This window comes from Arachis ipaensis, chromosome B9 (genome assembly GCF_059453495.1).
Source record: "Arachis ipaensis isolate K30076 ecotype BB chromosome B9, ASM5945349v1, whole genome shotgun sequence".
Taxonomy (NCBI): domain Eukaryota; kingdom Viridiplantae; phylum Streptophyta; class Magnoliopsida; order Fabales; family Fabaceae; genus Arachis; species Arachis ipaensis.
Window position 1 is genome coordinate 132,576,095 of NC_142444.1, and position 72,089 is coordinate 132,648,183.

The 72,089-nt window shown below is 36.4% G+C and overlaps 3 protein-coding genes across 6 annotated transcripts; 2 read left to right on the plus strand and 1 right to left on the minus strand.

Annotated features, from left to right (window-relative positions):
• Positions 1-11,929: 11,929 nt before the first annotated feature.
• On the plus strand, positions 11,930-14,806 carry LOC107619391 (protein PIN-LIKES 3-like). Its single transcript, XM_016321674.3, has 10 exons — positions 11,930-12,075; positions 12,358-12,437; positions 12,539-12,663; positions 12,832-12,953; positions 13,062-13,250; positions 13,518-13,610; positions 13,822-13,922; positions 14,024-14,076; positions 14,157-14,342; positions 14,559-14,806. Exons 1-10 carry the CDS (start codon positions 11,941-11,943, stop codon positions 14,681-14,683), a joined length of 1,209 nt encoding a protein of 402 aa, XP_016177160.1. The 5' UTR covers positions 11,930-11,940; the 3' UTR covers positions 14,684-14,806.
• A 29-nt stretch (positions 14,807-14,835) lies between these two features.
• On the minus strand, positions 14,836-19,153 carry LOC107615903 (protein unc-13 homolog). Its single transcript, XM_016317920.3, has 5 exons — positions 18,449-19,153; positions 17,171-18,052; positions 16,618-17,073; positions 16,334-16,520; positions 14,836-16,187 (listed from the first exon to the last, which is right to left on the minus strand). Exons 1-5 carry the CDS (start codon positions 19,049-19,051, stop codon positions 15,208-15,210), a joined length of 3,108 nt encoding a protein of 1,035 aa, XP_016173406.2. The 5' UTR covers positions 19,052-19,153; the 3' UTR covers positions 14,836-15,207.
• Positions 19,154-47,681: 28,528 nt separating this feature from the next.
• On the plus strand, positions 47,682-52,019 carry LOC107618660 (quillaic acid 3-O-glycosyltransferase CSL1). 4 transcript variants are annotated; one of them, XM_088499515.1, is made up of 9 exons: positions 47,682-48,400; positions 48,486-48,684; positions 49,059-49,166; positions 49,434-49,571; positions 49,707-49,919; positions 49,998-50,097; positions 50,172-50,344; positions 50,423-50,770; positions 51,328-52,019. In XM_088499515.1, exons 1-9 carry the CDS (start codon positions 47,982-47,984, stop codon positions 51,868-51,870), a joined length of 2,241 nt encoding a protein of 746 aa, XP_088355641.1. In that variant the 5' UTR covers positions 47,682-47,981; the 3' UTR covers positions 51,871-52,019. The 4 variants fall into 4 exon arrangements, with proteins under 4 accessions (XP_088355641.1, XP_088355642.1, XP_088355639.1 ...); XM_088499516.1 differs by having other exon boundaries at positions 49,449-49,571; XM_088499513.1 differs by having other exon boundaries at positions 47,837-48,400; positions 48,465-48,684.
• The last annotated feature ends 20,070 nt before the right edge of the window (positions 52,020-72,089 follow it).

The window sequence follows — 72,089 nt, forward strand, 5'->3', positions numbered from 1 at the left end:
AACAGCGGTTGGGCGCGGTGGCTGGACCTGAGCTGTCACGGATCTGTTCTCAGTGACCAGTCATAGCATCAACGGCAGCAGAACTCCAATGGTGGCAGGAACTACCCTCCTCCTCCTTACCCGCTCCGGTCTCCCTCTCTCCGGCGGCGGTGAGGCCCCAACAATGCCGGCGCGGCTCATTCACTCCTCCCTGTCGCGTTCATCTCTTCTCCCTTAACTCAGCTCGCGAACAGAGTAGATCCATGGTGTGATGATGGCACGGCGACGCGGCAACGTGAGCTTGCAGCCGCAGCGCCCAAGTGCGACGGCGACGGCGCAAGACAGCGCCCTCTCCTCCTCTTCTCTCGCGCCAGCTTCGATGGATCAACAGTGGCGGAGGTGGCGCGAGTTCTCCCTCTTCTCCATGGCATAGTGGCGGTGGCGACGTGGCGGCATGAAGGTGGTGGCTTCAGGCCGGCAGAAGCGCGCGATGGAGGTGGCAACAAAGGCCCCCCTCCCCTCCTTCTCCTCCGATCTCCTTTACTCCCCCTTAGATCTCTCTTTCTTTCTTTGTTTTCTGTTTCTTTGTTCATGGAGGAAGGGGAAACCGTGGGTGAAAGGGGAGACAAGGCATGGTTTCGGCTGCTGGGATAAAGGCTTTAGGGTTTCATTATTTTGAAAGTTATGGTTAGGGGCAAATTGGTAATTTTAAATGAAATTGGGGATAATGTAGTAATTGAAACTCAAATTAAATCCAACACTATTTGTATATAGAAAAATACTATTTGCTCATCAATTTTACAAATTATTTTCCGTAAAATGCCCAAATCAAAATAATTAGAGATAATATAATTAAACTCTTTATTTTTCAAAGTAGCAGTATTAATATTTAAAATATTAATTATTTAATCCAAATCACAATAAAATCCTTATTATTTCACAACTACCGACTTTATAATTCAAATATGAAAAATAATCCAATAATTATAAAATTGGATAATAATCATAACTTATCTCAAATTCAATAAATCAAAACTTGCCTTAATTATATTTAATAAAATAATTTTTAAAATTAAGGCAATAAATAACTATATGATTTGAGACTTGATCATAATAAGACTTTTCAAAAATTCTGGGTCTTACAAAAGGAGTTTTGAGTTATCATTTAGTAATTTTGGTGTATTTTGAATTTAATTTCGGTGCATTCTGGATTTAATTTCGGCGGATTATGGTCTGAACTTGTTTTGAACCGAGTTTGTTTGTGTGTCATCATCATTAAAGAATTTTAGTTACATTCTGGATTTGAACTGGTATACATATAAGAAGAAGATGACGATGATGATAATAACGATAACGATGATGATAATAATTATGATAGAGGAGGAGGAGAAAAAGGAAAGAAAAAATCAAAGAAATTCAAATGAGAAGAGGAGGAGGAGGAGGAGGAGGTGGTGGCAGCGGTGGTGGTGATAATAACAATAATGAAAAAGAAAGATGAGAAAAAAATAGGAGGAGAAGAAGAAAAAGCAGCAACATCAAAGGTGGAAAGAAAGAAGCTTTCAAAAAGCAGTTATATGACAAAGGATTCACAGTCCTATAACGTTTGGACTATTAAATGGTCCTAATAACAAAGCATGTTTTTAAAATTTTTTAATAACTACTAAATAGTCCTAATTTATTTTTAATTACAAATTAATTCTTTATATATTATTTAATTATAAAATATCCTCTCTATTTTATAAATTATTATTTTATTATTCATCTATCATGTTATTAACAATTAGAAACAAAAACAACAATGAAATAAATCTTCCATTAATCATGACCTCCATAAATATTTTGGGAATGTGAATCAATGAGTTTTTTATCCCTTAATCCGTTACATCCATAAAAGCTAGGAAAATTGTGTTTGTCGGTAATTCAATTGATTGGAAGTACAACACAATCGATTGAATTTCGCATGATAATATGAGTTTTTTTAAAAAAATTCAATCGATTGGATTGAAAGTGTAACACAATCGATTGCATTTTGCACGACAATATGAGTTTTCTCAAAATTCAATCAATTGAAAGGGTTACACAATTGATTGAATTGCGCTATAAAATATGAGTTTTTTCTTATTCAATCTATTGGTAGTGTAACACAATCGATTGAATTTCGCACGACAATATGAATTTTTTCAAAATTCAATCAATTAGAAGTCACAATAAAAAAGAGTGATGGTTGTTCTGATGAGATTGTTAATGAAAAAATACGAAGATTTCTCTCACCATAACTAATAGCATAAAAAAATATAGGAATTAAACATGAAGAGTATAAAAATTAATAGCATAAAAAAAGATAGGAATTAAACATGAAGAATATAAAAACAAACTCTATTGATGTTGTATATTATGAATGGGACTAAGAGAGGCTCTAAGAATTTTGATCATATACCCAAAAAAAACTTCCAATTAATTGAATTAAAAAAAAATTCATATTGTCATGCGAAATTCAATCGATTGTGTTGTACTTCTAATCTATTGAATTACTAACAAACACGATTTTTTTTATCTTTTACGGATGTAACGGATCAAAGGATAAAAGAACTCATTGATTCGTATTGCCAAAAGATTTATGGAGATCACGATTAATGGAAGAACTATTTCGTTGTTATTTTTGTTTCTAATTATTAATGAATATGATAGATGAATAATAAAATAATAATTTATGAAATAGATAGTAGATTTTATAATTAAATAATATATAAAAAATTAATTTATAATTAAAATTAAATAAAAATGATTTAGTAATTATAAAATATTAAAAAAATATGTTTATTATTTGAATCATTTAATAGTTCTGTGAGATTATTGAATTTTTTTTTTTGCCTAATTATATATAATAACGTATTTAGTCAAAAAAAAATTAGAGGTTGTAGTACATGGATATCAATTAAGTTATATTAATTTGATTAGATTTTGTTGAATAATTAACTTAGTTGTAGAAGATTATTAGTAAAATATTTAGTTAATTATCAAAAAGAGAGTCAAGAAGAAGAGTAGTAGATACGTAGATATGTCTACAAAATATAAAAGAGTAGTGGATATTAATCATTATATCATAATAAGTAATAACTATCAATATGCTTTGTACCCTTTCGAAATTTAATAAGTTAATTTGATTTTTGTAAATATTAAAAACTATTATCTTGACTAAATATAAAATTTTGTCACTTGTCACATAACACATACTGTTAATTAAGAATTCACATTAACATACTGTTTAGGCTTTCATTTTCTAAGAAAATAAAATAAAAAAGGAAAAAGGTCTCCTCATAATGCCCAACTATTTTGATATTAAATTTATGAATAAAAATTAAAAATGTCCTTTGATACCTTGATTAGCTAACGATTATAGCTTTTAATGAATATTAATATTTTTGGTACAACACAAATTTTCCAAAACTAATATGATGTTACGCTTGTTGATAGATATTTTAAGATACATATGAGATACATATGATATCAAAACTCTTTTAAAAATTAAATAGATATTATCAACTCAAATTTATCAATATTCAAATGTCATATGCTCTCAGTTACCAGTGGTAGTGATCAAATTTTAAACAAAGAAAATAAAAATAGTAAGTTCTAGTGCATGTAATGCAACTCTATTTATTAGTGGGGCTCTTCCAAATTCTATATTTTTTTTTTATAAACAACGGACCAAAAACCTCAAAAACACCACGTAAAAATTATTCTAGAGAAAGAAACGTTTATGGCATCAGAAAGAAAATAAGACGAAATATAGAAAAGCAAATTATAAAAGAAATGATAACTAAATTTCAGAGAGTGTCCATTAGATGTTAAATGATGAGTATATCAATTTGCTTCTCGAAATTCATGGCGAAGTTTTCAATTTGAAAACTTGCTGAATTTGTCTTTAATAGCCACGATGAGCGTGCGAGTTCCATGGAGATCAATAGTATCATTCAAACACAACGAAACTGCAACTCTTGAATCAACCTCAATAGCGAAATTAGCAATGCCCAAATGAATAGCTAATTCCGTATCAAGAAATATGTTCCACAATTCAGCCACAGTAACAGTACAAACACCTAGATTGACGCTAAAACAAGCTAAGAATTGTCCTTCATGATCTCGCAAAATGCCACCACACGCAGCCTTTCCCTCCTTTGACATTTGTATTTAGTTTAATGAGGGGGGGTTGGGGGAGACCAATAAATCTGCTTTTTCATAAAAGAACCAACATTTCTCCTTATTCTGATAAACTCAAATTGGACAGCAGCATAATCTCGAACTAGCCGAAGAGCAACCAAATAGACAGCACCCTCTGGCATAGTTCGATCCTCTTCAAAGATATACTTATTCCGATAAAACCAAAGAGTATTCATGATACAAGAGAAAAGTAGGGGCCAAGAAATACCTTGGTAGGTGGATTGGGATGACAGGTTCTCCAAAAGCCAAACTTGAAGAGGTTTGTTGAAGAAATTATCAAGACCCAATGAATTGTCTATGCTCTTCCACGTCGTATACGCAATTCTACAATCACAGAGGACATAGAGCACAGATTCAGGAAAGTTTTCACAGATTCTGCAAATATCATCTTGAGCCATCCCCCTTCTAAATCGCATGGCATTAGTGAGTAAGGCATCATTTGCAACCAACCAACAGAAAGCTCGGATTCTTTAGGGGGGCATTAAACTTCCAAACCTTCAAAAACAGACTAGCAGCCAAGTCCTCAGGGGTTTCCAGATAAATGGAGTAGGCCGACTTAATGGAAAAAGAGCCATTTACTGAGTGCAACCAAGCCACTTGGTCATCCCCAAAGCTTGCTTCAGGAGGTTTTGTTGCATCAAAAATGGAAGCCCAGTAACTCCAAAATACGATTAAGATCCCAATTTGAGCCCGAAACATAGTCAAAAACCCTATCTTTCAGCCTATCCTCTACTATACCATTCTGAACAAAATCAGCAAGCCGATACACTGCAGGCAGCCAGTGGTCAACCCAGAATCGAGTTGTATTACCAGCACCTAATTTCCAAATAAGGTTCCCTTCAAACCGCTTCCAAACTTGACAGATTCCCTTCCACACGTTAGAACATGATTGAGGTTTGGTTATTTTTGGAACAAGAGTATCACCACCACTATATTTATTCCTCAAAACCCTTACCCACAAGGTCTCCCTGTCATGAATTAACCTCCGTGCTAGTTTCATCATATTTGCATTAATATCTATTTATTTTTATTATATAAAAATTAATGTTTAAATTTTTTTATATCGTGTTTAAATTATATTTTTCCTTCTAATGATGTTATATCAGCAATTTTATTTTTTTAGTAAAATTTAAAAATTAACCAATTCTTTTTTAATAAAAAATTCTTATCTATTATTATTATTCAATTAAAACACAAAGTACTAATTAAATATAATAATATACATTAAAAGTATCATAATACTAATAATTATAAAATTTTCAGTTACAAATATTAAAAATTCTACAACTTATACATGTTAATACTCTTACTACTACATTATTTGGTCTACTTATGCATGCTACATAAGACTCTACTACTCTTTATTTCTTAATCTCATACCAATTAGTAAAAACTCCTTCAAATAAGATTAAATTTATCACATTTTCTTCTTAAATACATTCAAATATATTTTTTTATTAACAATGGGACTTAAAGCTCAAAGAAGACGAAGAGAGATGCAAAAATGTAAATTAAAGAACACATGACAGCCAAAAGGTAAACTATGACTATAATTAGTTATTCCATCTGTACAAGAGTTTGCTTCTCGGAACTGATGTTGTATTCTCTAGTTGATTATTCTGCTGCACCTCTCTCTAATTACCAAAATAAGGGGCTCGAGAAGAATGCAAATGAATATCATCATGAAGAACAAGCCTTACTACAGCAACTGAGTCCACCTCCACAACCACATGATTATACTCCAGATTTATAATAGGGTCCACACCCATTAAAATTTCCTAGAACTTTGTCGAAGTAACCGAGATAAAAGCTAAGTTTGCACTAAAATCAGCTAGAAACCTTCCATCCATATCTCTAATAATTCCGCCGCAAGCTACTTTTCTATTATATAGAATCGAACCGTCTGTGTTTAGCTTAGCAAAAGGAGGTTCTTGGGGGTGCTATTTAATCCGCCTCTACATGTTTAGCCTGAGCATGCTGAAAGTCCTTTGCTAGATACACAGCAAGGGGAGCAACCTTATCCTCCTCAGTGATATCATCAACATCAAAAACAAATTTATTTCGTCGACACCATAAGTGTGAGAATAAAGAAAGGATAAGAGTAATTTTAAGAAGTAAAATAAATGAGTTTTAATAGGAGAAAACTCAAAATATTTAGTAAGGAGTTTTTTGTCGGAGAATTTTATTCTTATTCTTTATGAAATCTTCGATAAGTGGATTCTTGATTCAGGAGCATCTCACCATATGTGCCCAAATAGGAAGTGGTTTACTACCTATCAAAGCATAAATGGTAGCACAGTTTTAATGGGCAATGATCATGCTTGTAAAACTGTGGGGTTGGATACTATAAGAATCAAGATGCACGATGGAATAGTAAGAACCTTAACGGATGTGAGACATATTTTAGACTTGCGAAAAAATCTTATCTCCATAGGTTTGTTAGAGAAAAATGGTTGTAAAATAGTTGCGAAAAATGGGGTACTAAAGGTTGTTCGTGGTTCTTTGGTAGTGATGAAGGGAGTTCGACACGGTAATCTTTATTCTCTTTTTGGGGACAACAGTCACAGGTGAATTAGCAGTTGAAATCGGTGGAAGTAGAGATCAAACAAATTGCACAATAATATGGCACATGCGGCTTGGACATATGTTAGAGAAAGGTCTATCATTACTTTTTGGACAAGGTTTGCTGAAGAATATGAAGAAACCACAAATGGAATTTTGTGAGCATTGCGTGTATGGAAAGGCAAACAGGGTGAAGTTTTCTACAAGCAAGCACAAAAGCAGAGAATTGTTAGACTACGTGCATATTGATGTTTGGGGTCCATCTAAAGTTACTTCCAAGGGTGGTTCTAGGTATTTTGCTACTTTTGTTAATGATTATTCCAGGTATGTTTGGGTTTACTTCCTCAAGCATAAGAATGAGGTATTCGACACTTTTAAGCGATCGAGAGAAATGGTTGAAAACCGAACAGGTAGGAAGTTGAAAACTCTACGAGTAGATAATGTCACAGAGTACACGGATGGGGCTTTCAAGGAGTTCTGTGTTCGAGAAGGCATTGTGAGACACTGGACAGTTAGAGAAACACCACAACAGAATGGAGTCGATGAACGACTGAATCATACGCTACTTGAGAAGGCACGGTGTATGTGCTCTAATTCTGGGTTAGGCAGAGAGTGGTGGGCGGAGTCGGTTGCTACAGCTTGCTACATAGTGAATCGATCCCCACATTCTTCTCTAGATGGAGACATACCTTATAAGGTGTGGTTAGGAGAACATGTAGATTACGAGAAACTCAGACTTATCATGTCAAAGATAATAAGCTTGATGATAGAGCTAAAAAAGCAATCTGTTTGGGGGCATCCAAGAGGGGTTCAAGGGTATCATCTTTGGAGCGTAAATGATTCTAAGTTTGTAATTAGCAGGGATGTTACCTTTGATGAATGACCTATGATAGTTTTGTCTAAAGATACGATGCCAGATGATGGTGATGTTGGAAAAACTTTAAATACTCAAGTGGTAGAGATAGAGTCTAAATACCAAAAATAGATTCTAATAATGTTCAAGTGGAGCATCCTAATGCTACTCGAGATAATGCAGAGGATGAACTTGATCATGAGAAGATTCAACGAGAAAATGCACATGCATTACAACAGCAGCAATAGGATTCTTTGGCATCCACTAGGCCAAAGAGGAATTATAAATTCGTTCAAAAGTTCAGGTCAGACAAGCCTCTGAGACATTATGGGCATGTAAACTTGGTAGATTATGCACTCTCGGTGGAGGATGATGAGTCGGTCACCTTCAAACTTGCTATCAAAGACAAAGATAGAGAAAGTTGGTTGGTTGCCATGGAAGAAGAGATGCAATCTCTCCATAAGAACAAGACATGGGAGGTGGTCCCGTTACCTGTGGGAAAGATTACAATTGGTTGTAAATGGGTGAATAAAAAAAAAAGAAGATCCTACTAAGTCATATGGTACAAGATTCAAAGCTAGATTAGTAGCAAAGGGATTTGCACAAAAAGAAGGTGTTGATTACAACGAGATATTTTCTCCTGTGGTGAAGCACACTTCCATAAGGGTGCTTTTGAGTCTTGTTTCTCAGGGTGATCTTGAGTTGGAACAGTTAGATGTAAAGACAATTTTCTTGCATGGTGACTTAGAGGAAGACATTTACATGTATCAACCTGAGGTTTTCAAGGTTGAGGGTAAAGAAAATCAGGTATGTCGCTTAAAGAAATTGCTATATGGATTGAAACAATCTCCTCGACAGTGGTTTAAGTGATTTGACTCATTTATGTTAAAACAAAGTTTTTCCAGAAGTAATTATGATTGTTGTGTATACATTCATAAGCTTTCTGGAAGTGATTATATCTATCTTCTATTGTATGTGGATGACATGCTTATTGCTTCTAAGAGCAAGGTGGAGATAGATAGGTTAAAGGTTCAACTTGGTAAAGAATTTGAAACAAAAGATTTGGGTGTTACACGAAAAATATTAGGCATGGGAATTAAAAGAGAAAGATCAAGCCGAAAATTTTTCTTGAGCCAGAGAGGGTACATTGAGCGCGTTATTGAAATGTTCGAAATGAAAAATGCTAAGCTAGTAGTAGCACCGTTGGTTCCACATTTCAAGCTCTCTGGTAAACAATCTCCCATAACAGCAGAAGATAAGACTTACATGAAAAATGTACCTTATGCTAGTGTAGTTGGTAACCTAATGTATGCTATGGTGTGTACATGCCCAGATATTTCACAGGCAGTCAGTATTGTTAGCAGGTTCATGGAAAATCCGGGTAAGGCACACTGGGAAGTAGTCAAGTGGATATTAAAGTACTTGAAGGGTACCATTGACATAGGTTTATGCTTTAGTGAAAAATCATGTCAAATCAACGGCTTTGTTGATTCTGATTATGCTGGTGATCTAGAGAGAAGACGTTCTACGACCAGTTATGTATATAAAATACAAGGTGCTCCAGTTAGTTGGCGATCGATGTTACAAGCTACAGTGGCACTATCTACTACAGAGACTAAGTACATGGCAGTAGCAGAAGGGGTAAAAGAAGCATTGTGGCTAAGGGGTCTTCTAGATGATTTGGGATTTCAGCAAGATTGTGTGAATCTGAGTTGTGATAGTCAAAGTGCAATTTATTTGGCTAAAAATCAGGTTCATCATGCTCGTACCAAGCATATTGATGTAAGATATCACTTCGTGCGTGATGTTATAGAGAAAGGCAACATTTCTCTTGTAAAAGTACACACAGATGAAAATTCTGCAGACATGCTGACTAAAGTAGTGTCAGAAAGCAAGTTCCAGCACTGTTTGGAATTGCTCAATGTTATTCCATGTTAGGCATGGGGATACGAATACCGTACTTTGATTGTCCAAAATTTGAGTAGATTTCAAATTTTGACCAAGTGGAGAATTGTGAGAATAAAGGAAGGATAAGAGTAATTGTAGGAAGTAAAATAAATGAGTTTTAATAGGAGAGAACTCAAAATGTTTAGTAAGGAGTTTTTTGTCGGAGAATTTTATTTTTATTCGTTGAAGTTATAGCATAGAGATACTATATATACGTCTCTAGAATTGTAATTGAAGTCAATAACAATAACAATATCCTTGTTCATATCATCTTATAGAGTTAGTTAGAAGAAATCTTTCATATTGTTTTTCCTCTTTACAAAATATATAGCGAGTGCATTACTGTGAGTAGTGTTCAATTTCATATTAGTTTGTATCTATTAGAAGTCAAAATTCCGCTGTAGACTCAACAATAAGGAATTCATCGTAGTAACAAAAAGAAAGGGCCAAGATTGTCCTTAATAGGGAGATTTGGTAGATAAATTTTCTAACAACCAAATCAAAAGAGGAGAGTTAAAGAAGTTACGTGAGACCAAACTATTATCAATACCCATCTACGTGCCTCTCGCCACCCTGCAGTCATGGAGCACATGAAACAAAGATTCAGGGGATACACCACAAATAGTACAACTGTCTTCCTCCACCATATGTCTTCTGGCGCGTTCTGCATTGGTCAAAAGGGCTTAGTGCACTACGAACTAGTAGAAAGACCGCAGCTGTTGCGAAGCCTCCAACTTCCATATTTTTTAGAATAAGGAAGCATTTGATTCATCTGCATGCCCCAAAAAGATAGCACAAGTCGACTTTATGGAGAAGACACTAGTCGATACCAGAAGCCAAACCAAACTATTGACTCTTAACCCAAGCTTAGAAGATTTAATAGAAGCGAAACTAGAATACCAATCATCTCCCAGCATAATACCAATCCGGTCATAGTCCCAATGAAAATTAATAACAAACTCGCAAATTCTCTCTTTCAGCACTTCTGGCTGAGCAAAATTCACAAATTTATGAATATTTGGTATTCATTGGTCGGTCCAAAAAATAATCTCAGTATCGGATCCGACCCTCCATATGAGATTATTTTGAAAATTCTTTCAAATCCTTTGGATGCTTTGCCAAGAATTCGAAACTGTTTTGATCTTTTTAACAACAAGAAGAGTAGCTTTACCCATCCATATTTACTTCGAAGAATTTTAACCCAAAGATCTCTATTACGGACAAGTTTTCAGGCTAATTGCATCAAATTTACATTATTAAAAACCCACACAAGTCTAAAGCCGAGACCTTCTTGCGCCTTAGGCAAACAAAGAGTTTTCCATTAAAAAAGATGAGGCTTTCTAACTAAATCAGCCCCCCGGAACAAAATTGCGACATATGCTGTCAATTTGATCACAAATACTCAAAGACAACTTTATGGTTTGCATTACATAAGATGGGATAGTTGATAGAGTCGGTTGAGTAAGAGCGACTCTACCTGCCAAAGAAACGTTGCAGGCTTTTCAAGAGTCAAGGCGTTTCGATATTCTGTCAAGAATGAATATTACATTTAAATATATCATGATTATAAAATTAATTCATAATTTTATATTTATATTTTTGGTAATTTTTATTCTCATTTATTTTTCTAAGTCCAAGTTTAAATTTGGCACATCTCCTTATTAAGTATATTCAAATATATCATGATTATAAAATTAATTTATATTTTTGGTGTTTCTCATTCTTATTCATTTTTTTAAAATTTTTTCTTTAATTATATGAAATCCAAAAAACACCATATGAGAAGATAAAGTATGACAACTAAAGTAAATGTATAAATAAAAGCAATAAATGAAGATATAGTTTTGTACAACTCTAATATAAAAGGTCTATGCCTTTTTTAAAAATAAATGAATTCAAATTTTAAAATAATAAGCTATATTTTATTTATATTATATTTTAGTTGAATAATTATATACAATTATATACTAATTATCAAATAAATATTTTGTAAAATATTTTTAATATAAAACAATTCAAATTTAACATTAGTTTATATATTATCTAATCAATCTCTAAATAATATAATAGTTATTATAATACACTATATAGTATAATTAATTTACCTCTTTGCACATTGTACGGGTCTCATTCTGGTTAGTATTATTGCTATTATCTTTTCAACCGGTTCCATAAACAAAACTATATGTATCGAAATTTGAATAAGATAAAAATAAAAGAGTGAGACTCACCCTACCTCATTTTAATTTTCTGATGAAGAGTAGAAAAGATGAAATTGTTTTGATTCTCCTAGAACTATAATTTGGACCAGCCTGATAATTAAGAAGGATATACACTTTTTTTTAGAGTTAGTAATTAATTAAGGAAAGAAGAGTAGAATGGAGCTGTGGAAGCTGTTCATGACTGCATTAATGCCGGTTCTTAAGCTGATAATCATCACTGCTGTAGGAGCATTTCTTGCTCTTGATCGCTTTAATTTGTTGAGAGACAATGCTAGAAAGCATTTGAATGCAGTAAGTTATTTTATTTATTTTATTTATTTTCTAAATACTTTATTTAAACTAATTTGTTAAGAGACATCTTTCTTGATTCCAAGGAATGTCTTTTTCAAAAATGGAACAAATGATGTTAATTCATTAGTTCATCAGAGTCACAAAGCAAGAAACATATCATCAACTATCATGTTCTAGCTTCATTCTCACAACTCTTGCTGCTCAAAAATCAATACAATCAATGAGACAACTACCTTAATAATTTCGCTGCTCAACACTTAATGATGTTTTTCTTTTTTTCAGTTGGTGTATTATGTGTTCATTCCAGCTCTTATATGCAGCATCCTGACAAAATCTATAACATGTAGGAGCCTGGTTATGCTGTATGTTGTTTTCTTCCTACTCTGCATTTTCTTTTGGTTTTGCATTTAAACCATTCATGAATTGCTTCCCCTAAGATTCTTTCACTGTATGAATCATGCAGGTGGTTCATGCCACTGAACATTCTTCTGACATTCATCGCCGGGTCGGCTTTAGGATGGTTACTTATGAAAGTAACCAAAGCTCCTCATAATTTGCAAGGCCTTGTTTTAGGCTGCTGTGCTGGAGGTAGCTTAAATTAGCCAAGTCCAATTCAATGTAATACAATTTTTGTTGATCATAAAAAAGGATGTGGATTTTTTCGACGAATTTGATTTGTAAAGTTCCGCGCAGAGTTCATCATTCATGAAGTTTTTCTCTTCTCATTAATTTGAGTTTGTTGTATTTTGTAAACAGGAAATCTTGGAAACTTGCCTCTGATTGTAATTCCTTCAGTTTGTAAACAAAGTAGTAGTCCTTTTGGAGATGTAGATGTTTGTTATCAAAAAGCAATGGCTTATGTTACTCTTTCTTTGGCTGTAAGACAATTTAGTATTTGAAAATTTAATTATGTTCATATATCAGAAAAATTTGACAACAGTTAATTAAGATTTTTTTTAATGTTTTATTTCATTATGATGTACCAGGTTGGATGCATGTACTTTTGGACTATTGTGTACAGCATAGTGAGAGCATATTCATGCAAGGTTTCTAGTGTCAGAAATGTTGATGATTCTACATCATATCCATTGGATTTAATAGAATCAGATCCTGAAAACCATACAAAACCTTCAAATGGATTAGTTGTTACTTTAGAGGAAAAACCAACTCCTGATGTAAGAGCAGAGGTTTATTCATTGTTCTAGTAGATATATATACACTTTGCGCACTTTTCAATATCTTTTGTGAACTATTTAGGGTGCGATTGGTTTGTGTTTTTATTTTCTGATATAATTTTATTGTTTTTATTATTTTCTCTTTTTCTTTTACAAAATTTTCTGAAAATAGAAATGCAAATCAAATACACCATATATATTTATCAGCAAATTGTTTTATGAAGTGACTTAGAAGGTCTTAAATTTTTTTCGTCCATTTTTATACAGGTAGGCAATCATACAAAGCTTATGGAAACATTGAAGAAATTAGTAGTAAAGCTCAATTTGAACATCCTATTAACTCCTGCAACAATTGCAGTGGTATGCCAATATTTCTTCTGAATTCTTCATCCCTATATCCTTATTGTTCTCTTTCTTTTAAGAATAAGTGATCAATTTGCAACCTGAAATTATGGCACTTTCAAATAGTTCCAGCATTTAATAAATGAAAACTTCATATTAAAAATGTTAGTTAAATTGGCCAAATTTTTACTAGAACATCATTAGGATTTGACATATTTTTTGCCTCTAGATTGTTGGTTTGGTGATTGGTGTAATCCCTCAACTTCAAAAGCTGTTTATTGGCGAAAATGCCCCTCTCCGTGTAGTTCAGGACTCTACATCCATGTTGGGGTAAGATTCAAAAAACCAACTATATCAGCATCCAATTTTATGGTCCAAGTTACTAAGGTAATTATCAAGTTCATTTTACAATTTGTTTTTCTGATCTGCAGTGATGCATGCATTCCAGCAATCACTTTACTAGTTGGAGCAACTCTTCTTCAGGGTAATAATCACTATCAGCTTGATGTTCTTCTACCTGAAGAAAATCTAATGATAAAAAATACTTGGTTAATTTTGTTTCAGGGTTAAAAGGGTCAGGAATTAAGGTTTCAATTGTTATAGGGATCATTGCGGTTAGGTTCATCGTCTTACCAATGCTAGGTGTGGGCATTGTTAAAGGTGCAGTGCATTTTGGTGTGATCCACCATGATCCATTATATCATTTCACTTTGCTGTTTCAATATGCTGTTCCTCCTGCAGTGTCCATGAGTAAGTTCAGCTTCAACATAACCAAAATCTCTATTTTCAGTAACATCATTACTAGAGATTAAGGGTATTTTTAAGGCAGAAAACTACTTTTCTTAACAAAGCATTGTCTAAATGTACATATATTACTCTTTCCACTTTTGATTCGTACAATAGTTTGAAACTTTTTTCAGTATGTGCCTGAGATTTTGGAATAATACTATTATGAATCTGGCACAGGTACAATTACTCAATTTTTCGGAGCTGGTGAAACAGAATGCTCAATCATCATGCTAGCAACTTATGCCTGTGCCTCAGTTTCTGTTACTGTCTGGTCTACCATTTTCATGTGGATTGTGACATAAATGTATTTCTAATACCAACTCTAAGGGATTTTTTCCTGCGATAGAAGAAACTCCAGCTGCACTTTGTTTCAAGTACTTCAGTTCTGTGTAGTGAATCAAATTTGTCCTTAAAATTTACTACAATTGTAAACGTTGGTAATGCTGCCTCTATATATGTTAACATGCTATGAAATTTGGAATTAAACAAATATCGGAAAAATATAATGTAAAACAGAAGTACAATTCATTACAAATTAGTGTTTTTCCATCATTTTTGGCATATGGAAGAATTGATCTCATTAGTCATTACGATATATTACAATATTAAATTGTTACAAAGCTAATAGAAAGTGCCTAATGATGGAACACACTACATTGTTCTTGTTTTTCTCTGCAATTTCTCCATTCAGCAACGTATGTGCATAAATATACAAACCTGCCCTCTCCCCCTTCCCTGCCAAGGTTCATACACCTCCAATACCACACAAAATTTTGAGAATTACAAGCCACTCCATGAATCTCAACACGGTTCTATGTTTGGTTTATCATTTTCTCTTTGCCAATTGGAATGTCTTCTTTAAGAAGAGATTTGCAGCTCTATCGTCCCTGTGGCACAATACTCTCAATATTGTATTAGGGTCTGACCTATTCCATTTACCTGTAGTTGGAGGCATTGGTAACTTCTGTCCATTTGTCATTACACCAATGGCACTTCCTTCACAAATGACAATGCTGAAATCTTCTATCAACTGTTCAGTGCTGAGGCTCATCAATGCAATGACTCCCTCCACCACTGCAGCCTCTCCATTCACCACGTGTTCTGATATCAGTCCTTCTATAGATGTGCTGAAAGCTCGCTTCATCACATCAAAATCCTCTTTGATGATCTCGTGATCAGACCGGTGGAACACGCGAGTGTTTCCACCAGCAAGCAAGACCATAAGGAATGCATCAAAGGAGGCCTTCATGACTTCCTTCATTGCCATTGGTTGAGCTCTTTCTATAAGAAGATTGGACATCAGAGTCACATTTTGCTTGAGGATTCTCAATGCAGGCCTAATCTGTCCCCTGGTTACTCCCCCAGAATACAGGCCATCATAGAATACAGAGCTAGAGTCAAGGAATATGAGACGGTATCCAGCAACTTCCGAGACATGCTGGCAGGAAGCTAGAATAGACTTCTTGATTGAGTCAAAGTATACAGAACCATTGTTTTGAGCCCTGTGGCTATTCCCAAGACGAATGCGGCTTGAAGGAACAACTCCTGGGTTTGTAGCAAGCAATGTGTCCAGATAATGGATCTGGGTAAGGAGATAGTGCAAGGTATTGAGCCGAACATAGAGGCGCTGCGTTCCACGGCTAGTCGATGGCCGAGGATTTTGACCTTCATGTGCTTTATTAACATTGTACAGATCTTTATGACCAGCACCACATGGAGCGGCTTTCTTCCATAGTTTGAGGAATTTTGAATTCTGGCTGCACCTTGTCAGTGGTGGAAGTACCGGGATGTAACTCTGCTTTGAACCTGAAGGAAAATAGAAGTTAAAAGAATGAAATACCCTCACTTTTCTAATCTATTGTAGCAATTTGAGGACCATCATTCTACCATTGTTTTGTGCCTTGTATTTCCTATTCTAATGCTATATGAAATTATGAATTCCTGGTACTTACCACATGCTGCAACAAACATCATGTACTCTTGGAAGAGGCTCCCCAATCCATCGGCAAGAGCTCGAACTAATTCTTCAGTAATTGGTATTGGAACTTTGAAGAATTCTTCCACAGTTGTGGTGGTCATTTGCATCAGCTCCACAGCCGATTGTGCATATGGCTCCGTTTTGGATTTCGGATTCCATGTCTGCAGTAAAAGTAAACAAGGAAATTATAAGCTATATCCCATCATTACAATCTGTGATTCAATTTGATGGAACAAGGATCTCAAAGCTAAAACTCACTTCAGTTTCTTTTGCTCTTTGCAGATATTCTCTGGCTTTCTGCAGTGAATCATATATCCATTTTCCCAGACGAGTCAATATGACTGAATCAACATCATAGGGAACCATCTCTCTCACCACTGTCTTGCCACCATCCTCACTCTCAGTAGCGTCTTCAACAACTGTTTGGACAATAGCCTTTTCAAGCTTTGCAGCCCTATGCAATACCTGAACCGATTCACTGGTCAGTGAGGTCAATTCATTTATGTACTGCCTCAGCATTTGCCGGTAGCAGTTGTGCAGTGCCATCGCCGCAACTGCGCCTGCTGTTGAGTGCCATTTCTTAAACATTGGAGTGAAATTTTGTCTTTCCTTCATCACCAGACCTTCAGTTTCCTGAGCTAATTCAAGAAGTACTTCACTCAACTCTTTCTTTCTCTCAAATTCAGCAGACTTTGCATTCACTGCCTCAAATGTCTGCACTCACAAAAAACCAATACATCATGAATCATGATTACATTGATTAACTAGATTATAAATGAGAATAGTGAACAGAAAACATATTATAACAAACCTTGTCAAATGCATATGTCATGGAAGAACGGATGTAATTTTCAACGCGCTCATGGGGCGCTTTGAATATGGCTATGTCTCCATTCTGTGCCCCTTCCCCATTTGTGATTGTCAGATCTTCACCTAAAATCTTGGAAGCTGTCAATACCAAAGGAAGAAGGATTTCGATTTGGTTAGCATTTCCTCTCATGAAATACTCATGGTAATTAAGTAACCTCTTCTCCGACCAATCTAGCATTGATCTTACAACTGATGACAATATCTTAACAAAAATGGCATCCTTTTCCTTCTTAACATCATTTGCTACTTCTTTCAACATTATATGTGAGGCAGTGAGAAGATCAGGCTCTATCTGCCCTGTTAAAACATACTGATAAAACAGCACCCAAGTGAAGCACACATTGTGAATTGGCAATGTTATCCCAAACACAGACCATGTCTTCTTCATCAGCTCAAGAAGCTCATCAACCTCATCAAGGACTAATGTGTCATCCCTGATATCGAAAACCGATTGCAGGAGGGCAGTGTAGAGGTGGATGTTGAAGGGGAATCCATCAGCCCAGTGGCAAACATCAGTGGGGGTTCCATTGTGGCTTCTCCATGAAAGGGAAACCACAGAGTTGCAAAGGGTCCTCATGGTATCTGAGTTCTTGCCAGTGTCAATAGGCCCGGACTCACTGCTGGTGAGGATGTCGTGGAAGCGCTTGGCAAATGGGTTGTTATTTTCAAGAGGGAGTGATGGGTGGAGGAGGAGACCTGCTTCAAGCATCTTGAGCTGCCTCCTCTGCCACATGTGGTACTCAGTGGAGTCACTGAATTCTGAGGGCTTTAGGTGCCTTAAGAGTTCCAAAGGGATAATGATTGTTTCTGATCTTCTCCCTGCCTGCAATGCAACCGCACTGATTTAAATATCCAAATTTGTTATGCTTAGTGGAACATAATTATTCTTCAAAAGGCTCAAATTATCACAACATACTCAATTGTTAGCTTCTCTTGCAGCAACTTAAAGATCTAAAGAGGGAAAAATATCAATGAAAATTTTCAAACAGGTGACCAATTCATCACAATAAGTGAATGACAGAATCCCAATTGCACATAACATTCAATTAAATCAACATATCTTTGCACCAAAGAGAGAAAAATATCAATGTAAAAGAACAAAAATAATTTTTTTTTTTATACAAATTTGCCTCTTCTAAATACCAAGTTGCACATAGAGATAAAAAAATTTGACAATTTATAAAGGAGGAAAAACAAAAGAGAAGACTGATTAGATTACTTGGCCAACGACGGTTCTCATTAGGGTTTTCCTGAGCTTATTATCATCGTGCTCCGACACTCTCATCTGCTGCCTCATCATCTCCGCCGCCGTCATCGGCCTCCGAGGCCTCATCGGTGGAAGCAACCCGTTAATAGACGGGCTACTACCTCCCGCCACCGGCGACGACGGCGTCGACAACCCTCCCCCGACGTTAACACCAAAACCGGCCACCATCCTCCTCGACGGCGACCTCTTCAGCATCTTCAATCCCAGCATCTTCTTCACCCTGCTCGTCGGCTTCGTCACCACCTGGTTCCCCTTCCCTCCTTCACCGGCGCCATTGTTCTCGTAATTCGAGTAGAACGTCAGGGCGTGCTTGCCGCCGAACCCCGGCGCCGACCGGCACGCCGTGAAGAAAATCTCGTACGATGTCTGTCTCACATCGTCTTCGCTGAGCCCCTCGAGCTTCTCGAACGGCCAGGCGAGATCGTCGACGGGGGTGGCTATGGCAGCAGAGACGACAGAGGCTACATCCCCCCCGCGGCTGAGTTGGTGGTGGAGGTAGTCGACACGAGAGGAGGAGAGGGAGGGGTAGGACTCATGGCGGGAGTGTTGACCCATGCGACGGCGGGGACGATGGACGGGTCAGAGTCCGACGATGGCGGTAAGGGTGTCAGTGGCAGCGCGTGAGCGCGAGGAGTCTGATCGCTGTGTTTGTGTTGTGTGTTATTTTTGGCGCCAAAGTTAGTTAGTGGTGTAAGCGTGTTGTCTTTTTTTGGGGAGGAGAGAGTTAGATTTAGAAAAAGAATGCATGCTTTATGGTTATTAAAAATGGAAAGACATTAGAATAGGATAGATCATAGAGGATGGTGATGAGTTGTGTTAGGTAGTTTGTTAATTAGTTATTTACGTGACAGCAGTTTCGTGCATGATTATAACGGTAACCGATGCACCGGCCTTGTTCATTTGATAACAAATTAACAATGCCTCAAGCCCTCCAACCCACTGTGTGCCACAAGAAGATGTGTTGTATTTTTATTTGAGGACTATTAGGGTAATAACTTTTGTGATTTATAGCCTTTAATAAAGTTTTTAATGGTGTGAGATTTTGGTGTGGAATTAGTTATTTTTCTTTTATTGATTACATACTGACCAAAATTTAATAAAGTTGCTGGCTTATAGATTTTTTCTTTTTATTTTTTTATCTTAAGTAAATTATTATTTATTCGTAAAAGTTTAGAATTAATATTGATAAATTTATCTACGAATAAATAAAATTATTATTTTTATTTATGAAAGATGGATTTTTACTAATAAAAATTATTCGAATTCTAAAAAATTATTTAAAATCTCTAAAATATCCTTTAAAATAATCTAACTTTAACATCTTTTTGTACTTTATGCCATCACTCCCACCCAAATCTTTTTTCACCATCACTCTCATTTTTAACCACTACCATCACTGTTGTTATCACCATCCCCAAATCTTTCTCTTTACCACCACCAAGAAGAGTGAGAAAGAAAGCTGAAACAAAGAGAGTAAGAGAATGACTAAAAAGAGATGTTACTCATCACTACTGAAAAATTCATTTTGAAGAGGAGGAGCATTCAGATTCAGAATTTCACATTTAAATTCAAACAACAATACCTCAACAGAACCATATTATTACAGATTCAGCAATAGAACCAACAGAACTGCAATGCACACATTCAAATCCCAACAATAGAAGTGGAGTATTCAAATTCAACAATCACAGATATACAATTCAATAATAAGTAAGATTATGGAGATGCGGAATTAAAGAATGAAGCAACAAAGTAAAAATTGAAAATTAAAAAAGACCATAACAACGACATATTACCGAATCTTCGAACCCCTCAGTCCCCAACCTCAAAGTTCTGTGAGCAGCACTTCAAGGTCAAAATGCTGGCGCAAAGGCTATTGTCGGAGATGGTACTCCCAATCAGAGTCCACGACGTTCTTGTAAAAGGCAACATGAAGACCAAGGATTGGGTCATCGAAGCGGAGCTCAAGAGAATCGAGAGTGCCACTACCATGCAGGACCTCATGCATGAATGTGAAGTAAAGGCATAGAATGCTCACAGCCCTCGTTGATGGAGCAGCAATGGTGGCAAGCATAGATCTTCGGGCAAGGGTGGCGATGATGCACAGATCTTGTCGCCGCTACTGCTGGAGGTCGCTAGAATCGCTAATGCCAAGACACCAATGCTGTCACTCTATTTCTGCCTTTGTTGTGGTATTAGAGAAGGAGGCGGTGATGGTAGTGGTGGTGATGGCAGTAGTAGTGGCGGTAGTTGGAGATGAGAGTGGTGGTAAGGAAGGATTTGGGTCGTGGTGGATTTTGATTTGGGAGAATGGTGGTGTAGAGTAAAAAAGAAAAGTTAGAGTTAGGTTATATTAGAGGGTACTTTGGAGTTTTCAAATAATTTTTTAGGATTTGAGTAGTTTGTTAGTAAAAGTTCATCTTTTATGGATAGAAATGGTAGTTTACTCTTTTATCTTCAACAAAAATGTTAGGTCCCACGTAATTCTGTGTATAAAATAGAAAAAGTATAAGTAACTAATTCTGGCAACAGATTTGTTACCCCCATTTTTGTGTGGGAGTATCTGTTCTGGACAAGAAAAGTACCTGAAACATTACTAACTTAAGCATCCAAGTGTCTTGCAGATTGTCCTCCCGGCCTGGTTCTGCTTTCTCCGAAGTTAGGATCTTCGATCTTCCTGTCTCATCAACTCGTTACCTCATAACATGTACGAACATTTGGCATCGTTTGTGGGGACCCTACATAATCGGAGCCATGGCTGAACAAAAATCCACTCGATGATCAACCTAAACACTCCTTTCAAGGAGTCACATCAAGAAGATGGACATGAGATAGATGTCACTCCACCTACGTACGAGGAACATCAAGTTCCTCCGATTTTGAAAATCACGAGCCACAAAATGCAGAAACTCAGAATAATGGGGCTCGTGATTTTGCAGGCTTAGGGGACGACTATGTGCATTCTATGCAATAAATGCACCATAGAGTGCAAGATCTGGAACATTATCGGATAGAACTGGAACGTCGCTTAGCGGAACGGTCACAATTCGGGCAATCTCGTTCCCAAAGTCGAGCATCCAAGGTTCATAACTACCATAGCCCTGAAAGGAAAAACCTAGAAAGGATCGTCCTTGACCAAAGGCGTGATAGCGATGGACGACGTTCACCTCAAAGACACAAGAGGTCGCCCAGGCGTGATGACGAGCATTGTGACATTGAGAGAAAGGGGAGATATGAGTTCCGTTCAGCCAGTCTAGAAGGAAACGATCTCCACAAAGGAGTCCAACCCCTAAAAGACACAGGGATGCTCGGAAACATGTGATCATGGGTCAAACCCCATTTACATCTCATGTCCTCCAAGTTCACTTTCCCAAACATTTTGACAAACCGATAGATCTCAAGTATGAAGTAAAGTCGGATCCTTAGAAGCACATTAATGCTTTTGAAGCTTGAATGAATCTCGAAAGGGTAGGAGATGCTATCCGGTGCAAGGCTTTTCCGATAACACTGTCAGGACCAGCAATGGCCTGGTTCAACACATTGTCCTTTGGATCCATCTCTTCTTTTGCTGATGTCAAAATAAAAATTTTGGCCCACTTCACTACAAGAAGAAATTAAGCCAAACACCCTATTTCATTACTTGGTGTGGAACAAAGAACAGGGAAAACAATATGAGATTACTTGGATCGCGTTGACAAAGCTCTGTTGGAAGTAAAACACGTGAATTTCTGAAGTCGTGTGCTTATGTCTTATAGCTAGTTTGTTAGAAGGGGACTTCAGGAGGCACCTAACCTTCAAAGACGTGAAAACCATGGAGGAAACCCACCAAATCGCCTTGGAGTATATGAGAGATGAGGATGTCTTGAGGGTAGTCTCGACCAAAAGGAAAAACCCAATTCCGTCACCCCAAGAAATTTTCTACATATACACCCTTAGTAGCATCTTTGACTGAAGTGTACCAACAAGTGTCACACCAAGGCATTCTCCCAAAGGCAAAATAGATTCGACCAATGGCTTCTTTGAATAAGTCGCAATACTGTGACTATCACAAGTCCTATGGTCATAGAACAGAGGATTGTATTGATATTAAAGATGCATTGGAACAAGCAATACAGGATGGTAAACTTTTCGAATTCATTCAGCATGTTAGCCCGCCTAAACGGCACACATAATGATGACGAAGATCGTAAAGTCAGGAACCCAAGGAATACAAGGACTGTAGAAGCCCCGGACGAGACTACCCAAGTCGTGGTGAATGTGGTTGTGGCAAAAAATGGGTTGTCAAAATCCAAATCCGAAAATACAATGAAGAAGGATCTTAAAGTTGCAAGCTCAGAAGTTCTGAAGATAACTAGCATCCCAACTGCGCAGTTCATGGTAGATGATTTCTAATATACCACATCTGATGATGATGAGCCTTTGATGATCACCACGAAGTTAGGAAATGGAATCGTGTAGAGAATTCTGGTTGATACAGGGGCAGATTCAAATTACTTTTCAGGAATTTTTTGACGCATTGGGGCTATAGGATCAGGACTTGAAACCACATCTTCCTAGGGTGGTGGGGTTAGGAGATCACTACATCAAGCTCGATGATGCTATTGATCTCCTGTTTACTATGGGAGAAGGTGCTGATCTGCAAGCAGTACAAGCTGAGTTTGTCGTTCTGAAGGATTTGACATCTTATAATATGATTTTCGAAAGGAAGACGCTCAACGACCTCTGTGTGTTTATATCAACCAAATTCTCTGTCATTGAATTCTTAACCTCTGAAGGTTGGATAGCTACTATCCAAAGAGATCAGGTGTTAGCTTTGAAGTGCAACAAGGCCAGTTTGACTCTCAGGAATAAAGCCAAAGATTATACTGGAGTGTTTTCAGTTGACTTGGATTCTTGAGTTCAAGAGAAGCCGAGACCAGAACCAAATGAAAACCTGGAAAACTTTCAAATTGGTAACGTAGCAGAAAAATACACCATGATCAATAAAGATTTGCCTTATCGCCAAAAGTTAGAACTTCAAAACTTCTTGAGAGATAATGTGGATTTATTTGCCTAAGAACCTTCTAATATGCCAGGAATTGATCCGACATTCATGTCCCACCAACTTGCTATTGACCCTACTTTTAAACTGGTTGCACAGCGACGTCGGAAGATGTCACCCGACCGAGCTACCGAGGTCAAAAGGCAAGTTCAAGGATTATTGGATGCTGGATTTATTCCAGATTTGACGTATTCGACGTGGCTATCTAATGTCGTGATGGTGAAAAAATCTAATGAAAAATGGCGTATATGTGTAGACTACATGAATTTGAATAAAGCATGTCCAAAGGATTGTTTTTCCTTGCCTAACATTGATAACATGATCTATTCAACCTTGGGATATCGTATTTTAAGTTTCCTAGATGCTTATAGTGGATATAACCAAATACTTATGTACAAACCTGATGAAGAGAAAACAACTTTTATTATCCCTGAAGGAATCTACTGTTATACTATAATGCCTTTCGGTCTGAAAAATGCAGGGACCACTTATCAAAGATTGATGACTAAAGTCTTCAAGCAGCAAATCAGAAAGAACATGAAAGTTTACATTGACGACATGTTGATAAAGACAAAACAAGATTTTAACTTGATTACTAATTTGCAATAGATTTTCACTAGATAAGGTTGAACCGGATGAAGTGTGCATTCGGAATTTAGAGAGGTAAGTTCTTGGGCTTTATAGTTACCCAAAAGGGAATAGAAGCTAATTCTGAGAAATCTCAAGCTATTCTAGACACGTTGAGTCCTCAAAATCTTAAAGGAGGTACAAAGACTTATAGGTCGGTTAGCTGCTTTGTCAACATTCTTAGGAGCTTCTGCTAAAAAGGCAAAGCCATTTTTTAATTTAAAAGGAAGGGTGTGTGACGAGTGGACAGAAGTCGGCTAATTAAGAAATCAAAATAGAGAATGCGTTGAGAGTATAGTTCTTAACCAGCTAAGATCCACCTTGTCAATTTAGAAAAGTTGTCACAAAATTTTAGAAATAATAATACTAGGAGTATGAGTCCCAGGTCATCTTCCAACGAGTTGTAGGAAAGGGTACTAATTTATTAATTAGGAAATTTCTGAAAGAGTTTGAGTTTGGGTATTGAGCAATTAAATAATTATAAACTAAAGTAATAAAACTAAGAATTATTATTAATATAAAAAGTCTTGACTAGGGGAATGATTAATTGGAAGTTCTATCCTTGTTGGGATCTCTTAAATGTAGTATCAAAAAGGTTGTTGTTTTCACTTAGTTAACCCTTACTAAATAAAGGAAAGTCAAGTGACTGAGCTAATCCTTATTCGCAAATCCTAGTCCTCTCCCTTGGGAAGGTCTAGTGTTAGTAAATACAGAACTAGCCAACAACTTCTAATTTAACCAACACTTAAGCCTTCCAACTCAAGTGCCTCCTTTTAATCCACCCCCATGTCAAGTTTGGGAATCTACTCCATTGACATTAATATAATACTCAGAAAAATATAAGAAAAAGATATAATGAATCAAATAAAATAAAATAGAGACTAAAAATTAATTAAAAGTAAAAGTAATCTTCTTTATCAAAAATCCATGAAAATAATCCAATTGTAATTCTGAATAAACTAAATAAGGATATGGAAGACTAAGGGACAAAGTAAACAAACTAGAATAATGTTTTCAACGGAGGTAATGACTTCTTCAATATCCAAAAGCAAAAGTAATGAATGTAAAGTGAACCTAGAGGGAAAGTAATCCTCTCTAAATTTAGATCTAAAAACCTAAAAACTATTCTAATGTATCTAAAACTATATGTCTATTATGTGTAAGATGTGTGTTGAGTCTCCGCATGTTCCCTGGCTTTATTCTGTGTTTCTGGGCCGAAAACTGGGTCAAAACGCGGCCCAAAATCGTCCCCAGCGTTTCCTGTTAATTCTGCAGATCGCGCAGGTCACGTGTATGCGTCGTCCACGCGTTTGCGTCATTCAGCGATTTTTCTTGTCATGCGTACGCGTCATCCACGCATTCTCGTTATTCGTGCAGACTCCAATCCACGCGTACGCGTCAGGCACGCACTCGCGTCACTGCAATTTTCTTCATTCCGCGCGGTCGCGTGAGCCACGTGCGCGCGTCAGTGTTCGCTGGTCATCTCCTTAGTTTCTTGTGTTCCTTCCATTTTTGCAAGCTTCCTCTCCATTCTCTAAGTCATTCCTGCCCTATGAAGCCTGAAACACTTAACACACGGATCACGGCATCGAATGGTATAAAGGAGAATTAAAATACACTAATTAAAGATCTCTAGGAAGCAAGTTTTCAACCATAGAATAATATTAGGAAGGAATTATAAAACCATGCAATTAGTATGAATAAGTGGGTAAAGACTTGATGAAACCACTCAATTAAACATAATGTAAATCATAAAATAGTGGTTTATCAACCTCCCCACACTTAAACATTAGCATGTCCTCATGCTTAGTTTAAGGAGATAAAATAAATGAGTAGGAAAAAGTAAGACTCATGCAATGCAATGCAACTTTATGTATATGAATGCAACTATATGATTCTGTCTACTTGGTTAAAATAAATAAGTTCTTCAAGATAAAAATAACTAAAACTTCACTAATTCAAACTATACAGTAAAGACAAATAAACTTGTAAGAAGACAGCTTATGAAAGCAGGGAACATAGAATCAAGCATTGAACCCTCACTGGTGGTGTATATGCACTCTAGTCTCTCTAGTGTATCAGGTAATCACTCTACTCTTCTCTAATCATGCTTTCTATACCTTGTTCTTCACCTAACCAATCAACAAATATTTAATGCACCAATACAAGCATCATGAGGTCTTTTCAAGGTTGTAATGGGGCCAAGGTAAAGGTGAGGGTATATATATGGCTAAGTGAGCTATAAATTGAATCCTTGATTAACCTAAACTCTTACCTATATACACACTCTTATTTTCTTCTTAGAGCATCCTTAACTTACCCAAAATTTTCCCACTTTTGTATTACATACTCATGCATCAACTTTTCTCTTAACTTGTATCACATATGCATTGATCTTTTCATTAACTTAACTTAGCATTGGGGTAATTTTGTCCCCTTATTTAATTACTTAATTACTTGAATTTTTTTTTTGGATTTTTTTTAAGCATAAAAATAAACATAACATTGCCAATGCACATGGATTTTTAATTTTTCTAGTTTCACATGAGTAGGTACCCAAATTCCCATTATTTTATCATGACACATTCCCTTATTAACCAATGTTCCCACAATCTTCCCAAACTCAATTGACACACAATTTCTATCTTAAGCTAACCAAAGATTTAATTGGGATATTTAATTGTTTTTCCGCTTAAAGCTAGTAATGTGATAAAATATAGAACAAATAGGATTTAAAAGGCTCAAAGTGGCTAACAAAGGTAATTGGAAGGGTAGGCTATTTTGGGATAAGTGAGCTTAAAACAAATAATGGCCTCAATCATACGCATGCATATAACACATTAAATATTGGACATATAGGATGGAACAAAATATAGATCACAATCATAGAGAAGTAAACACACAAGAATAAAAATATTTATGGTTAAATAGTGTAACCATGTAATTAGGCTCAAATCTCACAGGTTGTGTGTTCTTAGCTTTTAACTATGTTCCAATTACAACTTCTAACAATTTTAACACAAAAATTTTGGTTTAAATTAGTGAAATTTTCCAAAAATATGGTCTTAAAAAGAAACTTATTATTTTCTAACCAAATAGAACATGCATGCAATTAACCTATTACTATGCAATTTATCCTATCCTAAACAAAAGAAAAATTAACCAAATATCCTATTTTATTGGTGTTTAAGGAAAAGAAATTACCTCCGAAAGTCAGGTACTGACCGACCTCCCCACACTTAAAGCTTTGCACCGTCCTCGGTGCCATCTGTCAAGAACAAAGAGGGGCTGGTAGCAGCATCTCCACCATCGGGACCGTCATGGCTCCCTGTGCTGGTAAATGAAGTGGAGTCCGGAGTGTCTGGGTCTTCTTTAGGTGGGTGGTTACCAACAAGTAGCTCCTTGAGGTATGTAAATCTGCGCTTGTTACGACGCTCTCTTTGCTTTCCTTTCCGATCAAGCCAGTCTAGCCTCTCAAGTATCTGATGGAGCAGTTGGTTTGTTGAAGGTGCTTGTGATTTGGAAGAAGAAGGGATATCTTCTGCTGGTTCTGTGCTCCGGTTGATAGTGGTTGCTGCAGGTCTGATATACTTTTCGTTAGGGATGCATTGATCATCTCGTGGAATCATGGCTTTGGTGTCCCCAGCTCTGTAGGAGACTCCGGCTACTGAGACTAGATCTGAAACCAAGGCAGGAAAAGGTAAGTTACCCGCAATCTGTATGTGTCCCATAGCATGAAGAATGTGTCTTGGTAAATTGAGGTGCTGGTCTGTAAGGATACACCAGAGTAGAACAACCATGTCTACAGTGAAGGAGGACTCGTGAGTGCTTGGAAAGACGTAATGGGACATGATCTGTGCCCAAACTCGACCCTCCAAGGTGAGTGTGGAAGCCAATATTCTCTTAGGTCGAGATCGATGGTATCCATAGGTCTATTTGCTGCCAGGTTGTGCTATAACTCTGAGAACAGCGTCCCAGTCAAATTGGTATGTCTGGCATTTGAATGAGGCTTCTTGGAATGCGTCCAATCCTTTTGGAGCAGGGGAAAGATTTAGAGCTCTCTGAATGGCCTCTTCTGTTATGGGGACTTGCTTTTGACGAACATAGATAGACTGCATGGTTGGCATGTGAAAATTAGAGTAGAATTCAACTACCCATGATAGATTAACCTGCCGTGGCTGTCTCTGTAGGAATCCCCATTGTCTTCGCTCAATGCGGGGCTCAACAAATTCAGCAATGTTGTTCGGGAGGATAAGAAGGTACTCATTGTTATAATTCCTCTCAGCCAGGATGGGGAACATCTGCTCACAGTAGCGGTTAGTGAACCGCGCAGTGTCCTTTACTGGAAAAGCTTTTTCTTTTTCATCGACCTTGATGATCCTCTTGATTCGCTTTGCTGAGGGCTTTACTGCGGTTGAAGATGGCTCTGTCATTAGTGCTCTTTTTGTTCTTTTCCTTGCTGGTGGTTTAGGAGTAGCTTTCTCTTTGCCCTTTTTGGTGGCCATCCTGAAAGGAAAAAGATAAGTACTTTTAAAACTTCAAGGGTTAGAGCAAGGAATAGAACAGGATACGTGATAATCAATGCACGGTAAAGAAGGATGTCGTTAACACATGGTCATGACTACATGTGAAAAGTTCATCAATGGAAACATAGCAAGTGCAGGTGATGACAATTCAATGCAAGATGTTTATTGGCATGCTGGCAAAGGCATGAGTAGCATAGATCAAGCATTAAATGTCCAAGTTAGATTACCAACTCTTTCAAACTAACAACTTGTTTGTATTGACAATTATATTTAATCAATAAAATATAAAAGGGATTTTGTGAAAAACAGGTATTAGAGTAGTAGAATGACATAAAAGTAATGCATGATGCTATACGGGATTTTTCACAAACACATAGCATGCATGGTGAATATGTTATTGAAAGTATTAAATTGGACATGCAAGCAACCCTTTAAGAAGTAATATTAATTGTCAAACAATTCCACAATAATTCACAAGCAAAAATATAGAAGAAAACAATCATCCAAATAAATTTCTAACACCAATTAAAGGAATAAAAAGAAAAAGAAAGAAAAGGAAAATATAGATAATGAAAGTAAAAACAAAAAGAAAAAGAAAACATAAATAAAAATAATAAAGGAAAAGTAAAAAGTAAGAAAAGAAAGAAAAGAAACTTGATAATGGATGTGAAAAATAAGGGAGGAGGAAGTAAAAAGTGAGAAAGAATAAAGAAGGAAGAAGAGAGAAGAAAGAAATAAGAAAGAAAAGAAAAGATTTAGATTTGGAAAAGAAAAGATATGATATTTGGCGCTGATTTGGATAAGTTGTGCGCGCCACATGTGACGCGGACGCGTGGGTCACACGATCGCGTGGCTTGATTTGTGCTATTGGCGTGAGTGTAGCCTTGCGTACGCACAACTTTCTGTTTTAAATGCATTTTGCCAAAAATCTGGGTGACGCGTTTGCGTGGTTGACGCGATCGCGTGAATGGCCATATTTTGAAAAATGACACAAATGCGTGGGTCACGTGATCGTGTGCTAGGGCTTGTGCTTCTAGCATCATTCCAGCCCAGCTCCATCATAACTCTCTGCCATACACCTCTTTACGTCGATTTTGCAGGGCCACGCGTTCGCGTGGGTGACGCGGTCGCGTGGGAGGCTCTTTTTTAAAATGATGTGGTCGCGTGGTTGACGCGGTCATGTAGGCATGTTTGTGCCTAAGGCACGCCTCCAGCCACGCTTTCGCGTGACTCTCTACTTCTTTTCTTCTCGTGTCCAAGGCACATATGACGCGGACGCGTCAGCGACGCTTACGAGTCACGTGCATTTTTTTATATGCAGTATGCAAATGTAAACTATATGCAGCTATATGCAGAGATTATGAGAAGAGTCATTAACAAAAATAAAAATAGAATACAGTAAAATAAAACTAAGAATGAAACTGAACAATCATACCATGGTGGGTTTTCTCTCACCTACCACTTTGCTTTTACATCCTTAAGTTGGACGTTCTTCAGGCTCATTCTGCTTCTGTTGGTGGGTCTTCCAAGAGGAAAACCTCTAATTCTTTGTGATCCTTAATCTTTTCTCCATGATAAAGCTTTAGGCGATGTCCATTGACCTTTAGAAATTTGGAGCTAGAAGGATGACGCAGGTGAAAAACTCCGTATGGCTCTGCCTTTTCTACTCTATAGGGACCTTCCCATCTTGATCTCAGTTTACCTGGCATAAGTCTCAGCCTGGAGTTATATAGAAGAACTAACTTTTCTGGTTTGAATTTTCTCCTTTTTATGTGCTTGTCATGGACAGCCTTCATCTTCTCCTTGTATCGCCTGGAATTGTCATATGCTTCTAGGCGAAGGTTCTCCAGTTTTGCTAGTTGCAGTTTTCTTTCAGCACCAGCTTCTTCAAAATTCATATTGCACTCCCTCACAGCCCAGAAAGCTTTGTGTCCCACCTCCACTGGAAGGTGGCAAGCCTCTCCGTATACTAAGTAGAAAGGGCTCATCCCAATGGGTGTCTTGTATGCTGTTCTATATGCCCAGAGTGCATCTTGTAGCCTGGCACTCCAGTCCTTCTTATGAGGCTTTACTATCTTCTCTAGAATACATTTAATCTCTCTGTTAGACACTTCTGCTTGTCCATTGGTTTGGGGATGATAAGCTGGTTCTACTTTATGAACAATCCCATGCTTTTTCAGTAATCCTGTCAGTCTCCTGTTACAAAAGTGAGTGCCTTGATCGCTCACGATTGCTCGTGGTGATCCAAAGCGACAAATAATATGGTTTCTAACAAAGGAAACAATAGTGTTAGCATCATCAGTACGGGTAGGAATTGCTTCCACCCATTTAGAAACATAATCTACAGCTAACAGTATATAAAGGTAAATTAGAGTTTGGGAATGGACCCATGAAGTCAATGCCCCAAACATCAAAAATTTCACAGAAAAGCATAATCTGTTGAGGCATCTCATCCCTCTTGGATATATTACCAAATCTTTGGCATGGGGAACAAGATTTACAAAATTCAACAGCATCTTTAAAAAGAGTGGGCCACCAGAATCCACAGTATAGAATTTTTCTAGCTGTTCTTTGAGGGCCAAAATGTCCTCCACTCTCAAAAGAGTGGCATGCCTCTAAAATGGACTGGAATTCTGATTGTGGTACACATCTTTTAATTACCTGGTCAGCACCACACCTCCACAAATATGGATAATCCCATATAAAGTATTTAGATTCACTTTTCAGCTTGTCCCTTTGATGCTTAGTAAAATTGGGAGGGAAAATATGGCTAACTAGATAATTAGCTACAGGTGCATACCAAGGAACTACTTCAGATACTGCTTGCAAACTATCAAATGGAAAAGTATCATTTATAGGAGTGGAGTCATGCTTAATATGCTTAAGGCGACTCAAGTGGTCTGCCACTAAATTCTGGTTACCACTCATATCCTTAATTTCTAAATCAAATTCTTGCAGCAACAGTATCCAACGTATCAATCTTGGTTTAAACTCTTTTTTAGCTAGTAAACATTTTAGAGCTGCATGGTCTGAGTACACTACTACCTTAGTACCAAGTAAATATGCTCGAAATTTATCCAGAGCAAAGACAATAGCAAAAAACTCTTTTTCAGTAGAAGTGTAATTAGACTGAGCAGCGTCTAAAGTCTTAGACGCATAAGCAATTACAAAAGGGTCCTTACCTTCGCGCTGAGCCAGCGCCGCTCCTACTGCATGGTTGGAGGCATCACACATAATTTAAATGGCTGGCTCCAGTCTGGTCCTCTCACAATCGGAGCTTGAGTCAGGGCGATCTTCAGCTTATCAAACGCTTGCATGCAATTCTCACTGAATTCGAACTCAATATCTTTCTGCAGCAAACTGGATAAAGGCAATGCTACCTTACTGAAGTCCTTAATGAATCTCCTGTAAGAACCTGCGTGGCCAAGAAACGAACGGACTTCCCTCACAGAGGAGGGGTAAGGTAAACTAGAAATGACATCTACCTTTGCTGGATCTACAGAAATACTAGTATTAGACACAACATGTCCTAGTACAATTTCTTGTTTTACCATAAAATGACATTTTTCAAAATTCAACACAAGGTTTGTACTAACACACCTGTCTAATACTCTAGACAAACTATCCAAGCAAAGGCTAAATGAATCACCATATACGCTAAAATCATCCATAAAAACTTCCATACAGTTCTCTATAAGATCTGAAAAGATGCTCATCATGCATCTTTGAAAAGTAGCAGGTGCATTACATAAGCCAAAAGGCATCCTTTTATAAGCATACGTTCCAAAGGGACATGTAAAAGTGGTCTTCTCCTGATCTTCAGGAGCTATATGAATTTGAAAGTAACCTGTATAGCCATCTAAAAAGCAATAATGGGATTTACTTGACAGGCGATCAAGCATCTGATCAATAAATGGCAAGGGGTAATGATCCTTACGAGTGGCTTGGTTGAGACGCCTATAGTCAATGCAAACCCTCCATGAATTCTGCACTCTAGTTGTCAGGAGCTCTCCATGCTCATTCTTTATTGTTATGACTCCAGACTTTTTGGGGTTGTCTTGCCATCCTTGATTATAGTTTCCACCTTGGTTTTAATTGCCGCCTTGTTGATTGTATCCTTGATTCGGGCGGTCATAGAAGTTATGAGTAGCTGCCACAGTGTTGTCTTCTTGTTGGAGCTGCGGACATTCATCAGTATAATGACTATAATCAACACATATTCCGCATACTCTTTGTGGGACTAACTGTTGGCTCTATTGTGGTAGGTGAGGCTGAGCTTGTTGTTGTTGGTTCAACTACATTTGCTTCAGTGGGTTGGTCATTTCACATATACTCTGTGTAAGAGTAGTAGTTTCAATGCTAGAGGAAACCTCTGATTTTGCTCAACCTCTCCATACCAAAAATAGAAGAAGAAGATTTCGATCAGTAGAGGAAGATCCTTGGAGGGAAGGCTTGTCTCTGATTTTGCTCAACCACCACAGGAGGTAGCTACAGTGGCTACGTGATGGAGGAGGCAGAACTTGGAGCAGATGAAGCTGTCATCATCATAACTCATCAAGAGCTAGGAATCCATCTTGGAGAACAAGGCAAGATGGAGGACTTGGATTGATGAAGATTAGTGACCAAGGAAGGACTAGAGGTAATTGCATGTTGGGTTTTACATTTGGTTATCTCTTCTCTCTCTCTGGCCGAACCGGTTTGCATAAAGAAGAAGAAGTTTAGCTTGGTTTATTTGGGTTTCAACCATGGAGGCTTCCCCCTATAAGTAAGGGAGAACAGCCAGGGCTTGAGGCAAGGAGTGAGAGTGCAAGGCACAAAGTTCTCATAGCTACCCAAGCTAACAGAAGTTCTTCTCCTTCAATGTGTTTCAAGTTGTATTTTTCTGTTTAATTTTGTCTGTCTTGAGTCTCATGGAAAAAGGCAAACAGTGAGGTTTGTAAGAAAAAACCATAGAGCAAAAAAAGGCAGAGAGTGCAAAATTAAAAAAAAAAGCCATAGATGTCCTTAGAGGTCCTTTGTACATCTGTGTTGTGTTTCATGATTCTGTGGGAATCCCCTTGCAAGTTGGGTTAGCACTTAGCAGTTGAAAGCTTGGCATTGACCAAGTCAAGTTCAGGGTTGGGGTTTAGATTCTGGACTTGTCCCAGATAGGAAGGGTAGTTCCTAGGGATAATTGGTGTTTGTAATCAAGAATGATTATAGTGAAATTCCATCATTGTTGTGATGGAGACTGGATGTAGGCTGCCTTGCACTTAGCAGCTGAACCAGGATATATCTTGGTGTAATTCTCTCTCTTCTACTCCATTTTCTATTTCTGCTGCCCAGGAGATAAAACTGAAAAATATCTCGTGCCGAGTGACAAGATAAAAAGAAAAGTCTCGTGGCTGGGTACGAGACAAAAATCAAAAAGTCTCTTGAAGTTGTTTCAAAGACCAGCAAGTGTTATTAAGCGAAAAATGAGCTAAGATTCAACCCCCCTTCTCTTAGCCACTGAAAACCATCAATTGGTATCAGAGCTTGGTCTCAAAGAGATCAAGCTTTGCAGCTTGGAGAAAAGATCCAGATGGCAGAAAACAGTGGCTCAACTCTGGTATCCTACAATCTGACAGAAGGACAGTCAAGCAACAGACCTCCTCTTTTCAATGGGAAAAATTACACCTATTGGAAGGAGAGAATAAAGATCTTTGTGCAAGCAGTGGATTACCGACTCTGGAAAATTATCTTGGAAGGTCCTCAGTTTCCAACCACTATAAGTGCTGAAGGAGTAATCTCACTTAAACCAGAAGCAAGTTGGACCGAAGATGACAGAAAGAAGGTGGAGCTCAATGCCAAGGCTATCAACTTGCTCAACTGTGCTATCAGCTTTGAGGAGTACCGACAGGTATCACGATGCACAACGGCAAAGGAAATATGGTACAAACTTCAAATCACTCATGAAGGAACCACCATAGTAAAGAAGATAAGGATAGACATGTTAACCAGAGAATATGAAATGTTCTCAATGAAGGAAGGAGATTCAATAGATGAAATGTTTGAAAGATTCAAAATCATCATTGTTGGCTTGGATGCTTTGGGAATTACGTATCCTGATTCTGTACTTGTGAGGAGAGTTCTAAGATGTCTTACTAAAGAGTGGGAAACAAAAGCTTTAATCATATCTGCGAGTAGTGGTCTAGATTCCATGACATATGATGACTTGAGAGGAAACCTACTTGCTTTTGAAAACACTTATTTGAAAAAAGATTCAAAAAAGAAAGGAATTGCTTTTACATCTATTACTAACCCCCTGGATGATGAATCCAGTGATAATTCCTCTGAAAATGAATTTGTGTTGTTTACTAAAAAAATTCAGAAAAATGGTGAAGTTCAAGGAGAGAAGCAAGGGAAGCAACTCTAGGAAACAAAGGAAAGATCTCAGCAAGGTGACATGTTACAACTGCAAAGAAACTGGGCATTTCAAGTCAGATTGCCCTAAGATGAAGAAAGAAGAGAAGCCAAAGAAGGGAAAGAAGAAATGTCTGATGGCTTCTTGGGAGGACTTGGAAAATGATTCTGAAGATGATGAAGAATTCGAAACCAAGTCTCAACCATGCCTTATGGCAGACCACGTTGAACAGGTAGTCACTTATAACCCTGACACTGAAGCTCTTCATCTTATGATAGACCACCTTTCTGAAAAAAATTAGATGCTTCTTGCTGGATAATCAAGAACTTGAACAACAAATCACCATTCTTAAAGCAGAAAATGGTTTTCTTAAAGAAAAACTAAGGGAGGCCGAAACTGTTGTTGATCTTGTTGAAGAAAACAAGCAGTTAAAAGCCCAACTTAGGAGTTGTGAAAATGATCATTCTGTTGTTGCATATGTAAACTATTTTAAGGAAAATGAAGAGTTGCTTAAAGAGGTCAAAAGGCTTAAAGAAGACTTAGCCAAGTTCACTCAAAGTTCTGAAAATCTGAATCAAATCTTGGCTAGTCAAAAACCTCTTTATGATAAAGCTAGCTTGGGATTCTATAAATCTGTTGAGAAATCTTATTTTGAAAATATTGCCTCATCTTCTAATGATACAAGGTTTCAAAACCCAACAAGCTTTAACAAAACAGCAACTCCAAGGTTTTGTAGACTATGTAACCAAAATGGACACTTTCCCATTCAATATTTTTTTGGTGAAAGGATGATTGGTGATAAAGTTTACAAAGTTATTTTTGATTATAATGGATTAGGACATAAGAGATGGTTTAACGTGAAAGGATCCAAGAAGATTTAGATACCTAAGGTTACTTGAGCCTGTTTTGTAGGTGTGCCTAGCATCCAAATGGAAGGAGAATATGTGGTACATAGACAGCGGATGTTCTAGGCATATGACCGGAAAGATAACCTTCTTCATAAAGCTTGATGAGTATGATGGAGGATTTGTCATTTTCAGTGATGACAATAAAGGAAAGATAGTGGCCGTTGGGAAAATTGGTAAAAGCTTTTCATCTTGTATAAATGATGTTCTTCTTGTAAATGGTTTGAAACATAATTTACTTAGTGTAATCCAATTGTGTGATCTAGGATATGAAGTTATGATTAGAAAGTTTGTGTGTTTATTTGTTTGTGAAAAAACTGGGAATATTTTATTTGAGGCTAAAAGGTGCAATAATGTGTATGGATTGACTCTTGAGGACTTGAAAGAACAAAATGTAACATGCTTTACTTCTTTTGAATCTAAAAAATGGCTATGGCATAGAAAATTGGGTCATGCTAGCATGTACCAAATTTCTAAGCTAGTCAAGAAAAATTTGGTTAGAGAAATTCCAAATATCAAATTTGATAAGGATCTTACTTGTGATGCTTGCCAATTGGGCAAACAAGTAAAATCCTCTTTTAAACCAAAGGATGGAATTTCAACCAAAAGGCCATTAGAGATGTTACACCTTGATCTTTTTGGTCCAACAAGAACTCAAAGTTTAGGAGGTAAACACTATAGTCTAGTGGTAGTAGATGATTACTCTAGATTTGGTTGGGTACTATTTCTTGCTCATAAAAATGATACTTTCCAAGCTTTCTCAACCTTTTGCAAAAGAATTCAAAATGAAAAAGATTTAAAAGTTGTCCATTTGAGAAGTGATCATGGAAAAGAATTTGAAAACCAAGACTTTGAAAAATTCTGTGATGACTTTGGAATTGCTCATAACTTTTCATACCCTATAACCCCTCAACAAAATGGGGTGGTTGAGAGAAGGAATAAAAGCCTTCAAGAGATGACTAGGGCCATGTTATGTGAAAATGAGATTCCAAAATTTCTATGGGCGGAAGCTGTAAATACAGCTTGTTATATTTTGAATAGGACCATTATTAGAAAAGGGTTGAAGAAAACTCCTTATGAGCTATGGAAATGAACCCCTCCAAATCTTAAGTATTTCCATATTTTTAGATGCAAATGCTTTGTACTTAACAATAAAGAAAACCTTGGTAAATTTGATCCAAAATCCTATGAAGGAATGTTTGTTGGATACTCCACCACTAGCAATGCCTATAGAATTTACCTCAAAGAACATAGAACTATAGAGGAATCCATACATGTAACTTTTTGTGATTCTAATTTAATTCCCAGTACTGTGATAGAAAATGATTCAGATTGTGAAGATGCTGTCAACACGGAAACAAGTGAAGAAAATCCCAAGTCTGTTCTAAATGAAGAATCTGTCTGTCCAGTTTTATCTCGTCAGGATGAAGGAGACATTTCTGTTTTGTCTCCTGAGCCAGCAAGAGAAACTGGAACAGACCAGCGTGATGAGGCTCAACAAGGCTTAACTTCAATCCGAAAACCAAGAGAATGGAAGTCCATGAGGGGTTATCCTCACGACTTTATTATTGGTGATCCCTCACAAAGTGTGACAACAAGATCCTCAACCAAAAGGCAATCCGAACCAAGCAATTTTGCTCTCTTGTCACAAATGGAACCCAACAATGTAAAGCAAGCTCTTGAAGATCCATCATGGGTCAAAGCCATGCAAGAAGAACTTGCTCAATTCGACAAGAATGAGGTTTGGACTTTAGTACCCCATCCGGATGGTAAGAAGGTAATGGGTACTAAGTGGGTTTTCAAAAATAAATTAGGTGAGGATGGAAAAGTTGTCCATAACAAGGCTAGATTAGTGGCCCAAGGTTACAATCAAGAAGAGGGTATAGATTTTGATGAGTCTTTTGCTCCGGTAGCCAGAATGGAAGCAATTAGATTGCTTCTTGCCTATGCTGCCCATAAGGGTTTTAAAATGTTTCAAATGGATGTCAAATGTGCTTTTCTTAATGGCTTTATTGATAGAGAAGTGTTTGTGGTACAACCCCCAGATTTTGAAGATAAAGAATTTTCAAACCATGTTTTCAAACTCTCTAAGGCTCTTTATGGCCTTAGACAAGCTCCAAGAGCTTGGTATGAAAGGCTTAGTGCCTTCTTGTTGGAGAATCAATTTCAAAGGGGTACCACCGATACTACTTTATTTATTAAAGTATCTAATGATGATATTCTCCTAGTTCAAGTCTATATGGATGACATTGTGTTTGGATTGGCCAATGAATCCTTGTGTGAAGAGTTTGGAAAACTCATGACTAGTGAGTTTGAGATGAGCTTAATGGGAGAGCTAACTTTCTTTCTTGGCCTCCAAATTAAACAAACTCCTAGTGGTACCTTTATTCACCAAGGAAAGTATGCAAAAGAACTTATCAAAAAATTTGGCCTAGAAAGTTCCAAACCAATGGGAACACCAATGCATCCAAACCAGTGTTCTGAGAACCGGACCGGACCGGCCAGTTCGACCAGATTAACTAAAAACCGGCCCTCTTACCGGTCCGGTTGATGGCAAAAATCGATATGCAAAAAACCGGCCAAAAAACCGGTCAAACTGGTGGTTAACCGGTAAACCGGGTGAACCAGTTCGGTTTTCAGGAGTGCCGGTTTGCTATTTCTAACCAAAATTGCACCGTTTTGATTAATAAAAATTGGGGAAAACTGAAAAGAAAGCCCAAACGGGCAGAGAGATAGACACCCCCCTTTCCCTTCTCTCTCTCTCTCACCAAAATCCAACCCTAAAGCCAAAACCTTGCTAACACACACCAAAGTCGCGCTGAAGGAGAAGGCGGCGAGAGGCAGAAGACGACGATAGAGCTCACATAGTAGGGGACAGAGGAACTCGCAGCTTCAATCTCTGGGAGAGGAAGCGCATGCACCGTCGGAGATGAGGGAGACGATCACGACGAAACAGAAAGGACGGCGGAGTCTAGAGAAGAACTAGACGCTGGTGGCTTCTGCAGAACGGGACGGTGTTGGCCTTATGGGAGTGTGGCGGACTGGAGGTGGTGACTGGACAGTGAAGAAGAAAGGGTATTGATCGAACTGAACTAGGTTACATGCGAGACGAAAGGTTCGAATTGGTGGCGCTCAGTCGCGGAAAAAAATCCGATAAACAGCGGTGAACGATCGCCTCGATCACTGTCGAGTGACCAAATTGATTTGGGGATTAGGGTTTCTCTGTCCATCGTTGCCTCTCCGTTTTTCGTTGCTTGCTTCTTCGACGTCGTCAACGGTAAGCTCCTCCAGTGCTTCTTCAGTTTGATTTCTGGGAGTTGATTGCTGTTTTTCTGGAATATGTTGATCGTGAATCGTTGTTTTTCTGGGTTATATGCTTGTTATGTGACTTAAGTTTTTTCATTGTTCATTGTTGTTGTGAAGAGAGCTGGATTGTTGGTATTTGATCTGACTTTTGGACTATTATTATTGATTATATATAATGTTCTGAGTTATTTTTGTGTTGTTGTTCTGATTTTTGGACTATTATTGTTCTGACTTGGTATTTGTTCTGATGCTAAATTAATTTATTAGTTATTGACTTGTTGCTGAGTAAAATTATTCAAGAATTTTTTATTTTGAAGATGGAATAATGAGACAGTGATCACCAAGTTAAAAATTTTAATATATTTATTTTAATATTTAATTAAACCGGTTCAACCATGGTTAGCCATTAAACCGTTGAACCAGTACCTCTACCGGTTTATTGACCGGTCCGGTTCTCAGAACCTTGATCCAAATACAAAACTTGAAAAGGATGATGATGGCAAAGATGTGGATGAAACAAGGTATAGATGAATGATAGGTTCACTTATGTACCTTACCTCCTCTAGACCGGATATTGTTCAAAGTGTGGGTGTATGCTCAAGGTTTCAATCTCACCCAAAAGAATCCCATCTTTCATCCGTTAAGCGCATCATTAGATACATTAAGGGAACTAGTGATTATGGCTTGTGGTATCTAAAATCTGATGATTTTTGTGCAGTAGGGTTTTGTGATGCAGATTATGCGGGAGATAGGGTGGATAGACGGAGCACATCTGGCATGTGTTGCTTCCTTGGAAGCTCACTCAACATGTGGTCAATCAAAAAACAAGCCACAGTGGCTCTATCCACAGCTGAAGCTGAATATATTTCTGCATCTGCATGTTGTTCACAACTAATTTGGTTAAAAATGAAGTTGGAAGATTACAAATTAAAGATCAATAGTATACCCTTATTTTGTGATAATATGAGTGCTATAAACATTTCAAAAAATCCTGTTCTGCACTCAAGAACCAAGCACATTGAAATTAAATATCATTTCATTAGAGAACATGTGCAAAAGGGTACTATTGATATTCACTTTGTAAAATCTGAAGACCAACTTGCTGACATTTTTACAAAACCCCTCTGTGAAGACATATTCTGCACTTTGAGAAAAAGTTTGGGAATGATAGATTTAAGCTCTATTGATAACTTGTGAAATTTTTGATTCTGTTTAGTTTTGTCTCGTAGGAAAGCAGGAGATAAAAATCAGGATGTGTTGAAAGGGCTATGATCAAGGGGGAGAATGCGCAGACATAAATTCTTTTGGGCCCACCAAACTTCTCTGACTCCACTCTAAGCATTTTGTTAGTTCCTCTTTGTGTAAATCACAATTCCTTTTGATGTCCCATCAAATCTTGTTGAAAGAGGTTATTGTCAAATCAAATCTTTTCCCTCTTCTCATCCCTTGATTCTAGGAAACCACTTTTCAGTTTTCATTTCAAATTAAAAGGAAACTCCCTTGGTTAATAACCGCCCATTAATGAGTATTAACTCCCTCCAATTCTCTCTCCACTCCACATTTAATGCGTCCCTAACCTCCCTCTTCTCTCCCCTCAATTCGGTTCTCTTCATCTTTCTCCCTTCCACTTCTCCATTTTCTTTATCATGAAAAAGAAAACCGTCCCAAGAAAAGTGAAAGAATCCTCTTCTCCCAAAAACTTTCCACACCTTAAACCCACACTCATATACATATTCATTCTACCTCTTCATCTTCTCCCTCACCACCATCCAAGCACACAGACACCATGAGGAGAAAATTCATTGCAACAAAGACTACTTCAAGGAAAAAGAAGGAGAAAGTACCCGTGGCTGAAGAAGAAGAATCCCATACTTCACCACTTCCATCACCACAGCCATCACCACCAAAGAAGACCACCCCCGGACACAGTTCCTAGAAGTCAAAAAGCTTTGTGTTGCACAATACCAGGGAGCCCGCAAATTTGGAATCGTTGGATTTCAAAAACAAGTTCAACAAATCACATTCACACTTTGATCCGGCCAGGTTCAATTCATGTGCATCCTATGAGTTTCATAAGGAAGTATTGGAGAAACGCCACCTTTGTGCCACCTACCTAGTCAATCTCGACTCACTCACAAACAAAGGGATCAACATTTCTCCTCTGTTTGAACTTCTACAATGGACTCCACTGCTCCATATTCAGAAACCTGTTTACCCTGGATTGGTACATGAGTTTTATGCTAATATGAGGCTGATTGATGGTACAATTCACTCCTATGTAAAGAGGGTATACATAACTCTGAACTCTGAGATAATCGGGGCTGCCCTAGGCTATACAAATGAGGGACCAAAGGCATACATGACTGAGAAGTGGGACTCCCAGGTTGGAGTCACATACAAGATTTCCCTGCAACATATTTGTGAAAACTTATCTGGCTTGGACGGCACCATTCCGACTCACAAGGCACTAGGCCCTATAAACTCCCTGCTCCACAGGATCATCACTCATATCCTAACCCCTCAAAGTGGTTCACATAACCGAGTAACTGTTTCTGACTCTCTCATACTTTTTGCTCTTGTTACTTCTACTCATATCTCATTTGGTTACCTTATGATAAGGCACATGTGCGAATCTGTTAAGAGTACCAAAAAGGCGAATCTGCCTTATGGCATGTTTCTCACAAGTATCTTTGAATATTTTAAAATTGATCTAACAAATGAAGCTGTAGAAAATAAGGTCTCAATGATTAAAGGAGGAGGAGCTTTGAAGGGAACCAAGGAAAAGAAGTCAGTAGCCTCGGATAGTGAGTTTGAGAGTCGGCCTGAGTTTTTCAAGACAACAGAATCAATCAAAGAAATCCTCACCGAATTCACCAACATGTCGGAGCTAATGGTACAATCCTATAAGGCAGCCCGCAAGCAAGCTTTTGAACATGAGAGGGCTTGGATGAGGTGCAAAGATAGGGTGAGTCTGATGTTGCAGAGTTTTGAGGAGGAGATGGGTGCTGCTAGTGAAGAGGAGGCAGATGGCTTTGAGTTCAATTTATTAGATGATTGATCACTGTTTTCTTCTTATATTTGATATTGGCTTGATTAGGCTCAATTTGATACTGTAGTAGTCTGCTTGGATACTTTAGACCTATGACATTATGATAAACTCTTGGTATTTTGACTATATTTTGGATATTTTGCTTCCAATATCATTTTTGTGCAGGTGCCCCTTGATGTCAAAAGGGGGAGAAATGGCTGAAAATTGAAATTGAGAGAAAATAGGGGATGAAATCCTTGTGGATTTATGATCATCCTTGTTTTAAATATTTGCTATTTTGTTGGTGTGATATGATTAATGCTTGTGATGCATTTGTTTTATAGATATGACTACTGGGTTATGAATTAGAAGTATGTTACCTTGGTGAATATGCTTGCTGAATACTTTATTTTTGGCAATTCCTTTAAGCTGTGATATGAAAATAATTTTTGATAGTTGCTATGGTTTGAGATCATAAATATTTTCCTGGCCATGATTACTTTACTCTGATATGTTAATTGGAAAATATTTTCAAACAGCTTGAACAGCAGTGTCTTGAAACATCAAAATCTTTTTTATATGTACTTAATTGCTCTGTGTAAGTTTGAGTAGAAAATCAATTTTATGATAACAAATGAGTTTTGTTTATCACTCCTATTCTGCTCATAAATCAAGCCATTCAACATTACAAAATTTTATATGTTGAATAACATAGTTGCCTTAAGCTTGATTTCAAAAGTTACAGGTAAAACTTCCCTTGGTAAAATAGCATATATTAAGGGGGAGCCATGTAACAATTGGAAAGGAAGAAATCCAAGTATTCAAAAGGGAGTACTCTAATCTTTGAATTTCTTTCCATTTCAATTTTTAATAATGTTTGTCATCAAGGGGGAGATTGATGAGTTTGGAAAACTCTAATTTAAATTGATGATGATCAAACATTATTAACACAATTAATTGTAAAATTATTAATTAAGATCTTCATAATTACAATTGCTAATTTAATAATTTTGTTGGTGTAGGTTTCTGTTGGGCCGAAAAATTATTGGCTAGCCTAACATGAATTCATATACTCAGCCTTGATATTATATTGTTAAGATCATGGTGGCTGAAATTATAGTTATGTTTCTTGGGCCGAATAGAAAAGAAAAGATCCGAAGCCCAATATGAAATCAAAATTCAGCCTTATGCAAATTATGATATGAATGTTGGCTGAATTGTTTAGTTGGGCCAGATTCTATTAACATTATCATTAGCCCATATTTAACTAAAGATCCAATGCTTGGTCCAAAACCAATTGAGAAAAAAAAAACAAATGTTTTGCTTCATGCTTCCAACGGATCTCATTTCTCATTTTGGGATGGATTTCAAAACTCAATTAACTTGCATTGGAAACATGAGAGAGAGTTAGCTTTTGATTTGATGGACATCATCAATGCTACACGCTACCTAAAGCAAGGGAAGTGGGAAACTTAATTTACTTTATCACATTCATTAATTATTGTTCAAGTTTCTCTTTCTTCACTCTCATCTCTCTTCCCCTACTTCGGTCACTTCACAGAGAAAGCTTGGAAGCTATGGCTAGTCACCGAAAGGAAGGAGATACAAGCAACAAGACCATTGTAATGATGGCAAGAAAAAAAAGCAAAAAGTATGTTGTGGCTAAGATCTTCAACCAAGAAAGGTAAGATTTGGTGAAGTAAGCTCAACCTCTCCATACCAAAAATGGAAGAAGAAGATTTCGGTCAGTAGAGGAAGATCCTTGGAGGGAAGGCTTGTCTCTGATTTTGCTCAACTACCACAGGAGGTAGCTACAGTGGCTACGTGATGGAGGAGGCAGAACTTGGATCAGATGAAGCTGTCATCATTATAACTCATCAAGGGCTAGGAATCCGTCTTGGAGAACAAGACAAGATGGAAGGCTCGGATTGATGAAGCTTGGTGACCAAGGAAGGACTAGAGGTAATTGCATGTTAGATTTTATATTCGGTTATCTCTTCTCTCTCTCTGGCCGAACCGGTTTGCATGAAGAAGAAGAAGTTTGGCTTGGTTTATTTGGGTTTCAACCGTGGAAACTTCCCCCTATAGGTAAGGGAGAACAGCCAGGGCTTGAGGCAAGGAGTGAGAGTACAAAGCACAGAGTTCTCATAGCTACCCAATCTAACAGAAGTTCTTCTTCTTCAATGTGTTTCAAGTTGTATTTTTCTGTTTAATTTTCTCTGTCTTGGGTCTCATGGAAAAAGACAAATAATAAGGTTTGTAAGAAAAAGCCATAGAGCGGAAAAAGGCAGAGAGTGCAAAATTAAAAGAAAAAGCCATAGATGTCCTTAGAAGTCCTTTATACATCTGTGTTGTGTTTCATGATTCTGTGGGAATCACCTGCAAGTTGGGTTAGCACTTAGCAGTTGAAAGCTTGGCAGTGACCAAGTCAAGTTCAGGATTGGAGTTTAGATTCTGGACTTGTCCCGAATAGGAAGGGTAGTTCCTAGGGAGAATTGGTGTTTGTAATCAAGAATGATTATAGTGAAATTCCATCATTGTTGTGATGGAGACTGGATGTAGGCTGCCTTGCACTTAGCAGCTGAACCAGGATATATCTTAGTGTAATTCTCTCTCTTCTACTCCATTTTCTGTTTCTGCTGCCCAGGAGATAAAACTGAAAAATATCTCGTGCCGGGTGACGAGATAAAAAGAAAAGTCTTGTGGCTGGATACGAGACAAAAATCAAAAAGTCTCTTGAAGTTGTTTCAAAGACCAGCAAGTGTTATTAAGTGAAAAAGGGGCTAAGATTCAACCCCCCCTTCTCTTAGCCACTGAAAACCATCAATAACATATTAAAATCTAATCTTACAATTCATCATTTAAGAGTAAAAAAAAATTTACATGAAGACAATTATAAAAGAGAAAGTACGAGGAGCCAATGAATATAGTGTACAATGTGTACAATAGTGATAAAATTGAAATTAACATCAAATGATAATTAAATTAATTAATTATTAATAATTTTCAATTTGAAATTCAAAGCAAATAAGGATTTGCAGTTAAGTACACCGCAAAAACGGCTTCCCTCTCCCCCATGTGATGTTAATTCCTTCTCGTCCACTCTCTTTCCTTCTCACCGGTGAAAGCTCCGACAGCAACATCAGTTGCCGCCGCCAAAGCATCAGACCACGTCGCCCTGCGACCCGCCAACGTACGAGCAGAACCGTCGTGCACTTTGCGTCGCTCACTAGAAGCATCTCAATGCGCCGGCCATGCGGCCCCCTCCCACACCCGGCGTGTTTCACCATCACTCCGTTTTTATCCACCACAAACAAGGCATAGAAGTGGCTGGCCGTATCATGCGTGGATCACTCCTCACAGCCACGTTAATAGAGAACGGTAATAATTAGGATTAGTAATTAACATTTCACTTTCTTTGCATAAAAGCTTCTACATTACAGAACAAAATTCGAAAAAATCTGTTTGAGTGGCTACATTATTTATAAATCACTATTAGGATTTCTATAACTTTAAATCTTCTCCAGACTCCAGAAAAATTTAATCTTTTCCATAACTTTTAATAATTAAAATAACCATCTGGCTACTTAATGAAATGAACATCCAACATTTATTAATTATATATACTTAAACTAACCATTCTCATAAAAATTATAATAACCATCTACCAACCTATTAAACTAAACATCCATCAATGAACATGTAAGGGGAACGCATGGGTGGAAAAGGCATGGGTGCAGCTGTGGGGCTGCAGGGTGTCACATTGTTAAAATTTGAAATTTAAAACTGGGAATTTAAAATTTAAAATTTGATGGTTATTTTGTCACATATTTTGGGAGTTTTGGTAGTGAGTAGGAAATGGTTAAAATTTGAAAGTGGGAATAAAAGTTTTTTTGTTATTAGAGTTTAGGAGGTATTTTTTATTTTTAATCCACCGTGGGCCAATAAATCAGTTCATTGTACATATTGTCAAGATTTCTTATTGTCTCTCTAACGAGAGTTCCTTATAAAATCTTCATGAGAGAGAGAGAACCCAAATTCATAGAAATAGAAAGAGATAGAGTAGAAACTACATCTCATATCTCACTAACACCAAAGAGAAGAATCTAAAATGAGTAAAATTTTGATATTGGTAAAATATATGAAAGAAAAAGTATAGGTAACTAACTATGTATGCAACTAACTTGAGCTAACTTTTTAAATTTCAAAAAAAGCTCCCTTAGTATTTGCGTTGCGCATATTCTTCTTCGCCAAATTCGCGCCGCAGCGCTGTGCCTCCCATCACCCACACACCAGCGCGTCTGTGGGCAGAAGCAGCGCCTCCTTCACAGTCGATGACGCACGAGAGAGCGACTGCCATGATTACGCTGCACACGGTATTTTTCTTCTTTTAGGTCTTGGACGATTCTTTTAATTAGTTTTGAATTTTTTTTTCCTAACTTTCGGATGTATCTTTTTTATAAGTTTTAAATGTTTCTTTTTCTTATGTTTTAGACGGTTCTTCTTTTTAGGTTTTAAATTATTTTATTAATAGTTTTAAATGTTTCTTTTCTTAATTTTCAGATGTCCTTTTTTTAATATTTTTGAATGTGTCGTTTTGTTATGTTTTGAGTTTTTTTAAATGATTTTGGATATCTCTTTTTTTGTTAGATTTTGGATACTTTTTTTGTGACGTTTCTGATATTTATTTCTATTAGATTTTATATATTCGTTTTACAATGATTTTGGATATTTTTGTTCATTTAGTTTTAATTTTTTTTTAGATTTTGGATGGAGTAAATGGTCAAATTAGTTCAAAAAAGATCACTCGTTCTCCAAATGGGTCTCCGAAAGATTTTTTTTAATCAAATTCGTCTTTTAAAGGTTTTAAATTAGTCATGTTAGTCCTTTATCATTTTTTTATAGTGTCAAAATTTGATAATGTAATACATTACGTGACACCACAACACACACTTAAGAGTCTTAATTAACTATTAACATAATAAGTTTATGAAATTAGATAAAATCAAAACCTAATTAAGGGGAGAATTTAAAACATTGAAATCCCTCTATTTAAGTTGATTTGATCTACTTTCATAAACTAATCATATTAATTGTCAATTAGGACTACTAAGTGTGTGTTATAATATTACTTAATATACCACATCAACAAACTCTGACGTCGTCGTTAGTAATAAAAGTGACGGAAGAGCTAACACGACTAATTTAAAAGTTTTAAAAGACAAATTTAATTAAAAAAATTTTCGAAAATTAATTTAAAGATCGAGTGATCTTTCAAGAACTAATTGGATTATTTACTCATTTTAGATATTTTTTTTATTTAGTTTTGGGGGATAATTTAAATTCAAATTTCCTATGAAATGAAGCATGGAACGCACTAGCATTCGCGTCAATACACCTTTAAGGCTTTAACTATGATATGATTTTTTCCCCTTGACTTTGACTTGTTCTGGACATAATTTTCTGCATCATGACAACATTCTCCAACAAAAATCTATTTTGGACTTTTCTCAAGGAACAATAGTCCATCTTAGCAGTAAACTACATAGTACTAGTTTTGATCATCATCATCACCATGTTCTAACTTCTAAGTTCTATCATTTTTCTATGAGAAGCACATATCAGCTATGATCTGCAAAACCAGTTGAAAATTTGAAGAGCAAATACATGAATTCCAATATGGAGGAAACTACTACTCTTCCTCTGAATATCTCCCATGTCAACAAGCCTATGATCTTCACCAATAGGCTACACATGCTTCTCCACTCTATTGCTTTGTGCTTCTTATTCTATTACAGACTCTGTTACTTCTTTCAACCTAGAGCAACACCACCATTATTGTTACCCTGGATTCTTGTATTTTTATCTGAGATCATTCTTTCCTTCATTTGGATACTAGGCCAAGCATATAGATGGAACCCAATTTCAAGAACTGTGTTCCCTCAAAGGCTACCTGAAGATCAAAAGCTTCCTCATATTGATGTGTTCATATGCACTGCAGATCCTACTAAGGAGCCTACTATTGATGTCATGAACACTTTGTTATCAGCCATGGCACTTGATTACCCTCCACATAAGCTTCATCTGTATGTTTTCTAGCTACAAATTCTTCAATTTTGTTCATGTATGCTTCTAATTTGTTTAACACAGGTTTGTACTTTTACAACTTAGGTATGTTTCTGATGATGGGGGTTCAGCAGTTACCTTGAATGGGATGAGAGTGGCATGGAAGTTTGCAAGGTGGTGGATTCCCTTCTGCACAAGATACAGAATAAGGTGTAGGTGCCCCAAAGCTTACTTTTCTTCTCAAGAGAGTGATGATGATTTTGGCGGGGACATGGAGTTTGTTGCACATAGGAAAATGATCAAGGTGGAAGATTTTATTTATTTTAATATATATATATGGATAAAATTTGATCCTAAAGTTTGTGATTTTTTATTCAAAAATATTTCTGACGTTTAATTTCATTCAATTTTGTTTCTAACGTTTTTTATTTGTGTCAAAATTACCCCTGAACGTTTGGGACAAAATTGAAAACGTTTAGGCGTAGCTTTAACACAAATCGAAAATATCATGGACAAATTTGAATGAAATTAAATATTAGGTATGTTTTTGAAGAAAATTGTGAAAGTTAGGAACATGCTTTACTCTGTATATATCAGATGTTGAAGTTAACTTTCTATGAAATGTTTTTTGGATTTTATGACCATTGACCAATGCTTCATTTATGTGGTTCTCTTCAGGAAAAGTATGAGGTTTTCAAAGAAGACATGTTAAGATTTAGAGAAGATGAGGTTCACTCTGGAGATGCTACTGGCATAACAAGTCAAAATCATGCATCTATCATTGAGGTATAGTATGAGTATTTTTTTAAAAAAAGTAGCTTGATTATGGTTTAATTAGCTAAATTCAAAGCTTGGTAGGCTCTATTTGTTCAATTATAGTTCAGATGAATCAAATTCAAACCTGTGGACTTGATTAATATAAGTGCTTGAACCAAACCAGTGCTTTAATTTGGCCTTTGCAATGTTTGTGTTACATATAGAGAGCACAGTAATTTTCTCTGAGGTGCTGGATGGTGTTTACAATGAATTTCAGTCATATGACAACAAAATCAGGTATGTTCTTGGCAGGTGATACAAGAAGATAGCAGAGATGAAATAGAGCCTGTGAATTTGCCTAGTCTTGTATACGTTTCCCGCGAGAAAAAGCCTTCTCATCCTCACCATTTCAAAGCTGGAGCACTCAATGCACTTGTAAAATTCTCTACATCTCTAAATTTATTCATTATTCAAGGCATTTTCTTGGAACAAAACAAAATTCTTAAACTCAAACCATTCACAAGTATGAGCAAGAGCCTTGATATTTGCATTTACTTTGTCATGTTGCAGTATCGCGTCTCTGCCGTGATGAGCAATTCTCCATACATTCTAGTGCTGGACTGTGACATGTTCTGCAGCGAGCCGGATTCAGCGCGACAAGCACTGTGTTTCCACCTTGATCCAAAGCTATCACCTTCCCTTGCATATGTGCAATTCCCACAGAAATTTCACAACATAAGCAAGAATGATATATATGATAGTCAGCACAGATCAGCATACAAAGTAAAGTAGAGCATACCAAATACATATCTACATCTTCAAAAAAGTAGCATTTACTAAGTTTCTTTTCCCATAACTTAGGTTCTATGGCAAGGTATGGATGGACTTAGGGGGCCTGTGTTGTCTGGCACAGGATTCTATATGAAAAGGGAAGCTCTATATGGAAATTACAAAATCAAAGGTACAGAACATGATGAAATTATTCAGTTGTTTTTGCTTTAGATATGAGTATCACAACTGCATACTCATTGTTAGGCACTGAACTTGAACCCCAACAACAATTTGGCACATCCAACAAGTTAATCAAATCCTTAAAACAACAGAATTTCACTCCTGATTTGGTGAATGGCGGGAAAGCTTTACCTGATGAAGAGACTCTACTTTTGGCTTCATGTAACTATGAAACTAACACTAAATGGGGTCAAGAGGTAATAAAGATTAAGAATATCTATGTTTTTTTTCTCCATTAACACAATGACTTTCAATGTGCTTATTCCTTATTACAGATTGGATTCTTGTATGGTACTGTATGTGAAGATGTTCACACTGGATTCATGCTGAATTGCAATGGTTGGAATTCAGTTTTTTGTGATCCACCTAAGCCACAGTTCCTTGGAAACAGTACAACTAACCTGAATGAATTGCTAATTCAAGGAACAAGATGGGGTTCTGGTCTTCTTGACATTGGTTCAAGCAGGTTCTGCCCTCTTATATATGGACCTCTAAGGATGTCCCTACTTCAAAGCCTTTGTGTTTCTGAGCTTACATATTTCCCTCTTTATTGTTTGCCTCTTTGGTGTTTTGCCATTGTCCCTCAACTTTGTCTACTATATGGATTTTCCCTCTACCCTAAGGTACCAAACAACTAAAAGATTCATCTCTTATATTATTTTTCCCCTTTCAAAGTTCAGTTTAGTCTCTGAGATTGTATTTATAAAGGTTATTTTAGTCCTTTGGTGATACATCATCATGTCATGTTACGTGACATTAACTAATTATGTGATGCACCACATGACATTCATCATAGGTAGTGTCACATTATCAGTCAATAACACAGAATATTTATGTCTAATGTCTTTAATTAACACTGCAGCTAGTATCCCATCATTAGTCAATGCCACGTGTCATGCTAATTAACATGTCACTTAACATGACCTATCAATAAAATAGTAATAGTTAATTGGTCAATTATAGTGTGAAGATGAAAATTTATACAAGAGAATATATAGATTCATTTTAAACTATAAAAATAATTATCTAACAGTACTAGTAATAAATTGATAGAGCAGTGTGCCCCTAGTTAAACTAAGTACGATAAATGTATCTTTAAACATTGAATTCAACATTCACTTGTTATATTTGCTTCACATATTGTGACATAATGACTCTAATGCTTTATTTTGTGTGTCAGGTCTCAGACCCAATTTTCTTCATTTTTCTGTTCATCTTCCTATCATCTCTAACAAAACACTTAGTTGAAGTCCTCACAACTGGAGGAACATTCAGAAAGTGGATAATAGAACAAAGGATATGGATGATGAAATCAGTCACATGCCACTTCTATGGATTGTTGGATGCAACACTCAAAAAACTTGGTCTAAGAGAGGGTAGTTTCATGCCGACCAACAAAGTGGAGGATCATGAACAAACCATGTTGTACCAAATGGACAAGTATGATTTCAGGACATCAAAAATGTTTCTTGTTCCAATGGTTGCAATCATAATCTTCAACATGAGTTGCTTCTTTGGGGGAATCTATAGAGTGGCTTCAGTTGGAGATTGGAACAGCATGTTCATGCAGCTATTGCTTCCATGTTATGTCATTGTTGTGAATTATCCCATCATTGAAGGGCTGATAAGAAAAGACAAAGGAAGCATTTCAACTTCAGTGATTATACTTTCTAACTTTTTGGTAACTATTATTCATTTTGTACTTTCTCCTCTCCTAAGATAAGTGTAGTAGTAGGGGCGGAATTTAGCCACTGAGTGTAGTATTAATATATAATCTTTATGTTAAAATCTTTTGTTCTCAAAAAATCTTTTCAAACTCAGCCACTGAGTGTAGTATTCTATTTATGCTACCTTGCGAAAAACATTCATATAGCTTTGGTGTTATTTTTCATAATATTATTTGCATTTGTATTATTAAATATAATTTGCTACGAAAGTAGGTCAAATGATCCGATAGTTTATTTGTATTTAGGCGAGTGAACAATTAACTCTTCGGTATTTGTATTTGTCTAGAAAAACAACGACTAAAATTTTAAAATGGCCCCTGATATCCCAATTAAACTATTTAGGTCCGAGATTAATTTCCGAAAACAGCAGTCAGAATGCCCTATTTTTAGTACTGTAGTGACTTACTTAACAGAGTGATGAATTAGTACCACTAAGCACGGACCTACGGTGTTACACTAGGGGCACTTGTCTCCACTCCCATTTCAATATATATATATATATATATATATATATTTTTTATTTTAAATTTTAAATAACTTCACTACAAATAAATTAAATTTAATTATTTAAAGTTTTAAATTTATTTTATCTTTTTATTATTTTAACTATTGAATAAATGACCATTTATACCCATGAGAGATGAAAACGCTGATATTTGTATCTATGATAGCCTGAAACTAAAGTTATACCCATGATAGATGCCCTCTGTGTGACAAAAATGTCCTGACTTGAATCTGAGCTTGGTTCGTAGGAATCCGATCCTACGTGGCACTCCCTCCCTTATCTTCAACCCCTCTCTCTCTTACTCACACACACTCTCTCTCTCTAGACCCCACTCTTCACTCTTCAAACCCCACTCTGGCCCCTTCTTCCTCAACACTCGCTCCCTCACCATCCACTCCGCCCTTCACGCCGACAAAGCCATCCTCTTCTCCCTCTCCACCACCTCTAACCCCATCAAGGACACCCTCCTCACTCTCATGCTTTCCAACCACTCTTTCTTCATCCTCACCTTCTCCACCTCCCCTTCCTCTTCCGCACTCCAAATCCGGGATGGTACTTCTCAACCATCTCTTCATACCGGTCAACCAAGCCAGCCCAGTAACCGTGCAGGTAGTAAGAATTTTCAAGGAAAACAACAGCATCATCGTCTCCCTCGTCTTCATCTATCTCTTTCCCATACTCATTCTCCTCTTCATCAATTATGGAAAAAAAATTCAAACTTTGAAAAAAAATCAGACACTCCACAAATTAGTAACACAAAAAATCAAAGTGAAGGAGAAAAGGACCCGCGATTGAGGAACGCAGATATGAACGTGTTGGTAATATTTATTTCTCGAATAAATGTTCTAATTTTTAACAGCATCTCTCTCTTTCTCTGAGTACAATTATTCAATTAAGCTAAGCAAACGAAGCACCCATCTTTGTACAGAAGAGAGAGAGAACAAAAATAACATAGAGACAGAAGACATGTCTGCTTTTGATACCTACAGCGTCGACTCCGATCACCACCAAAACCACGCCGACAAAGACAACTTCTCCGGATACGGTGGCTACTCCAACTTCTCCAGCAGCAATGTCCCCGTCGTTGACCACACTTCTCCGTCTACTTCACCAGACATCTTCGGGTTCAGCTTATAAAGCCTGTAACTTCAACTTTAGCCTACTATACCACCTTTCTACCTTAAACCGCTTCATCAAGATAACCTGACCTAGTGGCATTTCTTCCCCGGTTTGAAACTTCCTGTTTTGTATCTGGATCCAAGCTACTCCAGTCTCCCTTCGAACTGGTGCATGTAGCAGAAAATGGTAACGACAACGGCTACCACGACGACAGCGTTTTTATCTCAGACGAACCAGTGCTTCCAGCGCCTACAGAGATGGGATCAGAGGAAGGTTACGCCCTTCGTGAGTGGCGCCAGTGAGAAGTGAGAAATGATGAAAAATTTTGGGAATTTGGAAGATTCAAAAAACCTTAATAAGGATGAGGTTGTTGATGTTGACGATGAGAGGAGAAAGAGACTGTTGAGGAAGAGGCAGAAACGTCGAGAAGGGAGAACGGTGAGTCGATGATGTTGATGGCTATGGTGGTAGCAAGGAATGAGAGCGGTGGTAGGGTTTCAGAGTTAGGAATTGGGGAAGAGAAGATGGGGAATAAAATTATAAATTAAAATTAGATTATATTTAAAGGGTTTGGGGGTTTGGAGTGGCACGTAGGATTGGATTCCTACGAACCAAGCTCAGATCCAAGTCAGGGCACTTTTGTCACATGGAGGGCATCTATCATGGGTATAACTTTAGTTTCAGGCTATCATGGGTACAAATGTCAGCGTTTTCATCTCTCATGAGTATAAATGGTCATTTATAACTTAATTAAATTTAGTATTTTTTCATTCTCAAATTCCAGCCGTCACCACTCTCTTATTCTCTTAAACACTTTTCTTAATTTCATATTTTCAATTTTTTTCTATTTCTTTTTTACTAATCATTTTCTCTTTATCAAAAAGTAAATTTTAAATATTTTTTTATATAACTCTCTATGACTCTATGTATCTTTTAATTTTATTGTTTCTCTTTTTGATATTTTCAATTGTAAATTTTAATTCAAACAATTATAGTTTAAATATTAATTTAATTTTTTATTCTCTTCATAAATTTATATATTTTATTTTATTCTCAATTTAGTGATCCTTATTATTTATTTATTTATCTTTCATTCTATTTTATTATATGTAATTATGTTTCATATAAATTTCTAAAATCAATGGATCAATTTACTAATTTAGAATATATATTTTTTTATTTTTAAAAATAATAATAAAAAATATTTTTCATCTTATTTTATTGTATGTCATTTTTTATTTTTTTGTATTCGAATAATTAATATACACTTTTAATTTTTTAAATTTAAATTAATATATCTTTTGATAATAACGTATATTATTTTTGCTTTTCTAACCTAAATTTTTTGAATCCGTCACTCACCAATACTGTTGACACTATAATCACTCGTGTATATGGCAAATGAATGTTTATGATTCAATGTGATCCATAGTCACCTTTATCACTCTAAATCTACTGATCAATCCTCGGTAAACTCCAAATTGTTCTGCCTTTCTCCATTCTTTAGAAGAATCATGTAATAATTCATTCAAATGATAATCAAATTAACTAGATTTAAACCGCGCATCCCTAAATCTACTTAATATACTAAAATTGGATTTTTCCCCAATTAATAAAGGTGACGTGTCGATCTCTTGTGAGTCCGTTTTTCCTCTAAAATACATAAAATTTTTTATTTATTTTAAATTATTTTATAAAAATATCTTTATTGTAATTATATTATAATTAATATTTAATGAATAATATATAATTATACCAATTTAGGAATATATCTTCATTATTATTATATCAAATCAATATTTAATGCACTATTAAACTACTTTTCAATTATTAATTAAAAACACTTTTAATAATGATAATGATAATGATAATGATAATGATAATGATAATGATAATAATAATATGATAATGATATGATAATGGCACCGTCGTGATAATCATGATAAGAATATTTGATTTTAATCATAAAATGATCAAATCTTATAATATTAATAACGCACATTGATTTTAAATATTTTTAGTTATTTTAATTATATTAATTATAAAAATATTGACATAATTTTAATTCTTATTCATTATTCAATAATAATAATAATAATAAAATTGAAATTATCACATGGATAAAGTAACATCTTAAAATTATAATAATTTATCACTGGTAATCGTAAAAATTATAATAGGGTTACGTAAAATTATTTTTAGCATTAGCATATAATAATTCTACAAGTTATTTTTTTATTACTTTAACTTGTTATAATTCTATCTTCTTATGATATTTATTTCAAACATTTTTAGTTATTATACTCGTCCATGATAATATATCTCTACTCCCTTTCCATTTCAATCTGTGTATATTAGGTATAATATTCTTATTTATTGTCCGAGATTTCTCTAATCATGATAGAAGATCTACTTAATATACTAAAACTGGGTTTTCTCCCAACTTATAATGGTGAGGTGTTACTTTTTTGTTAATCCATTTTTCCTCAAAAATGATTACACTATTCACTCTTCTAAATTTATTTTAGAAAAATATTTTTAATTAATATAATTATATTATAATTAGTATTTAATGAATAATACATAATTATACTAATTTAAGAAATTGTCTTTATTATAATTATATCAAATCTATGATATGATATGATAATAATATGCTAATGATATGAGTTATAATTATTCTTTTCAATGCACGAGTTATTCAGTTATTCTTTATTATAATTATTCTTTTTAATGCACGGATTATTCGGTTATTCTGTATTTATAAGTCTTTTCAATAATAATAATAATAATAATAATAATAATAATAATAATAATAATAATAATAATAATCTACTTAATCTATTAAAGTTAAATTTTTTTAATTGATAAAAATGAGGTGTCATTTTTTTATGAGTTTTTTTTCCAAAATAAAAATATTATTCTTTAATATATTTATATTTATTATTTATCAATTTCTTTTATTTTTATTTCTCACATTTGTTAAAGATTTTTTTTAATTATTGTTATTTAATTCACTTATTTTAGATATTAATTATTAATAAGTCTTCACAATTATTTTTTAACTATTAGTATTATTGGTATATTAGTATATTTTTAAAAATATTGAAAGTGAGATGTCAATTTTTTATCAACTTTTTTCTTTCCAAAATAAAAGTGCTACTTTCAATATATTTATATTTACTATCTTCTCAATCTATTTTAAGAGAGTATCTTTTTTATAATTATATAAAAATTAATATTTAATACATTATTATACTAATTGTCAATCATTAAATATTTTTAATCATTCTAATTATTATATTAATTTATATAATTCTAATTCTCCATCATTATGCAAGTTGATATACACGTTAATACAAGTTGATACTAATTATTATATTAATTGTATAATACTAATTGTCGATCATTAATATTTTTAATTATTATTTTTCAATTATTATTTTTAATCAAACATAATTAGAGCAAATTGATACATACATTAATGGTGACAAATTGATATTGATATTAATTAATTAATTAATTAATTAATAATAATAATAATAATAATAATAATAACAATAATAATAATAATAGAAAAGGTCTAAACAGCACATGCACACGTTATATTTTTAAAAAATAAAACATATTTTTAAAAAGATTAAGATATCAATAATTAAAAATAAAAAAATAAACATAATTCTATAATTCTAATTGCCATAATATGATGCTAACGTTGATAGTGGTAAATTGATATTGATATCAATAATTAATTTCTATAGTTATTTTTGTACTTCTAATTGCCATAAATATGATACTAACGTTAATAGTGGTAAGTTGATATTGATATCAATAATTAATTTTTATAATTATTTTTGTACTACTAACCTAGGTTATATATAGTGTTTCTTTTGCGATTTGTGAGTCTAAATCTAACAGACAAAGCATTCTTTTTTTTCTAATTTGTTATTCTTCTTTGATTGAGCAATTGTTTCCAAGGAGCTTTGTAGGTCAAGTTCAAGTCTCATTTCCTTCACGCTTTCTGCGTTTGTCCGAAAATATTCGAAGTGGAGCATCTAATAAGATTGAATTTTCTCAATTTAGGTTCAATTTTGAAAAATTCGTTCAAATTTGAAGATGCAATTTCAAACATTGGTACTATATTTAAATTTTCTTCTCTTAAACTTTTGTATTAAAATAATTTTATAACATACTGTGATTTTTCCAGAAACAACTGGCCTTCTGGTTTATCAATGTAATGTCATTGAGAAAAATAAAGGTCAATTTGGTTTGACAATTTTAACAAGAAGATGGTCTGAATTTGTACGGATTCTATATGTTGTATCTTATAATGTTATTTTAGTTGGTTGTCGTTACTAGAATGACTCTAATCTATACGTATCTAAGGACTAGAATAGCTTAAATATTATTTAAATAATTTAGTTCTAATATTAGTATTTGATTAAATTAGTTTTAGAAAAATTTAAATTGTTGCCTCAATTTATATATTATGACTATTCTTTTTGGATGTTGTTCTTTAATTTTTTTAATATGAAATTTCTTTCTTTTTTCGATTTTTAAGTTTATTTTTTTCTTGGATATGTGTATCACCTTTTTTTATTTTTTGTATTTCAGATTAGTAATGCAATTATTAAGAGAAATGTAATTCATCAATATATTAAAGTGATTAAAAATTTAATTATATTGTGTGGACACAAGATTGATTAATTAAGATTAAAGCGTGCAAAAAGAAAATTAAAAGAGTCACAATACGTGATTTTACTTTTCTTGCCAATGTATAAATAAATAAGAAAATTATTATTATTATTTATGAAGATTATTATGCGTATGATGGTATTAATGGAATAACAAAATCATTGAATGATTGTAGGCTCAAATAAAATATTCATAATCAGAAAATTAAAAAATAATTAGCATAGGTGACTAAGTCCAAGTGCAGCTCCATGGACAACAATGGCGGCGTAGCCTCCAGCAGCTCGATAGCGTCCCTCTCTCTCACGCGTTCAGTTTCTCTAGCTCGTTTTTCGACATCGTTAGCAGCAGACGCGCTCCTCCTTTTTCTGGTTTGGAGGCGACTTGACAGTGGTGGAGCTCCAACGGAGAGGCATGGTAGCGGCAGCTCCTCCTCTCTTCTTTCCTCTCCTTCTTTTCCATTTCCCTCTCTTTTCTTTCTTCCTTTCTTTCTTTCTTTTTCTGACCGTTGTGTGTGTGTGTAAGGAAAAGGGGGTGGCGGTTGGAATTAAGGGGATGATGTGAGAATGTCTGTTGTGTAAATTAGGGTTAAGGTTTTAATTTGAGAAAAAAACTCAGGGTAGGTTAGTAATTTTAATCCAACAATAATTATATATAAAAATATTATTTTTTCATCAATTTACAAATTATTTTCAAATAAATACTCTAATCCAAGAATTAGAGATAATATAATTAATTTTTTTATTTATATTAAAGTATTAAATTCTAAAATCTCAATTATTTAAATTAAATCATATAAAATTCTTATTATTTTACAGCTACTAAACTTTATAATTTAAATATAAAAAAGTTATCCAAGGATTGTAAAATTAGAAAAAATTCTAATTTAGTTCAAACTCAATTTATCCGAACTTGATTTAATTACCTTTAATAAAGTAATTTCTGATATTAAAGTCTTTAATGAATAAATAAAATTGAAATTGACTCATAATAAGATTTTCCAAAGGTTTTGGGTCTTACAATAGTTGTGAATTTAATTCCAAAATGTTTTGCCCTTTTGATCGTACCAACTATAGAGTCAGTTGAAACATTTAACCATACACTGATCAACATCTCATCATCTTTCTATTGCCAATGTTGAATACTATCTTGCCTATGATTTTTAATTTCATCATCATTGAGATCGATAGTATCTAATCCACGAGGGTTGACAAAATCAAAATATTGCGAACTCGGACTAGATTGTATCAGAATCTGAGGGGATGGGTTAGAAGAGTCACCAATACCAGATGAGTTATGTCTCGATGTATTAAATTGAGTTAGAAACAATAAGAATGTTGGAGTAACATTTTCAATAAAGAGATTAAATATGGATGAAAATGGATAATGTGGTGTTGTTGACTTTTGATTATGTGGTTAGAAAATAGGAAATTGATTATTATAAAGAATTTGAAAATTGAAATTAAAAAGATTTTATAAGTTTGAACTTTGAAATATATTTAGTAATGTGAAGTTTTGATTTGGAATTCGAGAGTTTGAAGTTTGAGATTATTGGGTATTTGAAATTTAAAAAAAAATAAATAATTAAAAAAAGAATCGAATTAGTTTGAATATATTTTTCTGAATAAAAAATAAAATCAGTAAAACTTTAATTTCTTAAATTTGAAAAAAGATTAAAAAAATAAAAAAATTATACCAATAAAAATGTATATAAATAGTATATATAAAATAATAAAATATTAATTTATTAATAATAAGGATAATATAATAACATATATATATAACGTTAATATATGTAACATATAACTTATTAATATATACATAATATATTTTTATTTTTTATTAATTTGTCACATGTTAAAATTTTATTGGATGAGCAAACTTCCTCTTAAAGGAGGATTGTTTTCGTAAATAAAATAAAAAATTTAATTATTTTTTTATAAAAGAGATCTCACTTTTATTTTTAAGGATACGATTTTTTTTTTTGAATAACAGCAAGATCGTCGTATCTCCGGCGAACTCTATAATTTATATAGAGTTTGCCATACTCCTGGCGAACCCTATGATGAGTTCAGCACACTATTTAAACTTGGTGGGACCATTTTTTTTTGTCCCTTTCTTCTTCTATTCTCTCTTCCAAATTTTTTCTGTTACTTTTTTCTGTTTTTTCGTCATCCATAAAGTTTGGTGTGGACAATATTCTCAGTTCTAGGTTAGTAAACAATAAATAAGTTATAGTCAATTTTTGTTATCTTAATTAGAATTATTGCTTTTGCTTAATTAAAGTTACTGTTTACATATTAGATAAAATTGTTTGGTATAGATTTTTTGCTGGTTAGAATACCAGATTTACTGTTTACATGTTAGTTAGTTAGACGTACTTTTAAGTGTTGTTATGTTAGGTAGATTTTTTTATGTAACCGTTTTTCAGTATAGTTACTGTTTATTGTTTAGAAACATGTTAATGAATATAAGAAAGTATATTATTAGTTAATTTAGTCAGAGTTATTAGCTTGCATTGTAAATTAGAAGGTAATTAGTAGAATAATTAATTAGGTTAAGTTAGACAAGAAAGAGACGTGAGCAATAAAATTTAGAGTTGAGTTAGTTATAAATTAATTAGTTAGATGACGGCGTCAGTTAAATAGGGAAAACTTAAAATTAGTAGGTTTATAAGCTATTTTTCATTTAATTTATTTTTTAATAATTTAGTGTGTGATTTTATTTTACTAGATTGTGTTTCGATGGAGCAGCAGTTATTGGGTTATGAGGATGAGATGTATAAATTGGATCACGTTGAGCACATTGCTGGTAGGCTTGATCGAGTGGTATATTTTTTTCACTATTTTTATTTTATTGTACTTAATAAGCAGTGAACTTGCTATTATATGTATTCACCGTCCCTTTTATTCTTAATTTTTTGTTTCCGTTTGGTAGGCGCCTCGGATCTTGTGTACCAGACGGAATCTGATGACATGGCCAACGGAGCAGATTAGGCCATATTTTTCGGCGATATGATATGAGTATGCTCCAATTACAACCGAGTCCGAACTGGATACATCGTGTATTGTACCTCAAATGGTCACTCTCTACAATTTTGTACTCCGCAGCCCGCCTGATATTGTACTGCTTAACTGCCAACATAACTTCTTCCTTGTTCCCAAATTGTTGTCCAACCTCAAACTCGTTGCTTGGATCTTCTTCAGGACTTCCCTGGGTAAACGACCAATCCGAAGTCATTGCATCGAGATTCAACCTCATGAAATGCTCTAGCCGGCTATACGGTCGAGAAATTGCAGGCTGTGTCAGAGCAATCTGTGTGTCACTGTAGTAGTTCATCTCCTCTTCCTCGTCACCATCATCAGGGATTTCGGGTGGTTCTTCGTCAGCATCGTCTCCGTCATCGGAGTTGACTTCATACTGCTCCATCATCGGATCTCTGATAACAGAATCATCATGACTTTCAAGACCTCATCCATTAAGTCAACGTTACGAACTTCAACATTAGACCCCTTCTGACCACCCTTAGGTGGCATATTTAGATCCACCATCGTCCTTCTGATAGTAGCTTCCAATTGCATTGGAAAGTAGACATCCAGGGCTTTCCAGAAATATATAATAGTCCATACTTTGCACAAGGATAGACGACGTAAACTGGCGTTCAACGCCAGTTCTCTGCCCAATTCTAGCGTCCAGCGCCAGAAAAGGATCAAAAACTGGAGTTGAACGCCCAAACTGGCATAAAAACTGGCGTTCAACTCTACAAATGGCCTCTGCACGTGACTCACTCAAATCTCAGCCCCAGCACACACCAAGTGGGCCCCAGAAGTGGACCTCTGCATCATCCATCATAGTCCACTCATATTTCGTAACCCTAGGCTACTAGTTTAGTATTTAAACAACTTTTAGAGACTTATTTTGTATCTCATGACATTTCATATCTAAACTTTGTATTCTCTGACGGCATGAGTCTCTAAACCCCATTGTTGGGGGTGAGGAGCTCTGCTGTGTCTCGATGAATTAATGCAAGTATTTCTGTTTTCCATTCAAACACGCTTGTTCCTATCTAAGATGTTCATTCGCGCTTAACTGTGATGGAGGTGATGATCCGTGACATTCATCACCTTCCTCAAACCATGAACGCGTGCCTGACAACCACCTCCGTTCTATATACGATTGAATGAGTATCTCTTAGATTCCTTAATCAGAATCTTCGTGGTATAAGCTAGAACTGATGGCGGCATTCATGAGAATCCGGAAAGTCTAAACCTTGTCTGTGGTATTCCGAGTAGGATTCAAGGATTGAATGACTGTGACGAGCTTCAAACTCCTGAAGGCTGGGCGTTAGTGACAGACGCAAAAGGATAGTAAATCCTATTCCAACCGGATCGAGAACCAACCGGTGATTAGCCGTGCTGTGACAGAGCGCGTGAGCGTAGTTTTCACTGGGAGGACGGAAGGTAGCCATTGACAACGGTGATCCACCAACACACAGCTTGCCATAGGGGGATGTGCGTGCGTGAACAAGAAGACAGAGGAAAGCAGAGATTCAGAAGACAAAGCATCTCCAAAACTCCAACATATTCTCCATTACTGCACAACAAGTAATCTTTAATTTATGCTCTCTGGGTTATTCACAATTCAATTAATAAACATAATTGACTTCCTAACTAAGATTTACAAGATAACCATAGATTGCTTCAAACCAATAATCTCCGTGGGATTCGACCCTTACTCACGTAAGGTATTACTTGGACGACCCAGTGCACTTGCTGGTTAGTGGTACGCGTTGTGAAAAGTGTGATTCACAATCCGTGCACCAAGTTTTTGGCGCCGTTGCCGGGGATTGTTCGCGGATTATTTTGTTGCTTAGATTAGGAAAAATTTTCTCTTTTTTGGTTTAGAGTCTTTTATTATTTATCCCTTGTTAAAACACTTTAAATTTATAGCTCAGTTATTTAGAACGTGGTGTTTATGTTCATGATAATTGGCTATCATATTTTTTAAAAACCTTTTTCAAAAATAAATTTTCTATTAAATCCTGTACCAAACTTTAAGTTTGGTGTTTTCAAAAATAATCTTTCTTAAAATTTTTGAAGGTCCCATAACTCATTTGGCTAGAGCATTAATTTGATTGGGTTAGAATCTTTTATACTCTTTTCAAAACCTTCTTTTTCAAAAATATTTTTTTCTATTAAATCTTGTGCCAAACTTTAAGTTTGGTGTTTTCTTGTTGATTCCCCTTTGATTTTCGAAAATTTTGGTTTGGTTTTCTAAAAATTTTAAGTTTGGTGTTCTTCCTTCATGTTCTTGTGTTCTTGTGAGTCTTCAAAGTGTTCTTGAGTTTTCCTTGTGTCTTGATCTTAAAATTTTTAAGTTTGGTGTTCCTTGGTGTTTTTCCCTCCAAAATTTTCGAAAACAAGGAGCATTAGATCTAAAAATTTTAAATCTTGTACTATCTTATTGTTTTTCTCTCTCCTCACTAAATTCAAAAATATCTTTTCAAAATATCTTTTCTAACTCCCTATCTTTTCAAAATTTGTTTCAACTAACTAACCAACTTTTTGTTTGTTTCTTAACTTTTTCAAAACTACCTAACTAACTCTCTCTCTCTCAAATTTTCGAAAATATCTCCCCTCTTTTTCAAAAATTTCTATTTTGTTTTAACTAATTATTTTTAAATTTTTTTTACGAAAAAAAAAATTTTCAAAATTCAAATTCTTTTTAGTTATTTTATTTAAGTATTTACTTCTTATAAAATAAAATAAATAAAAAGATAAATCAGTCCAAGTTATATCCATAGATCCATCATGGACATAAGTGGAAATGAACAGTCCAGGAGGACTCTGGGGTCATATTCTAACCCCTCTACTGCTTCATATGGGAGTAGCATATGCATACCCTCCATTGGAGTTAGTAGCTTTGAGTTGAATCCTCAGCTCATTATCATGGTGCAGCAAAGTTGCCAGTATTCCGGTCTTCCACAGGAAGAACCTACAGAGTTTCTGGCACAATTTTTACAAATTGCTGACACAGTACATGATAAGGAAATAGATCAGGATGTCTACAGACTATTACTGTTTCCATTTGCTGTAAAAGATCAAGCTAAGAGGTGGTTAAATAACCAACCTAAGGCCAGCATAAGAACATGGAAACAGCTGACAGAAAAATTCATGAATCAATATTTCCCTCCAAAAAGGATGACACAGCTAAGGCTGGACATCCAAGGCTTTAAACAAGGAGATAATGAATCTCTTTATGATGCCTGGGAGAGATACAGAGAGATGCTACGAAAATGCCCCTCTGAAATGTTTTCAGAGTGGGTTTAGTTAGACATCTTCTACTATGGGCTTGCAGAAGGAGCTCAGATGTCTTTAGATTACTCAGCTGGTGGATCTATCCATATGAGAAAGACAATTGAAGAAGCTCAAGAGCTCATTGATACAGTTGCCAGGAATCAGCATCTGTATCTAAGCAGCAACCCTTCCATGAATGAAGAGGTTAAAACAGTAACTGCCGAATTCAGTACTGTAAAACAAGCTGCTGAATTCAATCAGCAATTAGATTTTCTAACAAAACAGCTAGCTGAATTCAAAGACAGGTTACAGGAGACAAGGATAGCTAATATACATATGGACGAACAGTTTAAGCAAACAAAGCAGCAGCTATCAAAGCAAATAGCAGAAGAATGCCAAGCAGTTCAATTAAGAAGTGGGAAAACATTAAATACCCCACCTCAAGGCATCAAAAATTTAAGAAATGAGCGACCCACCAAAGATTCCCCTGAGGACAGTAAGAGCCCAGGGAAAAATAATTCTGGCACTAAAACGCCAGAAAATGGGTGGAAGGCTGGCGCTGAACGCCCAGACCATGCCCAAAACTGGCGTTCAGCGCCAGAAACAAGGCAGGATTGGCGTTCAACGCCAGAAACAGGCAAGAATCTGGCGTTGAACGCCCAACAGGGGCACATTTCTGGCGTTCAGGCGCCAGGAACAGACAGTGAGCTGGCGTCTAACGTCACTCCAGCTTCTGACTCTGGCATTCAATTGCCAGTGAGGGATCAGACACACACAAGTGCTGATAACAACCCCTCTAAAAAGGCTTCTTTAACCACTAAGGTTGAGGAATATAAAGCCAAGATACCTTATCCTCAAAAACTCTGGAAAGAGGAGCAGGATAAGCAATTTGCTCGCTTTGCAGATTATCTAAGGACTCTTGAAATAAAGATTCCTTTTGCAGAGGCACTTGAGCAAATGCCTTCTTATGCCAAGTTCATGAAAGAGATCTTGAGTCATAAAAAGGAGTGGAGAGAAACAGAAAGAGTTCTCCTCACTGAAGAATGCAGTGCAGTCATTCTGAAAAGCTTTCCTGAAAAGCTTAAGGACCCTGGGAGTTTTCTGATACCATGCATATTAGAAGGTGATTGCACCAAGACAGCTTTATGCGATCTTGGGGCAAGCATCAACCTAATACCTGCATCCACTATCAGGAAGCTTGGCTTAACTGAAGAAGTTAAACCAACCCGGATATGTCTCCAACTTGCTGATGGTTCCACTAAATACCCATCAGGCGTGATTGAGGACATGATTGTCAGAGTTGGGCCATTCGCCTTTCCCACTGACTTTGTTGTGCTGGAAATGGAGGAGCACAAGAGTGCTACTCTCATTCTAGGAAGACCCTTCCTAGCAACTGGACGATCCCTCATTGACGTCCAACAGGGGGAAATAACCCTGAGAGTCAACGATGACGAGTTCAAGTTGAACGCTGTCAAAGCCATGCAGCATCCAAACACATCAACAGACTGCATGAAAGTTGACCTTATTGACTCTTTGGTAGAAGAGATCAACATGGCTGAGAGTCTCGAATCAGAGTTGGAAGACATCTTTAAAGATGTTCAGCCTGATTTGGAGGATTCAGGGGACATGAAAGAGCGTCTGAACTTTCTTCTGAAAGAGGAAAAACCTCCTAAACCAGAGCTCAAGCCACTGCCACCATCCTTGAAATATGCATTTCTAGGAGAAGGTGACACTTTTCCAGTGATCATAAGCTCTGCTTTAAATTCACAGGAAGAGGAAGCACTTATTCAAGTGCTAAGGACACACAAGACAGCTCTTGGGTGGTCCATAGGTGACCTTAAGGGCATAAGCCCAGCTAGATGCATGCACAAAATCCTATTGGAGGATAATGCCAAACCAGTGGTTCAACCACAGAGGCGGCTAAATCCAGCCATGAAGGAAGTGGTGCAGAAAGAGGTCACCAAATTACTAGAGGCTGGGATTATTTATCCCATTTCTGATAGCCCCTGGGTGAGCCCTGTTCAAGTCGTCCCAAAAAAGGGAGGCATGACAGTGATTCATAATGAAAAAAATGAACTGGTTCCTACAAGAACAGTTACAGGGTGGCGCATGTGTATTGACTACAGAAGGCTCAATACAGCCACCAGAAAGGATCATTTTCCTTTACCATTCATAGACCAGATGCTAGAGAGACTAGCAGGTCATGATTATTACTGCTTTTTGGATGGCTACTCAGGCTATAACCAGATTGTAGTAGATCCCCAGGATCAAGAGAAAACAGCATTCACATGTCCATCCGGAGTGTTTGCTTATAGAAGGATGCCCTTTGGGCTATGCAATGCACCTGCAACCTTCCAGAGATGCATGCTCTCTATTTTCTCTGATATGGTGGAAAAATTTCTGGAAGTCTTCATGGATGACTTCTTAGTATATGGAGACTCATTCAGCTCCTGTCTTGATCACCTAAAACTTGTTCTGAAAAGATGCCAAGAAACCAACCTAGTTTTAAACTGGAAAAAGTGTCACTTCATGGTGACTGAAGGAATTGTTCTTGGGCATAAAATCTCAAACAAGGGAATAGAGGTGGATCAAGCAAAAATAGAGGTAATTGAAAAATTACCACCACCTGCCAATGTTAAGGCAATCAGAAGCTTTCTGGGGCATGCAGGATTCTATAGGAGGTTTATAAAGGATTTTTCAAAAATCGCAAAACCTCTAAGCAATCTGCTAGCTGCTGACACGCCATTTGTGTTTGACACAGCATGCCTGCAGGCGTTTGAAACGCTGAAAGCTAAGCTGGTCACAGCACCAGTCATTTCTGCACCAGACTGGACATTGCCATTTGAGTTAATGTGTGATGCCAGTGATCATGCCATTGGTGCAGTATTGGGACAGAGGCATGACAAGCTTCTGCATGTCATTTATTATGCCAGTCGCATTTTAAATGATGCCCAGAAAAATTACACAACCACAGAAAAGGAATTACTTGCAGTGGTTTACGCCATTGACAAGTTCAGATCCTACTTAGTAGGATCAAAGGTGATTGTGTACACTGACCATGCTGCTCTTAAGTATCTACTCACAAAGCAGGATTCAAAACCCAGACTCATCAGATGGGTATTGCTTCCGCAAGAGTTTGATATAGAAATAAGAGACAGAAAAGGGACAGAGAACCAAGTAGCTGATCATCTGTCCCGAATAGAGCCAGTGGAAGGGACGTCCCTCCCCTTCCTTGAGATCTCTGAGACATTCTCTGATGAGCATCTATTTGCCATTCAGGAAGCACCATGGTTTGCCGATATTGCAAACTATAAAGCTGCAAGGTTCATACCCAAGGAGTACAATAGAATACAAAAAAAGAAACTAATTACTGATGCAAAGTACTACTTGTGGGATGAGCCCTATCTCTTTAAGAGATGTGCAGACGGAATTATCCGTAGGTGTGTCCCCAGAGAGGAAGCACAGAGAATCTTATGGCATTGCCATGGATCTCAATATGGAGGCCATTTCGGAGGTGAGCGAACAGCCACCAAGGTCCTCCAATGTGGCTTCTATTGGCCCACACTCTATAAAGATTCCCGAGAGTTTGTACGTAATTGTGACAGTTGCCAAAGAGCTGGTAATCTGCCTCATGGTTACGCCATGCCTCAACAAGGAATCTTGGAAATAGAGTTGTTTGACGTATGGGGAATTGACTTCATGGGACCTTTCCCACCATCATACTCAAACACTTATATTCTGGTGGCAGTTGACTATGTATCAAAATGGGTTGAGGCTATTGCCACACCCACCAATGATACTAAAACAGTGCTGAAGTTCCTCCAGAAACATATCTTTAGTAGGTTTGGTGTCCCTAGAGTGTTAATCAGTGATGGGGCACTCACTTCTGCAATAAACATCTTTACTCTGCCATGGTTCGTTATGGAATTCGCCACAAGGTGGCCACACCATATCATCCACAAACCAACGGGCAAGCTGAAGTCTCTAACAGAGAATTAAAGAGAATCCTGGAACGGACAGTAAATACCCGTAGAAAGGATTGGGCAAGGAGCTTGGATGATGCTCTGTGGGCTTACAGAACAGCATTCAAGACCCCTATAGGGACCTCTCCATACCAACTCGTGTATGGTAAGGCATGCCACTTGCCCGTGGAACTGGAACATAAGGCCTACTGGGCAACCAGATTCCTAAACTTAGATGCCAAATTAGCAGGAGAAAAACGATTGCTCCAGCTAAATGATCTAGAGCAATTCAGATTCACAGCTTTCGAAAATGCCAAGCTTTATAAAGAAAAATAAAAAAAATGGCATGACAGAAAGCTGTCATCTAGAATCTTTGAACCAGGACAGAAGGTCCTGTTGTTTAACTCTAGACTCAGGCTATTCCCCGGGAAACTGAAATCCCGGTGGAGGGACCATACGTGATTACAAGTGTGTCACCATATGGTTATGTGGAGCTTCAAGATATTGATTCTGATAAGAAGTTCATTGTCAATGGACAGAGAATCAAGCATTATCTTGAAGGCAACACTGAGCAAGAATGCTCACGGTTGAAGCTAGATTAAAAGCTCAGCAAGGTCCAGCTAAAGACAATAAAGAAGCGCTTGCTGGGAGGCAACCCAGCCATGGGGCAACAATCCTCTAAGCATTTTGCCCTATTTTTATTTGTTTATATAAATTTCACTGACACTAAGGTAAAGAATCATTTGCATAAGTTTACAGGGTTACAGAAGGAATCTACACACAAAACAGAGATAGAGAGCTTACTGGCAAGAAAACGCCAGTGAAGGCCATTTTGGGCGTTCAGCGCCCAAAATGGGCATCCAGAGGGCGCTGAACGCCAGTAAGGATAGCTATCTGGCGTTCAACGCCAGAAAAGGGCAACAACTGGGCGTTGAACGCCCAGGAGAGCAGCATTTGGGCATTGAACGCCCAAAACAGGCAGTGTTTGGGCGTTCAAACGCCAGGATGGTGGGGAGGAGCTCTCCTTCTACCCATCTCCTTCTTTTTCTTTTGCTTGAGGACAAGCAAAGCTCTAAGTTTGGTGTGCTTATCCGTGATCACTAAGATCATGGCCCCTAAAGGAAAACAACCCACTCCAAGAGGAGCAAGGGCGTGATTTAAAGGAACTGAAGCGCCAGAAATTCTCTCTTGAAGGACCAAGCACCTCACAGACTAGAGGAACATCCACTTCCCAAACCTCAAGGTTGTTGAGTTCTAATCTTAGCCTTAACTCTGTGATAATTGTTCTTATTTTAATTTTACCTTAGGAGTCATATAGTAGTAATTAGTATCTATTTTGATTTTATCTCCAATTAAGCTATAGTTTATTTTTCTCATCATCAGCAAACATGAATAAAGTAGTAGATCTTTTGAATAAGAAGCAATAAAATTTCGAGTTTTAATAAGAGAAATTCTAATTAGTTAAATGTGGTGGCAATGCTTTCTGTCTTCTGAATGAATGCTTGAACAGTGCATATATCTTTTGAATTTGTTGTTTAAGACTGTTAAATATGTTGGCTCTTGAAAGAATGATGAACATGAGACATGTTATTGAGAATCTGAAAAATCATAAAAATGATTCTTGAAGCAAGAAAAAGCAGCAAAGAACAAAGCTTGCAGAAAAAAAAAAAGGAGAAAGAAAAAAGAGAAAGCAAGCAGAAAAAGCCAAAGCTCTTAAGACCAAAAGGCAAGGGTAATAAAAAGGATCCCAAGGCTTTGAGCATCAGTGGATAGGAGGGCCAAAAAGGAATAAAATCCTGGCCTAAGCGGCTAAATCAAGCTGTCCCTAACCATGTGCTTGTGGCGTGAAGGTGTCAAGTGAAAACTTGAGACTGAGCGGTTAAAGTCAAGGTCCAAAGCAAAAAGAAGAGTGTGCTTAAGAACTCTGGACACCTCTAATTGGGGACTTTAGCAAAGCTGAGTCACAATCTAAAAGGTTCACCCAATTATGTGTCTGTGGCATTTATGTATCCGGTAGTAATACTGGAAAACAAAGTGCTTAGGGCCACGGCCAAGACTCATAAAGAAGCTGTGTTTAAGAATCATCACACTGAACTAAGAAAATCAATAACACTATCTGAATTCTGAGTTCCTATAGATGCCAATCACTCTGAGCTTCAATGGATAAAGTGAGATGCCAAAACTGTTCAGAAGCAAAAAGCTACTAGTCCCGCTCATCTAATTAGAATCTGAGCTTCAATCAAAAACTCTGAGATATTATTGCTTCTCAACCTATTAGTCTTCTATTTTATTTGTCTAGTTGCTTGAGGACAAGCAACAGTTTAAGTTTGGTGTTGTGATGAGCGGATATTTTATACGCTTTTTGGGGATAATTTCATATAGTTTAGAGTATGTTTTAGTTAGTTTTTAGTCTATTTCTAGTAGTTTTTAGGAAAAATTCATATTTCTGGACTTTACTATGAGTTGTGTGTTTTTCTGTAATTTCAGGTATTTTTCTGGCTGAAATTGAAGGAGCTGAGCAAAAATCTGATTCAGGCTGAAAAAGGACTGCTAATGCTGTTGGATTCTGACCTCCCTGCACTCAAATTGGATTTTCTGGAGCTACAGAACTCGAAATGACATGCTTCCAATTGCATTGGAAAGTAGACATCCAAGGCTTTCCAGAAATATATAATAGTCCATACTTTGCACAAGGATAGATGATGTAAACTAGCGTTCAACGCCAGTTCTCTGCCCAATTCTAGCGTCCAGCGCCAGAAAAGGATAAAAAACTGGAGTTGAACGCCCAAACTGGCATAAAAACTGGCGTTCAACTCCACAAATGGCCTCTGCACGTGACTCACTCAAATCTCAGCCCCAGCACACACCAAGTGGGCCCCAGAAGTGGACCTCTGCATCATCCATCATAGTCCACTCATATTTCGTAACCCTAGGCTACTAGTTTAGTATTTAAACAACTTTTAGAGACTTATTTTGTATCTCATGACATTTCATATCTAAACTTTGTATTCTCTGACGGCATGAGTCTCTAAACCCCATTGTTGGGGGTGAGGAGCTCTGCTGTGTCTCGATGAATTAATGCAAGTATTTCTGTTTTCCATTCAAACACGCTTGTTCCTATCTAAGATGTTCATTCGCGCTTAACTGTGATGGAGGTGATGATCCGTGACATTCATCACCTTCCTCAAACCATGAACGCGTGCCTGACAACCACCTTCGTTCTATATACGATTGAATGAGTATCTCTTAGATTCCTTAATCAGAATCTTCGTGGTATAAGCTAGAACTGATGGCGGCATTCATGAGAATCCGGAAAGTCTAAACCTTGTCTGTGGTATTCCGAGTAGGATTCAAGGATTGAATGACTGTGACGAGCTTCAAACTCCTGAAGGCTGGGCGTTAGTGACAGACGCAAAAGGATAGTAAATCCTATTCCAATCGGATCGAGAACCAACCGGTGATTAGCCGTGCTGTGACAGAGCGCGTGAGCGTAGTTTTCACTGGGAGGACGGAAGGTAGCCATTGACAACGGTGATCCACCAACACACAGCTTGCCATAGGGGGACGTGCGTGCGTGAACAAGAAGACAGAGGAAAGCAGAGATTCAGAAGACAAAGCATCTCCAAAACTCCAACATATTC

Bases quoted from the DNA above. Each gene is read 5' to 3' on its own strand.
- LOC107615903 (XM_016317920.3), bottom strand. From the start codon at position 19,051: ATGGGTCAACACTCCCGCCATGAGTCCTACCCCTCCCTCTCCTCCTCT. The intron at 16,521-16,617 runs GTGAGTTTTAGC...CTTTTACTGCAG, and splicing joins AAAGAGCAAAAGAAACTGAA to ACATGGAATCCGAAATCCAA. The intron at 16,188-16,333 runs GTAAGTACCAGG...ATTTTCCTTCAG, and splicing joins GATGTTTGTTGCAGCATGTG to GTTCAAAGCAGAGTTACATC.
- LOC107618660 (XM_088499513.1), top strand. From the start codon at position 47,982: ATGAATTCCAATATGGAGGAAACTACTACTCTTCCTCTGAATATCTCC. The intron at 48,685-49,058 runs GTGGAAGATTTT...GGTTCTCTTCAG, and splicing joins CACATAGGAAAATGATCAAG to GAAAAGTATGAGGTTTTCAA. The intron at 49,920-49,997 runs GTAAAGTAGAGC...CCCATAACTTAG, and splicing joins AGCACAGATCAGCATACAAA to GTTCTATGGCAAGGTATGGA.
- LOC107619391 (XM_016321674.3), top strand. From the start codon at position 11,941: ATGGAGCTGTGGAAGCTGTTCATGACTGCATTAATGCCGGTTCTTAAG. The intron at 13,251-13,517 runs GTAAGAGCAGAG...ATTTTTATACAG, and splicing joins AGGAAAAACCAACTCCTGAT to GTAGGCAATCATACAAAGCT. The intron at 13,611-13,821 runs GTATGCCAATAT...TTTTGCCTCTAG, and splicing joins CTCCTGCAACAATTGCAGTG to ATTGTTGGTTTGGTGATTGG.